The sequence below is a fragment of the Molossus molossus genome, unplaced genomic scaffold (genome assembly GCF_014108415.1).
Source record: "Molossus molossus isolate mMolMol1 unplaced genomic scaffold, mMolMol1.p scaffold_m16_p_2, whole genome shotgun sequence".
Taxonomy (NCBI): domain Eukaryota; kingdom Metazoa; phylum Chordata; class Mammalia; order Chiroptera; family Molossidae; genus Molossus; species Molossus molossus.
In genome coordinates, this window is record NW_023425355.1 from 69,874,446 (window position 1) to 69,946,534 (window position 72,089).

Consider the following 72,089-nt stretch of genomic DNA (forward strand, 5'->3'; position numbering starts at 1 on the left):
ATATCTGCTGAGTCTTCCTTGGGAGCAGGCAGCGGGGAGCAGCTAGGGCCCAGTGCCCCTTGGCCATGAGTGTGCCATGCATCATTGGACCAACAGCCTCCACTGTGCCACCCAGCCAGCGCACAGTAGCCATGCCACTAAAGCACCAGCACAAGTGTTTGTCAGTAGATGAGTGGATAAAAAAGCTGTGGTACATTTACACAATGGAATACTGTGCAGCTGTAAGAAAGAAAGACCTCTTGCCCTTTGAGATGACACGGAGGAACCTGCAGAGTGTTGTGCTAAGCAAAATAAGCCAATCGGAGAAAGACAAGTATCACATGATATCACTTATTTGTGGAATATAATGAACAAAATAAGCTGATGAACAAAATAGATCCAGAGATATGGAGGTAAGGAATGGACTGACAAACCTCAGAGGGAAGTGGGGTTGGGAGAAGGGAAGAGGTAAACCAAAGAACTTATATTTTCTATGATAGAACACATGTTAGGACACAAAACAAGGCTCAATAAATTTATGAAGATTGAAATAATATCAAGTGCCTTCTCTGACAATAATGTTATAAAAGTAGAAATGAATCACAAGAAAAAAATTGAAAAACATACAAAGACATAGTGACTAAACAATGAATGAGTTAACAATGAGATTGAGGAAAAATCAAAAGAAATAAATGAAAATGAGAAAACAACAACCCAAAATCTATGGGACACAGTGAAAGCAATCCTAATAATAAAATTCATAGCATTTCAAGCCTATCTCAAGAAACAATAAACTTTCAAATAAATAATCTAACTTTACACTAAACACAATAAGAAAAGGAACAACAAAGCCCAAATTGAGTAGAAGTAAGAAAATAATAAAGATCAGAACAGAAATAAACAGAGTCTTAAAAAAACAAAACAAAGGATCAATAAATCCCGAGCAGGTTCTTTGAAAAGATAAACAGAATTGACAAAGCTTTAACCAGACTCTTCAAGAGAAAAAGAGAGAGGACTCAAACAAATAAAATCTGAAATGAAAGTAAAGTATAAACTGACACCACAGAAATATAAAGGATTGTAAGAAAATATTACAAACAGCTATATGTCAACAAATTGGACAATCTGGAAGAAATGGATAAATTCCTAGGAAAATACAATCTTCCCAAACTGAACCAGGAAGAATAAGAGAATCTGAATAGACAACTAGTGACTTTGAAGCAGTAATAACAATAATAATAACAACAACAATAATAATAAAAAACTCCCAACAAACAAAAGTCCTGGACTAGATGGATTCACAGATGAATTTTACCAAACATTCAAAAAGGAACTAACATCTATCCTTCTCAAACTACTCCAAAAAATTTAAGAGGAGGAAAACCTTCTGAGTTCACTTTATGAAGCCAACATTATCTTAATTCTAAAACCAGATAAGAACACTAAAAAGGAAGAAAATTATAGGCCAATATCCTGATAAATGTAGATGCTAAACTCCTCAAGAAAATATGAGCAAACTGGATCCAGTAATATATTAAAATGGTCATACACCATGATCAAGTAAGGTTTATTCTGGGGATGCAATACTGGTGCAATATCAGCAAATCAATAAACATGCTACATTATATAAACAAAATAAAAGAATAAAAACACATGATCATATCAACAGGCACAGAAAAAGCATTTGATAAAATCCAGCACCCATTTATGATAAAAACTCTCAGCAAAGTGGGAATAGAGAGAACATGTCTCAATGTGAAAAAGGCCATTTATGACAAACACAGCCTACATCATAATAATGGGCAAAAACTAAAAGTATTTCCCCCAAGATCAGGAAAAAGACAAGGATATCCACTTTCACCACTCTTATTCAACATAATACTGAAAGTCCTAGTCACAGCAATCAGACCAAAAAAAAGAAAGAAAGAAAAGAAAAAGAAATAATAGGCATTCATATTGAAAAGGAAGAAGTAAAACTGGCATTATTTACAGATGACATGACACTGTATATAGAGAATCCTAAAGATTCCAGCAAAAAACTACTGAAACTGATAAATGAATTCAGTAAAGTAGCAGGATACAAAATATATATCCAGAAATCAGTTGCATTTTTATACATCAATAATGAAGTATCAGAAAAAGAACCTAGGAAAATCCCATTTACAGTTGCTTAAAAAAATAATAATAATACTTAGGAATAAATTTAACCAAGAAAGTGAAAGACCTGTACTCAGAAAATTATAAGATATCAATGAAGAAATTCAAGAAGATACAAATAAGTGGAAATATATACCATGGTCATGAATAGGAAAAATTAGCATCATTAAAATGTCCATACTACCCAAAGGGATCTATAGATTCAACGCAATTCCAATCCAGATATCAATGGTATAATTCACAGAACTAGAACAAATATTCCAGAAATTTATATGGAACTACAAAAGACTCCAAAGAACCACAGCAGTCTTGAGAAAGAACAAAGTTTGATATCATTCTACCTGATATCAAACTATACTACAAGTCCATAGTAATCAAAACAGCATGTTACTGGCATAAAAACAGACATATAGATCAATGGAACAGAATAGAGAGCCTAGAAAGAAACCCATGCCTTTATAGTCAATTAATATTTGAAAAGGAGATAAAAACATACAATAGCATAAATATAGTCAATTCAATAAATGGTGTTGAGAAAATTGGACAGATATATGCAAAAAAATGAAATTAGACCACCTTCTTACGCTTCACACAAGAATATACACAAAATGGATAAAAGACTTAAATGCAAAGCTTGACACCACAAAAATCCTAGAAGAAACTATAGGCATCAAAATCTCAGACAGTTCTCACAGCAATACTTTTTCTGATATATCACCTTGGGCAAAAAAAAAAAAAAAAAGGAAAAATAAACAAATGGGACTGCATAAAACTAAAAAGTGTACAACAAAGGAAACCATCAACAAAAGGAAAATACAATCCACAGAACTGGAGAACATATTTGCCAATAATACATCTGATAAGGGGTTAACGTCCAAAATTTATAAAAAGTGTATGAAACTGAACACCAAAAAAACAAACAAAAACAATCCAATTTAAAATGGGCAAAGGACCCAAATATACACTTCTCCAAAGGGGACATAATGATGGCAAATAGACATATGAAGAGATGAGATGCTCAATGTCACTAATCATCATAGAAATGAAAATTAAAACCATAATTAGATATCACTTCACACCTGTCAGAATAGCTATCATCAATAAATTGACAAACAAGTGTTGGTGAGGATATAAAGAAAAGGGAATCCTCTTGCATTGTTGGTAGGAATGCAGATTGGTGCGGCCAATGTGGAAAGCAGTATGGAGTTACTTCAAAAAATTAAAAATGGGCCTTGGCCAGTTTTGCTCAGCAGTTAGAGTGTCAGCTGTGAAACACTGAGTCTCGGATTCGATTCAGGTCAACGGCACGTACCTCAGTTGTGGTTTGTCCCCCAGCCCAGTCGGGTTGTGCGGGAGGCAACCAGTTGATGTGGCTCTATCACATCAATGTTTCTCTCTGTCTCTCTCTCTCTCCCTCCCTCCCACTCTATTTAATGATAAATAGAAAAATATCTTCGAGTGAGGAATAAAAAACAAACAAACAAACAAACAAAAAACAAAATTAAAAATGGAACTATCTTATGACCCAGTGATTTCACTTCTGGGCTTTTATCCAAAGAAACCTGAAACACGAATTCAAAAGAATATATGCATTCCTATGTTCATTGCCTTGATATTTACAATAGCCAAGATTTGAAAGGAACCCAAGTGTCCATCAGTAGACTCATGGATAAAAAGGCGTTGGCATACAGTGGAATTATACTAGACTGTAAAAAAGGAAGAAGTCTTACCCTTTGCAACAGCATGGATGGACCTGGAGAGCATCATGCTAAGTGAAATAAGTCAGTCATAGAAAGACAATTACCACATGATTTCACTCATATGTGGAATCTAATGAACAAACTGAAATAACATGCAAAATAGAGACAGACTCATAAAGAAGAGGCTGACAGCTGTTGGGGTGGATTTGGGGGCTGGGTGTTTGGAGGGATTGTGCAAACACACACACACACACACACACACACACACGCAAAAGAGAGAGAAAATCTCATGTACACAGATAGCAATGTGGTGACTGCTGGGGGAGGGTGGGATGAGAGGAAGTGGTAGAGGGTGTAGGGCGGATAAATGGTGATGGAAAGATACTTGATATGGATGGTGAATACACAATACAGTGGACAGATGATGAATTATAGAATTGTGCACCTGAAACCTATATAATTTTGTTCACTAGTGTCACCCTAATAAATTCAATTAAAAAAAACAACTGTGTGCGATGGTCTGTGTGAATGCTCTGTCTTTCCTCTTTTAGAGTGTAAGCTACAAGGACAGCAAGGGCTAGGCCCTCCTTTTCTCCTGTCACCTTTGAGCTGTTGTCATCTACATGTAGCTGTGAACGTAAAAAAGAAAAGTGAAGACAAATGAAATGGCACATGTTCCAAATTAGACCACTCTGAGATGGCCGAAACAGTGACTTCTTCAGCACAAATAAAGAACTTCTTTTGAGAAAGAAAAATATGAAGTTAGGAGGCAAACAGAAGAAAATTCCCACCTAGGAAATATGAAAAGTAAGGCAATGTTTGTGAGACCAGATAATAACTAACTGATTTGGAAGGAAGTCAAAACATCAGGTAATGTGAAATTCTGAGCCTTGACTGTAACATATATTGCAAGTTTTCTTTTTTCCTAATTCAGTGTTGTCTGTACGACATTCCAGCCAAATGTTCTTACTTAAAGCCCTTGAGGAAAGACTAAACATGAGACAATAGTTTATAATTCAATTTCATCAGCATTCACTGAATGCTTACTATGTGCTCAACATTGTTTTGTGCAGTGGGGAGTGTGCAGGAAGCAGCAAACAGCCCATGCCTGCAAGAAGTTTACCACTTTATTGGGGGAGAGAAGACTTCCAAACATAGAACAATTAAAACAATTAAATTAGATAATAAAGACATAGTAAAGAATCAAAAGAAACATGCCTTAGTGCAAAGATGTATGGTTCAGGCAGAAATGGGCAATTTGACACCACAAAAATGCTGAAGGTAGTAAGAAGGGGCCTACAGAATGCAAAAAAAGGCAGACTTTTGGGCTATAGAAACAAGACCAGCCAATGCCATGCTCTGGAACTGACATTAACAACTGATGTTAACAAGGAAAACTCTAACCATTTGTTCTATTAAGTTTAGGGTATTGCCTCAAAATCAACAGGAAATGGAGATGGCTTCTAAAATGTAAACCATATTGTGGTGATCACTTTGTAAGGTGTATAAATGTTGAATCACTATGTTGTACACCTGAAACTATTATAATATTGTATATCAACTATAATTAAAAATAAAATCTAAAAAATAAATTTAAAAAAATATAAATAAACATATAATAAAATCTTAATAAATAAAATAAATTTAAAAGGCTAACTGATACAAAATTAGTTATCTTGATGTTGTTGTGACAAAAGATTTTGGTAACAGAGTGTGAATACTGAAAAAGGACACCTGAACATAAGAAGTTGTTAGTAGGTGTGCCACACTGTTTATGGAAGTGGACCTAAGTTTTTTTGGGCCAACAGACAGGTATACTTTCAATCAGAATACAGAAGACAACCCAAGTATTCCCCTTATGCCCCTCCCTTGGTTTTAATGTCCTAAAAAATAGTGGTTCCTTTAGATTCAAACCAGGTTACCCCACCATGTATTACCTATTTAGCCTTGGGACTGACTTCACTTTCCCAAGTCTGAATTTCCTTAAATGATAATAACAACAACAACAACAACAACAATAATAATAATACTCACCCCCACTGATATGATAAGGATTCAATTAGGTGATAAATATGGAGTACTTAGAACAGGACCTACAGTACATCAGGAGCTCAGTAGATGTTTGCTATTGTTTTTGTTAATCATAATAACCTCTGATTGCCACTAAAGGCTAGATAAATTGGTGATTAAGGGTCTGGGCTTTAGACTTGGATAGATTAGAGTCTAAATCCTGTGCTCTGCTATTTACTAGTCACGTAACTTTGGGCAAATTAGGCTATTTGTTTTTATTATTATTTGGGGTTGTAACTATTATTACTACCAACTTGGTTTCTCAGATACCTTGATACTGGGAAAGGAAGGTAGAGGACACCAGTAATCCAGGCACTGGAAAGGCAAGGCATACCTTCCACTGTCAATGAATAAACTGGTCCCCTGAATTATAGTCTCCTCTGAGTCTAGTTAGTTCTATCAGTCACCCAGAGTCCTTACAGGATGATGGGAGTTTCTGTTTTAGTGACCACCCAGCCTCTCTTGTGACCATCCATCTCCCAAAATAGAAAAGTTTTTGGCTCACAAAACTAAGTTCAGAAGCAGGTGGCTTCAGAGCTGACATAATACTATAGCCTCCGCCCCTTTTCCCTGCTCTTTGTTCTGATATCTTCCATGAGTTGTCCTCATCCTCACACTTCAGTGAACTGTCTACAGCTGTTTCGGACCTTGTATCCATATATAACAACATATTAGAGGGAGAGAGACCTCTTTATTAACAATGAGAACACATTCTCAGAAGTCCACAGCAGACCTTACTTCATCTCTCATTAATGTGTACTGGTCACATGCCCATTTCCAAACTCATCTTTGTATCCAGGTATATCTGAAATATCTAGGGCATACCAAGACTGGATTAGACTAATTAGGCCCACCCACTGAAACTGGAAGCAATCCCCAAAACTACACTTGTGCTAAACAATGTGAGAGAGGCAGAATAGATGGTAGGATATCAATTCACATTGGCCACCACCTTAAGTGTTTGTGCTCCTTAATGCTGGAAATCATAAAAATAACCCTACCATGAATAATTGGCCACTCCCTAAAAGCAAATTGAAGTTAAGGTGTACTCCGGTTACCTCTTTGGAACTATAGTCATATCTGAAGTAACAAGGAATGCCACTGCTTGGAAAAACAGGGCCCTTTTCTAAAATGGGCTTTCCCTTCTGGCCAGACTCCTTGGTCCATAACTACAGTTGATAGGATCTTTGGGAGAGGTTTCCTTGGCCTTTTGTTTGAATGTCGTGCCTCCTTTATAATTCTATACATGAAGAGGAAACCAGCCCTTTCCAGCTATGTCAGGACCTTGATTAATACCTCAGTAGCAAGCATGACCAAAACCACAGTGAACCTAGTTCCTTCCTTTCCAAGAAGGAACTAACATGGCTCTCCCCTTTTTTTAAGGTGCTGAGTTAAAAAACATTAGCTGCAGTTTCAGAGGAAGGTAAGTAGGTCCTAAAATCCATTCCCTTCATCATCCCTCTACTGTTTGTGTTGAATGTAAAATGAATCAGTCTGAGAAACTGAGATTCATCCAAACCCAGGCTGAGACTGATACAGGAAAGGCTAGACTATTTGCAGAGCTCAGTGTGACACCCTGTCCTAGAAGGAGTACAACCACAGGCCTGTACCTCAGGGTTCAGTTCCCAACATTGGCTTCCTCCTTGATCTCTTTTTAATTTTTCAAAACTCCTACTCCTCTTGCAGATGGTTTCAGTTTCTTGCCTGATTTCTCCATGGTTTCCCTGGGCAGGTTTCCTTGTTCTTCCTTAGCTGGCGAGGTTGGCTGGCTGCCTAATTATCCCAAGAGGTAGGAATGCACCCTTTACATCTCTCTGGTTTAGGTCCATTTTTACTGCCTCTCTTGAGTTAATGTCAATGACTTTGAAAACATCTTGATAAATGCAGATGTAGAAGCTAGATAGGATTATGGTCACCTTGGCCCTCGTTTTTCTTCCTGCTCACAGAGTAGGGAAATTCAGTGCTGTTTTTGGACTTGACTCAATACCTTTTCTGTTCAGAAAGCCAATAACTCAAAAGTGACTTATATGGCTCTGTTGGCTATATCACATATCATATATTATAGGTGATATATCACAATCATTGGCAAAGCTTGACTAATGCCCAAACTCCACTCCTAGATCCCAGCACTGACTGCCAGAGGTAACTATACATTAACATTAGTAAGACACAGTGGGCTGTTAAACCAATCTGCATTACTGAAGTGAAAGGGTGGGAGCAGACTTCCAAGTTTCTTGGAGTAATATCAGGATAATTTCCCTTAGACTGTAAATAACTTTGAAAGATCATACAGGTATTTTCTATGTTATTTGTTTTTCAAATCAACTGAATTTTATATACAGAATATTATGTTCAATGTTCAAGGGACTACAAGGGTTTTAGTAAGGAATACATGCCATATGCTTTGAAAAAATTATAAACAATCCAAGGTAGTATATTCTAAGTCAAAAGAAATGGTGTAGAGCAGGCTATAAATACAACAGAAGCAAAGTTATCCTTAGTTGATGTATAACAACTTAAACTCATTTCTAAGCATTGCCCTTGGGCCTTTCATTAAGGTCAATAAGACACTCTGGGAGATGTGGAGTGGAACACCATTTACAGTTAAATGAAACCTCTCATTAACCTGCAGCAATAGCACCCCATTCAGTTGCTTGCTTCCTGTGGATAAAGTTGGCCTATCCAAATGGCCAAAAGAATGTATGTCCAGTGGTTTATATGGCAGCTTGCATTCTGATAGTGAAGGAAAATAAATGTGGACAGATCCACCCCCACCCCCAAAAAACACCCTGCTATATGGTAGGATGCCTGGTCAATACACTTAATGATTTTATTATTTTTTCAACATTTAAAATATTTTGGAGGGAAGAGAGAGAGGTGAACATCAACGTGAGAGCAACACATTGATCAGCTGTATTCTGCATGTCCCATACCAGGGATTGGGACCCCAATCCAGGCATGTGCCCTGACCAGGAATCGAAACAGCATCTTTTTGGTTCATGGGACAATGCCCAACAAGTGAGCCACACCAGCCAAGACTCTACTTAATAATTTTAAAAGACATTACTTTATTCAGTGGCCTGTAGTAAGTGAAGTTTACAATCTACCAGGGAAGAGGATTTAAAATGTCTGTGAGAGAGGAGAAATAGTAGGGACTTCCTTGGGAAATTCTCTGCTGATAACTAAGTTTATTAATTTTGTCTTAACTGGAGTTTTTTGTTTGTTTGTTTTAGAGGGAAAAAGAGAGAGAAAGAGGGAGAGAGAGAGAGAGAGAGAGAGAGAGAGAGAGAGAGAAACACACAGAGAGAAGAGCATTGATGTGAGAAACATCAGTCGGTTGCCTCCTGTATACGTCCCAACTGGGTATTGAACACACAACTTGGGTATATGCCCTGATTGAGAATCAAACCTGCCACCTTTGCTGTATTATGAGGTTAGGAAGAGAACCCTGGCCTGGAAATCAAAAAATGTGCTGTGGGGTGGGCTCATTAGCAGATATAGAGAGAGCATCAGCCACTGGGAATCCACAAAGAGCATTTATAATGATAATAATGACATAAATATTATATTTTCTACCTCTTTACACTTTTCAAAACATTTCACATTTAATACCACGAAATAATAGAATATTAAGAATGAGAAAAACTTTAGGAATTATCCAGCATAGCCTCCCACTTCAAGCAAGACTCTCCTCTGTTGAAGCCAGCTTAGCAGGTCACACCATCTCCATCTTACAGAAAAGCCAACTAAAGACTTAGATAGTTTCAGGTCAAGATGATGTAGTCAATTAGTGATAAAACTGGCCTTTTATCTAGTGTCGGATACTTTCCATGCTATTACGTGTCTCTTTTATCTTTAAAGGGATAGGTTCTAGTTACCCTTGTGATTCTTACTATGTAATTTAGCACCTAATTATTCTTTAAGTGCTTTAGAAGTTTAAGATCTGGTACCTCAACTAAAATACAAGAACTTTGAGGGCCAGATTTATATTTCATAGTGCATACTACCTTTGAATCTCTGTCTTCTCCCTAGCTCACCACCAGTATTAGGGGTTCTTGTAAAATATTGAATAAATGCCTTTATAAACAAATTGAAATTCAAAAATTTTTAAGTTACTGCTAATACTTTAGAGACACTCCAGATTCAACTTTCCCAGATTTTATTCTCATCTTTGGAAAATTCATTTGGTTGTAGCTAGTGGGTTGAAATACTTTGGTATCAGGGCTTAAATGGTGAGAATATCTTGATATCTTATAGCACATTGCCTTTCTTGATGGATAAAACAACTGGTAAGGCTATTACGTAGGTCTGATATTGGCAAGTTGAGGATCCAACATTTATTTTATTTTTCAGTAAAGCCCTGTCTGGAACTCTAGAATGAAGAAGTTGTGTTGCCCCTTGCTGGCCATTGGAACATATTAAATGAAATATATTGTCCTCATTTTATAACTTAATGTTCAAAGAAGAGTTTTAATCAGGGTTATTTGTCATGGGTTTTTGACATAAACTAACCTCTCCCAAGAGTATTAGGCTGCAATGAAAACAAGAATCAAAGACTTACATAGAATTACCCACAGAATTCACTGTTTAACCAAACTGTGCACTTTGAATTTTCTAAAGCTAAAATGTTGAATTTAGTGAGATATTTCTATTTTAAACATCAAGATTTTAAACTGCTGTCTATACCTGAACTTTAAAAGAATGATCGTTAGTTCATAACTCTTTTGGTTGACTTGTAGAAAAACCCTAGCACATCAGTTTTCATTCCTATCTGCTCATTCCCTTAATTTTTTTTTCTTTCCCACAAATAGGATCGATATTGCAATAACTGTCTACTGCAATGGCCCTCCAAAAAATTTTAGAAAAGTTGTTAGTTAAATAACACTGGGTTTGTAGAGTAGTATAATATTCTAAATTAATTTATTTCTTTTTGTTAAAGATGTTTCTCCTTTTTCCCCCACTTATGGCCCCTCCTCCACCCTCCCTACCCAGTCCCAAGATTTCTTGTCCATGTCCATTGTACATGCATAGATGCATATAAGTTCTGGGGTTTATCTCTCCCCCACCACCTCCTCTTCTGGGGATTGTCAGTCTGTACCCCACTTCCACGTCTCTGGGACTACCCCATTATTCAGACTGTTATGTTCATTATATTCCACAAATAAGTGACATCATATGATAAGTATTTCTCTGTTAGTCTTGTTTCACTTAAGATAATACCTTCTAGGTCCCTCCATGTTGTATCAAAGGATAAGAGATCTTTCTTTCTTACAGCTGCATAGCACTCCACTGCGCATATGTACCACAGTTTTTTTATCCATTTGTCTATTGATGGACATTTGGGATGTTTCCAGATCTTAGCTATTGTAAATAGTGCTGCTACAAACATGGGGGTATATGTATTCTTTCTGATTGGAGTTTCAGGCTTCTTAGGGTATATTCCTAGAAGTGGGATTACAGGGTCAAATGGAAGTTCAATTTTTAATTTTTTGAGGTAACACCATATTGTTTTCCATAGTGGCTGCACCAGTCTGCATTCCCACCAGCAGTGTACTAGAGTCTCCTTTTCTCCACGACCTCACCCACACTGGCTGCTTGATGATTTGTTGGTGGTGGCCATTCTGACAGGTGTGAGGTGATACCTCATTGTTGTTTTAATTTGCATCTCTCTGATGATTAGTGATGTTGAGCATTTCTTCATAAGTCTCTTAGCCATTTGTATGTCCTGTTTGGAGGGGTGTCTATTTAGTTCCTCTGGCTACTTTTTAATTCTGTTCTATGTCGTCCATTTGTTGAGTTGTATAAGCACTCTCTATATATTGGAAATTAACCGTTTATCTGATATATCATTGGCAATTATGCTCTCCCATACAGTGGGTTGCCTTTCCATTTTGATGATTGTATCTTTTGCTGTGCAAAAGCTTTTTTAGTTTGATGTAGTCCCATGTGTTTATTTCTCCATTGTTTCTGTTGCCTTAGGTGATGTATCAGTGAAAATTCTGCTGCATATAATGTCTCAAATTATGGTGCATATGTATTCTTCTAGGATTTGTATGGTTTCATGAGTCACATTTAAGTCTTTTATACTTGAGTTTATTCTTGTATATGGTGTAAGTTGATGGTGTAATTTCATTTTTTTGCATGTAGCTGTCCAAATTTCCCAACACCATTTATTAAAGAGGCTGTCTTCGCTCCACTGTATGCTCTTGCCACCTTTGTCAAATATTAATTGAGCATATTGCATTAGGTCCATTTCTAGGTTCTCTGTTCTGTTTCACTGAAATATCTGCTTGTTTTTTGCCAGTACAAGGCTATTTTGATTACAGTGGCTTTGTAGTATAACCTGAAATCTGGTGATGTGATCCCTTCTACTTTGTTCATTTTCAAGATTGCTGTGGCTATTCGGGGTCTTTTTGGTTCCATATAAACTTTTGAAGTATTTGTTATAGTTCAGTGAAGTATGTTATTGGTATTTGGAAGAGGATTGCATTAAATCTATAGATTGCTTTGCGTAGTGTGGACATTTTAATGATGTTAATTCTTCCAATCCATGAACATGGTATGTGCTTCCACTTTTTTATATCTTCCTCTATTTCTTTTTTCAATGACCTGTAGTTTTCTGCGAATAGGTCCTTTATTTCTTTGGCTAAGTTTATTCCTAGGTATCTTAATTTTTTTGCTGTGATTGTAAATGGGATTTTTTTTTTTTAGTTTCTCTTTGTGTGAGTTCATCATTGATATATATAAGAATACCGTCTATTTCTTGACGTTAATTTTGTATCCTGCTACTTTGCCAAATTTATTTATTAAGTCTAGTAAATTTTTCATGGAGTCTTTGGAGTTTTCTACATATAGTATCATGTGACCTGCGAATAATGATATTTTCACTTTTTACTTTCCCATTTGGATCTCTTTTAATTTTTTCCTCCTGTCTGATTGCTGTGGCTAAGACTTCCAGTTCTATGTTAAATAAGAGTGGTGAAAGTGGGCATCCCTGTCTTGTTCCTGTTCTTAAGGGAAATGCTTTTAGTTTTCACCCACTGAGTATAATGTTGGCTGTAGGTCTTTCATATACGGCCTTTTTTATATCAAGATATAATCCCTTTATTTTCAGATTGCTGAACATTATTATTAGAAATGGGTGCTGGATTTTGTTGAATGCTTTTTCAGTGTCTATTTATATTATCATATGATCTTTATCTTTCATTTTGTTTATGTGGTGTATCACATTTATTGATTTGTGAATATCGTACCAGCCTTTCATCACAGGGATAAATTCCACTTGATCATGGTGAATAATTTTTTGATGTATTGCTGGATTCGATTTGCTAGTATTTTGTTCAGGATGTTGGCATCTATGTTCATCAGGGATAATGGTCTGTAGTTTTCTTTCCTTGTAGTGTCTTTTTCTGGTTTTGGAATTAGAATTATGCTGGCCTCATAGAACGTGTTTGGAAGTCTTCCTTCTTCTTGAATTTTTTGAAATAGTTTGAGGAGAATGGGTATTAGTTCTTTGTTGAATATTCAGCAAAATTTCCCCATGAAGCTGTTTGGGCCTGGGCTTCTCTTTGCTTGGAGAGTCTTGATTACATTTTCAATTTCTTCTGTTGTTATTGGTGTGTTCAAGTTTCAATCTCTTCCCGGTTCAGTTTTGGGAGACTATGTGTTTCTAAATGTCTGTCCATTTCACATAGATTGTCAAATTTGTGACATATAATTGTTCATAATATTTGTTCACAATTCTTTGTATTCCTGTGGTGTCAGTTATTATTTCTCCTCTTTCATTTCTGATTTCTTGTATTTGGGTTTTCTCATTGTTTCTCAGAGAGTATAGCTAAGGGTCCATCAATCTTGTTTATCTTTTCAAAGAACCAGCTCTTTGTTTCATTGATCCTTTGAATTGTTTTTTTGGTCCCCATGTCATTTATTTCTGCTCTGATCTTTACTATTTCCTTCTTTGTACTTGCTCTGGGGTTTTCTATTTGTTTGCTTTCTAGTTATTTAACTTGTGGGGTTAGATAGTCAATTAGATATTTTTCTTGCTTCTTGAGGTAGGCCTGTAGTGCTATGAACTTCCGACTCAGAACTGCTTTCGATGCATCCCATAGATTTTGTGTTGTTGTATGTTCATTTTCATTGGTTTTCAGGGTGTTTTTAATTTCTTCCTGATCTCCATAGTAACCCATTCATTGTTCAATTACATGCTATTTAGCCTCTATGTTTTCAAATGTCTTTGCATGTTCTTGTTGCAATTGATTTGTAGTTTCATGCCATTGTGATATAAGAAGATGCTTGATATGATTTCAAACTTTGTAAACATGAAGAAGCTTAGTTTGTGCCCTAACATGTGGTCTATCTTTGAGAATGTCCCATGTGCACTTGAGAAGAATGTGAATTTTGCAGTTTTTGAGTGTAATTCTCTGTAGATATTTATGAAATCCATTTGATCTAGTGCTTCATTTAGTGTCTGTGTTTACTTGTCAATTTTTTGTCTAGAAGATCTATCCAGTGATGTCAGTGAGGTGTTGAAGTCACCTGCTATGATTGTATTGCTATTGATTTCTCCTTTGAAGTCCTTTAAAGATTTTTAGTAAATGTTGGTGCTCCTATATTGGGTGCATATATGTTTACCAAGGTTATCTTCCTGATGGATAGATCCTTTCAATATTATGTAGTGTCCTTCTTTGTCTCCAGTTATAGCTTTCATTTTGAAGTCTACTTTATCAGATATGTGTATTGCTACCCAAATGTTTTTTTTGTTTGTTTGTTTGCTTGAAAGATTTTTTTCCATCCCTTCATTTTCAACCTATGTGAGTCATTTTTTTGTGAGGTGGGTCTCTTGTAAACAGCATATATGTGAGTTATGCTTTCTTATAGAGTCATCTACTCTGTGTCTTTTAATCAGAACATTCAAACCATTCACATTTAAGGTGATAATTGATACGTACTTATTTATTGCCATTTTTCTTTAGTGTGGTACTATTTATCTTCCTATTTCTTCTACTAATTACAGCAGTCCTTTTAGCATATCTTACAGTGCTGGTTTGGTGTTAATATATTCCCTTAGCCTCTTTTTGTCTTGAAGCTCTTATTTGACCTACTTATTTGAATGATAATCTTGCTGAATAGAGCAGTCTTGGATTCAGATCTTTGTTTTTAATGACCTTGATTACTTCATGCCACTCCCTTCTGGCCTGTAGTGTTTCTGTTGAAAAGTCAGCTGAGAGCCTTATGGGGTTTCTTTTGTAGGTAACCTGTTGCTTAATTCTTGCTGCTTTTAGGATTCTCTCTTTGTCTTTAATTTTTGGCATTTTAACTACTATGTGTCTTGGTGTGGCCTGTTTATGTTCTTCTTACTTGGGCATCTCTGTGCTTCTTGAACTTAAACGTCTCTTTTTTTTCACCAAGTTAGGAAAGTTTTCTGTCACTGTTTCTTCAAATATATTCTCTAACACTTGCCCATTCTCTTCCTCTTCGGGGACTCCTATGATACGAATGTTAATTATGTTTCCAGTTGTCCCACAGTTCTCTTAAGCTGTCTTTCTGTTTTTTAATGTTTTTTTTTTCCTTTTAATATTCTGATTGGTTGTTTTTGTCTACCCCATCTTCTAATTCACTGATCTGGTTTTCAGCTTCCTCTACTCTGATGGTTAGTTCTTGCAATTTGTTCTTTATTTTTGTTATGTCATTCTTCATTTCCACTTGGTTGGTTTTCAATGTTTCTATATCTTTACTCATTGGGCTGATGTCCTTACTCATACTGTTGAGCTTCCTCAAAATCATTGCTCTGAACTCTACCTCTGATAATTTGCTTAGCTGCATTCCATTTATCTCATCTTCAATGGAGTTCTCTTTTTCTTTTAGTTGGGATTTGTTTCTTGGTTTCATCATTTTGTTTATCTCAGTGGGTTTTGGAGCCTGCCAAATTTTCTCTGTGGGTGTTGGTGTTCTCCTGTTTGTGGCTCCCTCTACTGATTTTGGATGAACCTACGTTAAACACCACGAGTCTTACTTTCCTGGATAGATTTGCAAGCCCAGGAAAGGTTCAGTTTTCCTCTAGTCGTTTCCTGGGGACTAGTAGTCTCAGTTATTCAGTGTCTTGAAATGTAGCCCTGGTGTTCTGAATAAAAGGATTTTCAGAGGGTGGAATAGATGCTGGTTTTGAATGGGCCTCAATTTTTATTTCTTTGCCTCACCTGGGAAAGGCTGAATCTCTGACGGGGAGGGGCCTGCCGCTTTTCCCCACAGCTCAGGGAAGGAGCACACTGGCCACCGTCCTTTGTGGTTGCAACTCAGCAAAAACTGTGAGTGCCCTGCAAATCCGGGTGACCCCACAGAGTTCCAGCCCAGTCTGCCCTCCCCCTGCCATAGCCCTCAAGTGTGTGGTTATGGCTATTTTAGTGCTCTGTCCTGGCTCTCGGTGATGTGGAGTGGGCTTGGTCTTTATTCCTCAAGGGCGCTGCTCACAGCTAAGACTGCTGCTGTCCATGGGCTTTCTGCCTGCCACCCTCTTGTGCCTCTGCAGATCCTACCAGTGTCCTTGGTTCTATGGTCCTTTCCTGCTGCTTTTCTGTTTACTTTTGAGGGTTTTTCTTTATTTTAGTTGTAGTTCTCTTTTGGTCCTGTGAGATTGTCTGCATAGGTTCTATTCACTCCACCTCCATTTTAACATCCTGTATGCCTATCTTGTGCACAGCTGGGTTGCACAGGCCATTCTGGTGCCCCTATATCCTGCAGGTGCTACGTGTAACTGGATAACACAGTCCCTTTGGAGACCCGGCTTTATACCTATGATATGGGCTGCTGGATCACAGTCTTCTCTGGTGCTTCAGGACCCCACAGGTCCCATAAGTAATTGGATGGCACAGTTCCTTCTGTGTCACACAGGCCTCCCTGATCTTTCAGCACACCACAGGTCCTGAAGGTAACTAGATGGCACAGTCTCTCCTGGGTCTCAAAGTCCTCTCTGGTGTTTTAGCACCCCACAGGTCCCATGGGTAACTGGATCACACAGTCTCTGCTAAGTCGCACAGGTCTCTCTGGTGCCACCACACCTTGTAGTTCCCGTGGGTGAGCAGCTGGATCACACCTGTCTTTCTCGGGCACTGACTTACTACTGCTCTTGTGGTCCACTGGACAGTGCAGGCCTCTGAGGAGCCCCCAGATCCTACCGCTGGCAGCTGGGAAGTGCTGCTGCCCTGTGGGGCTCAACTCCTGCTCAGCTTTGGATATAGTTTTTAGGGATGGGTCTCAGCTGATGGTCTGCGCTTCTATTGCCTGGGGATGAATGTCTGTTCCCCAGCCTCTGTTACTGGGGGTATATCTGGACTTTGATCGGGCTGCTACTATGGGAGATGGTGCTGGGCTCCTAGCTGTTCATAACTTCCATCACCAGCACCTTGGGAGCTCCTCTACTGTGCACCTGTTTGTGTTGACACAGATTGTCCACTCTTCTGATGGTGTCAGGTGTGCTTGTGGTCTCAGGTTGCTGGGCCCTAGCCGTTGCCACTGCCTCCTCCCAGAGAAGTCCTGGAATCTTCCAAAATGATGGGACCTCCCTATGATGCAGGGAGAAGCGCCCTGAAGGGCCGCTTACTACGGTAGCAGGCTGCTCCCATCCACAGCAAAGGAACCTTCTGCTTATGGATCTGCACTGCTTAGGTTTGGTCGTCCACCTTCACATCCACTCACACTCACACACTTGCTCACTCTCTCACACATTCACCTTTTCTCTGGTCCTGGCCACTGCCATCTTCCTGTTTCTGATGGCATTCTTACACACCAATGATGAACTCACACAAAGAGAAACTAAAAAGCAATTGCATTTACCATCACAGCAAAAAAAAAATTAAGATACCTAGGAATAAACTTAGCCTAAGTAATACAGGACCTATTTGCAGAAAACTACAGGACATTGAAATGAGAAATAGAGGAAAATATAAAAAAGTGGAAGCATATACATTTTTCATGGCTTGAAAGAATTTGCATCATTAAAATGTCCATAACACCCAAAGCAATCTATTGATTCCATGCAATTTCCATCAAAATACCAATGACATACTTCACAGAACTAGAACAAATACTTCAAAAGTTCATATGGAACCAAAAAGACCCTGGATAGCCACAGCAATCTTAAAAAAAGAACAAAGTTGAAGGGGTCACATTACCAGGTTTCAGCTCATACTACAAAACCACTGTAATCAAAACAGCCTGTTACTGGCACAAGAACAGGCATATAGACCAGTGGAACAAAACAGAGAACCTGGAAATGGACCCAATCCAATATTCTCAGTTAATAGTTGACAAAGGTGGCAAGAGCATACAGTGGAGTAAAGACAGCCTCTTTAATAAATGGTGTTGGGGAAATTGGACAGCTACATGCAAAAAAAAAAAAAAAAATGAAACTAGACCATCAACTTACACCATACACAAGACTAAATTCAAAATTGATAAAAGACTTAAATGTGACTCATGAATCCATAAAAATCTTAGAAAAAAATGTAGGCAACAAAATTTTGGACATAATACGCAGCAGAATTTTTACTGATACATCACATAAAGCAACAGGAACAAAGAAGAGAATGAACACATGAGACTACATCAAACTAAAGAGCTTCTGCACAGCAAAAGAAATAACCACCAAAATGGAAAGGCAACCCACTGTATGGGAGAACATCATTGCCAACAATACATCAGATAAGGGGTTAATTTTCAAAATATATAGTGTTCATACAACTCAACAAAACAAAGTCAAAGAACCCAATTAAAAAAATGGGCAGAGGAACTAAATAGACACCTCTCCAAACAGGACATACAAATGGCTAAGAGACATATGAAGAAATGCTCATCATCACTAATCATCAGAGAGATGCAAATTAAAACAACAATGAGGTATCACCTCACACCAGTCAGAATGGCCATCATCAACAAATCATCAAACAAGTGTTGGGGAGGGTGTGGAAAAAAAGGGTACTCCCGTACACTGCTGGTGGGAATGTAGACAGGTGCAGCCACTATGGAAAACAATATAGTGTTACCTCAAAAACTTAAAAATTGAACTTCCATTTGACCCAGTGATCCCACTTGTAGGAATTTACCCTAAGAAGCTTGAAACACCAATCACAAAGAATATATGCACTCCCTTATTTGTAGCAGCACTATTTACAATAGCTAAGATCTGGAAACAGCCCAAACGTCTATCAGTAGATGAATGGATAAAAAAGCTGTGGTACATATACACAATGGAGTACTATTCATCTGTAAGAAAGAAAGATCTCTTATCCTTTAAGGCAACATGGAGGGACCTAGAAAGTATTATCCTAAGTGAAACAAGCCAATCAGAGAAAGAGAAGTATCATATGATTTCACTCATTTGGGAATATAATGAACATAACAGTCTTTGGAATGGGGTCGTCCCAGAAACATGGAAGTGGGGTAAAGATAAACCACAGAACTTATATGCATGTATGCATGAACAATAGACATAGACAACAAAGCTGGGGACAGGGCAGGGAGGGAGTGGAGGGGCAAATCAGTGGGGGGAAAAGGACAAACATCTGTAACAAATATGAATTAATTAATTAATTAATTAAACAGGAATTCAATCAACACGCCCTCATAAACATGCAGTCCCCCAACATACAAGTGTGTTACGTTTAAAATATTTATTGATATATATAGATAGATATATATCTATCTATATATATCTATATAGATATATATAGTTGCCCAGAAATGCATTTTCCTGAAGAAAAAATAGGTTTCCGAGTTAATTCACAAAAGTAAAGGTAAAATCTAAAATACTGTATGTTTGCAACAAAAGTGTAGAATCAAGTTGTGGCAATAAAATCAAACAAATGTTGGAATGATTTTAACAAATTAGTTTTTAGTTTTTGTTCATGAGAAAATAGCTACAGAAATATAAGAAAGTGGGACATTCTCAAGCACTTTAGATAGTTGTAGCTAATTGCTCTTTAAATATTTCAGCTTTTCTCATTTTTGTTTTATGCTAATGGGTCATGTTTAAGGTTTTACTTTAGTTAATAAATGGACATGAGATGAAAACTAGGGGAAAAAATTAGAAGAAAAATTTTGGTATGGAAGTAGTTATTATTACTATGATTATTGGTATTTTACTATTTGAATAGTTCAGTAGTATAATACATATGTTTAAATTTCTAATAACAATGATATAAATGGTATACTATTATGAATATAAAAACAGTATTCTTACATATATCTAAGAAAGGATGTGAACTGAGGGGGTTTTAATAAATATAAAGAAAGCATTAAAAAATTTGCTATGGAAACTGGGTAAGAATTGAAGCAGAAGGGGAGAGGGAACTAAAGAAAACATGGATGTAAACTATACTTGTTTCTACTTCATTCATTCATTCAACTATTAAATGGCAGGCCCCACTTGAGTATAAGAACCCAGTAGTTCATTCATTTCATTCTTTCAACCATTTACCCTCCTCCCCAAATGATTCAAATAGTCAAGTTGATTGTATATTTTAAAAAAACTTATTCGCATCTCTCTTATTATGTGTGAAGTTCAGTAACTTTTCATACATTTAAGCCATTTCTATATTTTCTTCCGTGATCTGTATATTCATGGTTTTGCTAATTTTCCTCTTTGGATTTTTAGTCTTTTTTCTCCTCTGGAATTTAAGAGTTATTTATATATTGGGGATATGAAATCTTTTTGTAGGAGATATAAGTATTTTCTCCCAGATTTCCTTCTTTCTTTTGACTTTGTTTATGTGTTTTTGCCATGCAAAGTTTTTCGAGTTTTTTTTTATCCTTACACAAGGATATTTTTTTTTCATTGATTCTCCAGAAAGAAAGGGAGAGAGAAGAGAGAGAAAGAAACATTGATGTGAGAGAAAAACATTGATCGATTGCCTTACTGGTCACTGGGGATCAAACCCACAATTGGTTATGTGCCCTGGCAGGGAATCAACCCCCCTGAACTTTCTGTGCATGGGATAACACTCTAACCACTGAGTCACACCAACCAGGGCTGCCATGCAAAAGTTTTTACTTTCATTTTTATTATGCAATGTAACAGGTTATAATATTAAATAATAATTAAAAAGAAATTTGAAGTGATATACAAAAAGAAGGGGGAAAGCTTCCTTTACAGAGGAATGCTAGCTAGTAAATGTGGAAAGAATGACACAATTAGGAAAAATCATTTTGCAGCCACCATCTTAAAAACTGACTCAGATAGGTATCACTAATGAATGGTAAATGTTGTTGGGGAACAGAACATTTACAAGGTCACATTTACTTTGTAAATATTAATTTAAACTGGTCACCTTTACAGTGGAAAATCTGGAGAAACACTACCTTGATCAAGTGATCAAACTTGGCATCACCAATGGGACAACTGACATCATGTTTCTCCTGATGTGATGCAATATGAATTACCTATGTGGTATTCTTGCTAAAAATGTTTAACTAGTCTCTAATGTAGAACCAAATTTAATCCTGAGGGAAAAAATCTGACCAATACAATTGATAGGGCTTTATATAAGACAATTGACCCAGACTCTTCAAAAATGAATATTTCATGAGTGACTAAAAAACATGGAGAATTGTTCTGTATTAAAGAAAACCAAAGAGACATGAAATCTAAATTAATTTGCATGATCTCTAATCCTGAATTTTTAATCCTTGATGGGAAAAAAGTTCTAGAGGAGACTATTGAAACAATTTGGGAAATTTGAACACAGACGAATGAAATAATATTATTTTATCAATGTTAAATTTCTTGAGTTTGCTAACAAAATTGTGATTATGTAGGCAAACACACTTATTTTTAGGCAATACAGGCTGAAAAGGTGTTTGAAAAAGTGTCTTGATATCTGCAACTTTATTTCAAATGGTTCATAAGAATATGTGCATCTAAATATAAATATATATACACATGTAGAGAGAGGGCAGGGGATAGAGGAGAGATGAAGGGAGTGAGAGAGAGAACAAATGTGGCAAAATGTTAACTGCTTAATTTTGGTGAAGGGTATATGGGTGTTCTCAGAACTATTTTAATATTTTAAAATATTATTTTAAAAGTTTAAAATAATATTTAAAACTTTTATGGGTTTGAGATTTTTCTAAATAAAACATTAAAACATTTTATATTAAATTTGGAAATATCTATCAAAATCACAAATACACATACTTTTTGAACCAGTAGTTTCACTTTTAGGAACTTATCTTACATATGATCAATGTTATTCATTGCAGCATTATTAGATGATTGCAAAAGATTGGGAGCAAAAAAAAAATTCCTTCAACAGGGGACTAGCAAAATAAAATAGCTAATGAAATTATCTCCAAGATATAGTGTTAGGAGGAAAAAAGGTAAGGCATGGAAAAATTCCTATAGCACTGTGCTTCATGAAATAAATTACCCTACTTCTTCCCTTCCCTAATCCCACATTCCTTGCAATGTGACTTTGCAGCTACTCACATCCCTTGTATCTGGGTTAGCCTTGTGACTTATTTTGGTCAATAGAATATACAAAAGTCTTCTGTGCTTCTGTTCTTCTGAAATCCTGACAACACAATGAAAAAAAGCTGAAGGATGAAAGGCACTGTGGTATGGAGCCCAATAATCCCAGTTGAGGCCATTCTAGACCAACCAGCAGTGTACTAGAGTCCCCTTATCTCCACACCCTCTTGTTTTAATTTGAGTCTCTCTGATGATTAGTGATGTTGAGCATTTCTTCATATGCCTCTTAGCCATTTGTATGTCTTATTTGGAGAGGTGTCTATTTAGTTCCTCTGCCCATTTTTTACTTTATCTCATTTTTTATAATTAATTAATCAATTTTTGTTATAGATGTTTCTCTTTTCTCCCACTGATTGCCCCTTCCCCTTCTTCCCTGCCCTGTCCCCAGTTTTGTTGTCCATGTCCATTGTTTATGCATACATGCATATAAGTTCTGTGGTTTACCTCTCCCCCGCCACACCCTTTTCTGGAGATTGTCAGTCTCTATCACACTTCCACTTCTCTGGGACTACCCCGTTACTCAGACTGTTATGTTCATTATATTCTACAAATAAGTGAGAACATATGATATTTGTTTTTTCCTGCTTGGCTTTAATTTGTATATCCTATCTGGAGAGGATAATACTTTCCAAGTTCCTCTATGTCATCTCAAAGGATAGGAGATCTTCCTTTCTTATAGCTGCATAGTACTCCGTTGTGTATATGAACCACTGCTTTTTTATCCATTCGTCTACTGATAGACATTTGGGCTATTTCCAGATCTTAGCTATTGTAAATAGTGCTGCTACAAACATGGGGGTACATATATTGTTTTTGATTGGTGTTTCAGGCTTCTTAGGGTATATACCTAGAAGAGGGATCATGGGGTTAAATGGCAGTTTAATTTTCTGAGGTAACATCATATTGTTTTCCATAGTGGCTGCAGCAGTCTACATTCCCACCAGCAGTGTACTAGAGTCCCCTTATCTCCACACCCTCACCAACACTTGTTGTTTGATGATTTGTTGGTGGTGGCCATTCTGACAGGTGTGAGGTAATAACTCATTCTTGTTTTAATTTGAGTCTCTCTGATGATTAGTGATGTTGAGCATTTCTTCATATGTCTCTTAGCCATTTGTATATCCTATCTGGAGAGGTGTCTATTTAGTTCCTCTGCCCATTCTTTAATTGGGTTCTTTGTCTTCCTTTTGTGGAGTTGTATGAGCACTCTCTCTATATATATATATTGGACATTAACCCCTTATTTGATATATCATTGGCAATTATGCTCTCTCATACAGTGGGTTGCCTTTCTATTTTGATGATTGTATATTTTGCTGTGCAGAAGTTTTTGGGTTTGATGTAGTCTCATGTTTTCATTTTCTCCTTTGTTTCTGTTGTCTTAGGTGATGTACCAGTGAAAATTCTCCTGCATATAACATCTGAAATTTTGTTGCCTACAGTTTCTTCTAGGATTTTTATGGATTCATGAGTCACATTTAAGTCTTTTACCATTTTGAGTTTATTCTTGTGTATGGTGTAAGTTGATGGTTTAGTTTCATTTTTTTGCATGTAGCTGTCCAATTTTCCCAACAGCATTTACTAAAGAGGCTGTCTTTACTCCACTGTATGCTCTTGCCACCTTTGTCAAATATTAATTGCACATATTGTCTTGGGTCCATTTCTGGGTTCTCTATTCTTTTTCATTGATATCTGCCTGTTCTTGTGCCAGTACTAGGCTGTTTTGATTACAGTGTCTTTGTAATATAACCTGAAATGTGGGATGTGATTCTTCCAACTTTGTTCTTCTTTTACAAGATTCTGTGGCTACTCAGGGTCTTTTTTGATTCCATATGAACTTTTGAAGTATTTGTTCTAGTTCTGTGAAGTATGTTATTGGTATTTGGAAGGGGGTTGCATTGAATCTATAGAATGCTTTGGGTAGTATGGACATTTTAATGATGTTAATTCTTCCAATATATGAACAAGGTATGTTCTCTCAGTTTTTTATATCTTCCTTTATTTCTTTTTAGTTTGTTCAAGTTTTCTATCTCTTCCTGGTTCAGTTTTGGGAGACTATGTATTTCTAGAAATTTGTCTATTTCGCTTATATTGTTGAATTTGTTGCCATATACTTTTTTCATGATATTAGTTCACAATCCTTTGTATGTCTGTGGTGTCAGTTGTTACTTCTTCCCTTTCATTTCTGATTTTGTATATTTGGGTTCTCTCTCTTTGTTTCTTGGCTAGTCTAGCTAAGGGTCCATCAATCTTGTTTATCTTTTCAAAGAACCAGCTCTTTTTTTCATTGATCCTTTGAGTTGTTTTTGTTGTTGTTGTTTTGGCCCCCATGTAATTTATTTCTCCTCTAATCTTTACTATTTCCTACTTTCTACTTGCTCTGGGGTTTTCTATTTGTTTTCTTTATTTTGTGAGATTAGATAGTCAATTAAAATTTTTTCTTGTTTCTTGAGGTAGGCCTGTAGTGCTATGATCTTTCCTCTCAGAGCTGCTGTCACTGCATCTCATAGTTTTGTGTTGTTGTGTATTCACTTTTATTGGTTCCAGGGAGTTTTTAATTTCTTCCTTGATCTCCATGGTAACCCATTGGTTGTTCAATAACATGCTATTTACCCTCCATGATTTCAAATGTCTTATTTGACCTTTTTGTTGTTGTTGTTCTTGTTGTTGTTATATGCCCCTAGCGAGAACCAAACCCAGGACTCGCTGGTCCGCAGGCCTACCCTCCAACCTCTGATCCAAACCGGCCATGGCTGACCTTCTATTTTGAATGATAACCATGCTGGATAGAGTAGTCTTGGATTCAGATCCTTGTTTTTCATGACCTTGATTACTTAATGCCACTCCCTTCTGCCCTGTAGTGTTTCTGTTGAGAAGTCAGCTGAGAGCCTTATGGGGTTTCCTTTGTAGGTAATTTGTTGCTCATCTCATGCTGCCTTTAGGATTCTCCCTTTGTCTTTCATTTTTGGCATTTTAATTATTATGTGTCTTGGTGTGGGCCTGTTTGGGTTCTTCCCACTTGGGGCTCTCTGTGCTTTTTGAACTTGAATGCCTTCTTCCTTCAATAAGTTAGAAAAGTTTTCTGTCACTATTTTTTCAAATATATTCTCTAACCCCTGCCCAATTTCTTCCTCTTCAGGGACTCCTATGATGTGAATGTTATTACGTTGTCAGTTGTCCCACAATTCTCTTAAGCTATCTTCCTGTTTTTTAATTGTTTTTTTCTTTTTGATTTTCTGATTGGTTGATTTTTTTCTACCCTGTCTTCTAATTTAATGACCCGGTCCTCAGCTTTCTCTACTCTGCTGGTTAGTCCATCCAATGTGTTCTTTATTTCTGCTATGTCATTCTTTATTTCCACTTGGTTGATTTTCAATGTTTATATATCTTTACTCATGGTACTGATGTCCTTACACATGCTGTTGAGCTTCCTCAAGATCATGGCTCTGAAATCTACCTCTTATAATTTGCTTAGCTGAATTTCATTAATCTCATATTTGATGGAGATCTCTTGTTCTTTCATCTGGGATTTGTTTCTTTGTTTCACCATTTTGGCTATCTCATTGAGTTTTGGAGCCTGCCAAATTTTCCCTGTGGGTGTTGGTGTTCTGCTCTTTGTGGCTCCCTCTACTGGGTTTGGATCAGTCTGAGTGGGCCCACTATAAACACCACTGCCAAGTCTTACCTTCCTGGGTAGATTTGCAAGCCCAGGAAATGTTCAGTTATCCTCTAGGTTTTTCCTGGATTCTAGTAGTCTCAGTTTCTCAGTGTCTTGGAATGTAGCCCTGGTGTTCTGCATGAAAGGATATCCAGAGGGTGGAATAGATGCTGGTTGTTAATGAACCTCAATTTGCATTTCTTTGCCTCACCCGAGAAAGACTGAATCTCTGAGAGGAAGCTGCTGCTTTTCCCCACAACTCTGGGAAGGACCACTCTGGCCACCGCCCTTTGTGGCTGCAACTCAGCAAGAATTCTGAGTGCCCTCCCAATCCTTTTTGTCCCCACAGAGTTTCAGCCCAGTCTGCCCTTTCTCTGCCATAGTCCCCTGGTGAGTGGCTGTGGCTATTTTTTAGTGAGTTGTCCTGGCTCTCTGCACTATGGATCAGGCTTTGCCTTTATTCCGTAAGTGTTCTTCTCACAGCTAAGACTGCTGCTGTCCATAAGCTCCCAGCCTACTACTCTCACACCTCCACAGATCTTACCAGTGTCCCTGGTAATATGGTCCTGTTTTGCTGCTTTTCTGTTGCTTTTTTCTGAGGATTTGTCTTTTAGTTGTAATTTCTGTTTCATCCTGGGAGATCTTCTGTGTAGCTTCCATTCACTCTGCCTCGATTTTTATTTCCTCTAAGCCTATCTTGTGCGCAGGTGGGTCACACAGGCCTCTCTGGTGCCCTGGCACCCTGCAGGTCCCATGGATAACTGTGGATTGCACAGTCCCTTTGGGGCCCTGGGCTCTATGCCTATGTTATGGGCTGCTGGGTCACTCAAGCCTCTCTTGTGCTTCAGCACCCCCCTGGTCCCATGGGTGACTGGTTGGCACAGTCACTCCTGGGTCACACAAGCCTCTCTGGTGCCCCAAACCCACAGGTCCCATGTTGGGCAGGCAGCTGGATCGCACCAGTCTCTCTGGGGCTCCAGCTTCTCACTGGTCTTTTGAGCTGTTGGACAACACAGGCCTCCATGGAGCCCAGGTCCTGCAGCTGGTGGCTGGGGAGTGCTACTTCCCCATGGGGCTCAACTGCTGCTCAGCTTCTGCAGTTGCTGGTCTGTGCATCTGTTTCCTGGGGATAGATGTCTGCTTCCTAGTCTCTGTTGCTTTGCGTATATCTCGACTCTGATCGAGCTGCTACTATGGGGGATGGTGCTGGGCTCCTGGGTGTCCATGGCTTCCACAACTGGAACCTTGGGAGCTCCACTACTGTGCACTGGTTTGTGTTGACACAGAGTGTCCACTGGTCCGATGGAGACGCGTGCACTGGTGGGCTCAGGTTGCTGGGCCCTAGCTGCTCCCAATGTTTCTTCCCAGGGAAGATCAGGGGTCTTCTAAAATGGTGGGACCTCCCTGCAGCACAGGAATAAGCAGGCTGAAGAGCCGCTTACTGAGGTAGCCTGCTGCTCCTGTTACAGCAGAGGAACTTTCTGCTTCGTGGCTCTGGACTACTCAGATTTGGTCATCCACCTTCACATCCACTCACAGTCTCTCACACACTAGCTCACTCTCTCACACACACACCCTCCCTCCAGTCCTTGCCTCCGCCATCTTTTTTTTGTACCACAGCTTTTTAATCCATTCATGTACTGATGGAAACATGGGTTGTTTCCACAACTTAGCTATTGTAAATAGTGCTGCTATGAACATAGGGGGTTACTAATGAGATCAAGGAAAAAATGAAAAACTTTTTTTATATTTGAAGCCAATGAAAAGAAACACACAACAACACAAAATCTATGGAACACAGCAAAAGCAGTCCTGAGAGGGAAGTTCATAGCACTGCAGGCCTACTTCAAGAAACAAGAGCCCCCCCCCCCCCTTCTTCCCTCCAGGTTTTGAGAGAATACCTCAAGTTGGACTCAAAAGCAAGATTTACTACTAACTTCAAAGTGGAAAAGGGTACTTGTTTGGATTAGTTGCAACCTGACCTAAAAAATCAGTGTGGTGTTGGTTTACAAAGGGAGAAAAAATGGCGGCGGAGTGAATGGAGCTACACAGACCATCTCCCAATACCTAACTGGATGTACAACAAAAATAAAGACAAATCATCAGGAAGGGGCAACCAAAAGGCAGTCTGGAGGACCACATAACCAGGAACACTGACTCAATCCTGGTAGGCTTGCAAGGGCACGAGACGGGACCGGGAGACCACGGTCCGCAGTGGCCTGGGCTGGGACCAGCCGAATTGCATGGGACCAGGAGACTTGGCTGGAAGCTGCTGCTGCCTCAGCTGTGTGCCAATCCCTCAGCTGGTGCCGCAGACTCAGCCACCCTTAGCTGGGAGCAGCACCCTCAGGATAAAGTCCCTGGTAGCTCCAGGACACAGAGTCTGGACAGAGGCTAAATTGGCAGCAGGCACTCAACTTGGGCTCCGGCAGAGGGAAGGCAGATTGGACTGGGACTATATGGGATGCTCGGGATTTGGAGGGGGCTCGTAGCTTTTGCTGAGTGCAGTCACGCAGGACTGTGGTCATCTTACTCCTTCCCAGGGCTCTGGAGAGAGGCGGTGGCCCCTCCATCGAATATTCAACCCCACCTGGTGGCCATTGAAATGCTAATTGAGGCCCATTAACAACCAGCATCTGCCCCAAACTTGGGAAATCCTCTTAAACTAAGCACCAGAGGGAATTTTTCAGGCAACTCAGAAACCAATGTTCTTCGGGTGACCTCTACTAATAACCTCCAGACAAAAAGAAGCTAGAGGAAAGTTAAGACTTGACAGTGGTGGTTAAAGTGGATCCTCCCTGCCTCATCTAAACCCAGGAGAGGGAGCCAAAAACAGCAGAACACCAACACACAAAGGAAAAATTTGGTAGACTCCAAAGCCCACTGTGATAGCCAAAATGGTGAAAAACAGAAACAAAAGCCAAATGAAAGAATAAGAAACCTATACCGAAGATGAGATAAATGAGGTGCAGTTAAGCAAGTTAACAGAACTAGAATTCAGAGCCATGATCATGAGGAAGCTCAACAACATGTGTAAGGACATGAGCACCACGACTAAAGACATAGAAATGTTGAAAATCAACCAGTTGAAAATTAAAAATGACATATCAGAAATGAAAAACACATTGGAAGGTCTAAAAAGCAGAGTAGGGGAAGCTGAGGACCGGATCAGTAAATTAGAAGACAGGGTAGAAAAAAATCAACCAATCAGAAAACCAAAAGGAAAAAAACGATTAAAAAACAGGAAGACAGTTTAAGAGAACTGTAGAACAACTGGAAACGTAATAATATTCACATCATAGGAGTCCCCAAAAAAGAAGAAAATGAGCAAGGGTTAGAGAATATATTCAAAGAACTAGTGACAGAAAACTTTCCTAATTTAGTGAAAGAAGAAGGCATTCAAGTTCAAGAAGCACAGAGAGCCCCAAGTAAGAAGAATCCAAATAGACCCACACCAAGACACATAGTAATCAAACTGCCAAAAATTAAAGACAAAGAGAGAATCCTAAAACCAGCAAGAGATAAGCAACAGGTTACCTACAAAGGAAACCCCATGAGCCTCTCAACTGACTTCTCACAAGAAACACTACAAGCCAGAAAGGAATGGCATGAAATAATCAAGCTCATGAAAAACAAGAATCTGAATCCAAGACTGCTCTACCCGGCAAGGCTATCATTCAAAATGGAAGATCAAATAAAGAACTTCCTAGACACAAAAAAAGGCTAAGGGAATACATTAGCACCAAACAAGCACTGCAAGAAATTTTAAAAAGAATGCTGTAATTAGGAGGAGAAATGAGAAGAAAAATAGAACAACACTAAACAAAAATGGCAATAAATAAGTACCTACCAATAATCACCTTAAATGTAAATGGATATAATGCTCCCATAAAAAGACACAGAGTAGCTGACTGGATAAGGAAGCATGACTCATCTATATGTTGTTTACAAGAGACCCACCTCACAACAAAAGACTCATATAGATTGAAATTGAAGGGATGGAAAAAAATCTTCCAAGCAAACGGAAAGGAAAAAAAAAAAGCTGGGGTAGCAATACTCATATCTGACAAAATAGACTTCAAAATGAAGGCCATAACTAGAGACAAAGAAGGCCACTACATAATATTGAAAATATCTATCCAACAGGAAGATATAACCTTGATAAACATATATTCACCCAATATAGGAGCTTCAAAATACATTAAAAATCTTATGGAGGACTTCAAAGGAGAAATTGATAGCAATATAATCATAGGAGGGGACTTCAATATCCGGCAGACATCACTGGATAGATCCTCTAGACAAAAAATTAGCAAGGAAACACAGACTCTAAATGAAGCACTAGACCAAAAGTATTTAATATATATCTACAGAGAATTACACCCCAAAACTACAGAATTCACATTCTTCTCAAGTGCACATGGGACATTCTCAAAGATAGACCACGTTAGGGCACAAACTAAGTCTCTACAAGTTCAAGAAGACTGAAATCATATCAAGCATCTTCTCAGATCACAATGGCATGAAACTAGAAATCAATTGCAAGAAGAACATACAAAGACATTTGAACACATGTAAGCTAAATAGTATGTTATTAAACAAAGAATGGGTCACCGTGGATATCAAGGAAGAAATAAAAAACTTCATGGAAACCAATGAAAATGAAGACACAACAATACAAAAGCTATGGGATGCAGCGAAAGCAGTTCTGAGAGGGAAGTTCATAGCACTACAGACCTACCTCAAAAAACAAGAAAAATCTCTAATAGACAATCTAACCTCACAACTTAAAGAACTAGAGAGCAAACAAAAAGAAAACCCCAGAGCAAGTAGAAGGAAGGAAATAGTAAAGATCAGAGCAGAAATAAATGACATAGAGACCAAAAAAAAAAAAAAAAAAACATTTCAAAGGATTAATGAAACAACGAGCTGGTTTTTCAAAAAGATAAACAAGCCCTGGCCGGTTTGGCCTGCGGTCCTGAGAGACCCGGGTTCGGTTCCTGCTAAGGGCATGTACCTCGGTTGCAGTTTGTCCCCGGCCCTGGTCGGTTGTGCGGGTGGCAGCCACTCGATGTGTCCCTTTCACGTCGATGTTTCTCTCTCTCTCTCTGTTCCTCTCTCTCCCCCCCACTCTACCTGAACAAAAAATGGAAAAATGTCCTCGGGTGAGGATAAAAAAACAACAACAACAACAAAAAAAAGATAAACAAGAATCATGGACCCTTAGCTAGACTCACCAAAAAACAAAGAGAGAGAACCCACATACACAAAATTAGAAATAAAACTGGAGAAGTAACAACAGACACCACAGAAATACAAAATATCGTTAACAACTACTATGAACAACTATATGGCAACAAATTCGACAATCTAAACAAAATGGACAAGTTTCTAGAAACACATAGTCTCACAAAACTGTAACAGGGAGAGATAGAAAACTTCAACAGACCAATAACAACAAAGAAATTGTGAAGATATAATCAAGACTCTCCCAGCAAACAAAAGCCCAGGCCTGGATGGTTTCACGGGTGAGTTTTACAGAACATTCAAAGTAGAACTAACACCCATTCTCCTCAAACTATTTCAAAAAATTCAAGAAGAAGGAAGACTTCCAAACTCGATTTATGAAGCCAGCATAATTCTAATTCCAAAACCAGAAAAAGACACTACAAAGAAAGAAAACTCTAGGCCAATATTCTTGGTGAACATAGACGCCAAAATCCTGAACAAAATACTAGCAAATTGGGTCCAGCAATACAACAAGAAAAATATCTACCATGACCAAGTGGGATTCATCACAGGGATGCACAGCTGGTACAATATTCACAAATCAATAAACGTGATACACAACATAAATAAAATGAAGAATAAAAACCACATGGTCATATCAATAGATGACAAAAAAGCCTTTGACCAAATCTAGCATCCATTTCTGATAAAAACACTCAATAATGTGGGAATAGAGGGATCATACCTAGATATAATAAAGGCCATATATGAAAGACCTACAGCCAACATCATACTCAAAGGGCATTTCCCTTAAGAAATGGAACAAGACAGGGATGCCCACTTTTGCCACTCTTGTTAACATAGTAGTGGGAGTCTTAGCCACATCAATCAGACAGGAAGAAAAAATAAAAGGGATCCAAGTTGGAAAGGAGGAAGTGAAAGTGTCATTATTTGCAGATGACATGATACTATACGTAGAAAACCCCAAAGACCCCATCAAATATTTACTAGACTTAATAAATGAATTTGGCAAAGTAGCAGGATACAAAATTAATGTCAAGAAATCAATGGCATTCTTATACACAGAGGATGAACTCACAGAAAGAGAAACTAAGAAAACAATCCCATTTACCATTGTGGCAAAAAATTTAAGATACCTAGGAATAAACATAACCATAGAAGTAAAGGACCTATTCTCAGTAAACTACTGGTTATTGAAAAAAGAAATAGAGGAAGATATAAAAATGTGGAAGTACATACTCTGCCATGGATTGGGAGAATTAACATCATTAAAATGTCCATTTTACCCAAAGCAATCTATTGATTCAATGCAATCCCCATTAAAATACCAACGGCATACTTCACAGAATTAGAACAAGTACTTCAAAAGTTCATATGGAACCAAAAAAGGCCTCGAATAGCCACAGCAATCTTGAAAAGAGAAAACAAATTTGGAGGGATCCCAATACCAGATTTCAGGTTATACTACAAAGCCACTGTAATCAAAACAGCCTGGTACTGGCACAAGAACAGGCATATAGACCAGTGGAACAGAACAGAGATCCAATAAATGGACCCAAGGCAATATGCTCAATTAATATTTGACAAAGGTGGAAAGAGCATACAGTGGAGTAAGGACAGCCTCTTTAATAAATGGTGCTGGGAAAATTGGACAGCTACATGCAGAAAAATGAAACTAGACCATCAACTTTCACCCTACACAAGAATAAATTCAAAATGTATAAAAGACTTAAATGTGACTCATGAATCCTTAAAAATCCTAGAAGAAACTGTAGGCAACAAAATTTCAGACATCATATGCAGCAGAATTTTCTCTGATACATCACCTAAGGCAATAGAAACAAAGGAGAAAATAAACACATGGGACTACATCAAACTCAAAAGCTTCTGCACAGCGAAAGACACAATCATCAAAACGGAAAGACTATCCACTGTATTGGAGAGCATAATTGCCAATGGTATATCAGATAAGGGGTTAATTTCCACTATATATAGAGTGCTCATACAACTCCTCAAAAGGAAGACAAAGAACCCAATTCGAAAATGGGCAGAGGAACTAAATAGATACCTCTCCAAACAGGACATACAAATGGCTAAGAGACATATGAAGAGATGCTCATCATCACTAATCATCAGAGAGATGCAAATTAAAACAACAATGAGTTATCACACCTGTCAGAATGGCCGCCGTCAACAAATCATCAAACAACAAGTGTTGGCGTGGGTGTGGAGAAAAGGGGACTCTAGTACACTGCTGGTGGGAATTGCAGACTGGTGCAGCCACTATGGAAAACAATATGGTGTTACCTCAAAAAATAAAAAATTGAACTGTCATTTGACCCAGTGATCCCACTTCTAGGAATATACCCTAAGAAGCCTGAAACACCCATCATAAAGAATATATATACCCCCATGTTTGTAGCAGCACTATTTACAATACCTTAGATCTGGAAACAGCCCACGTGTCCATCAGTAGATGAATGAGTAAAAAATCAGTGGTACATATACACAATGGAGTACTACGCAGCTGTAAGAAAGAAAGATCTCTTATCCTTTGAGATGACATGGAGGGACCTGGAAAGTATCATCCTAAGTGAAACAAGCCAAGCAGAGAAAGACAGGTATCATATGATCTCACTTATTTGTGGAATATGATGAACATAACAGTCTGAGGAATGGGGTATTCCCAGAGACGTGGAAGTGGGGTACAGTCTGACAATCCCCAGAAGAGGGGGTGGTGGGGGAGAGATAAACCACAGAACTTATATGCATGTATGCATGAACAGTGGACATGGACAACAAACTGGGGATGGGGCAGGGAGTGAGGGGGAGGGGGGAATCAGTGAGGGGAAAAGGAGTATCATCTGTAATATAAATTAATTAATCAAAAATAAATAAATTTAAAAAAAAGAAAGAAACAAGAAAAATTCCTAATTGACTTTCTAACCCTACAACTTAAAAAACTATAAAGTAAACAAAATGAAAACCTAGAGCTAGTAAGAGAAAGAAAATAGTAAAGGTCAGAGTAGAAATAAATGACATAGAAACTGAAAAAGCAATTCCAAAGATCAATGAAACAAAAAGCTGGTTCTGTGAAAAGATAAACAAGATCGATGGACCTTTAGACAGACTCACCAAGAAACAAAAAGAGAGAAACCAAATAAACAAAATTAGAAATGAAAGAGAAGTAACAATGACACAACAGAAATACGAAGAATCATCAAAACATACTATGAACCATTATATGCCAACAAACTGGACAATCTAGGAGAAGTAAATGTATTTTCAACAAATGATTCAATGAATTGAATCTGTTTCTTTCACTCTACTTTTCCAGAAACCTGGAATCATCTCTAGTGAGTAATGGGAACACTCATACCTCATTGGTGAGTTTATAAATTGGTATAATTTTGGTGGGGCAGAGGTATGGATTTGAGCATTGTCTATAAAATATGTAAATTTATAGGCTATCTTTGGAAGAACCCACCTGAAACTGATAACCTTGGTTGCTTCTGAGGAAGAACCTTATAGAACTGGGGATCAACAGTTTAAGTAAGATTGACTTTTTCTTAGATGCCCTTTTTGCTGTTTGGATTTTTTACACAGAATTTGTATTAATTTTTTCTAACAGAATCTAATAAATAAAATGTACCTATTCTTTACACGGCAATTTATAACTTCTAGATGCTCTTCTGCAGAAATAGTTACAGAAGCAAAGATAAATGTTATTACTTACATAGAGTAATAAATTATAAACAACCTAAATTACCATCAAAGTTAAGGATTAGTAAAATAAATTAAGAAATATTCATGCTGGTTTGGCTTAGCAGTTAGAGTGTCAGCCCGCGGACCAAAGGATCTTGGGTTTGATTCCCAGTCAAGGGCACGTGCCTGGGTTGCAGGTTCAATTTCAAGCCCTGGTGGGCGTTGTGTGGGGGGAACCAATTGATATGAGACATTGACGTTTCTCTCTCTCTATCTCTCTCTCTCCCTCTCTCCCACTGTATTTAAAAATCAATAGAAAAATATCCTCTAGTGAGGATTAACAAAAACATTCAAATCATAAACCATCACCCAGGTCAATATAAAACATTTCAGAACTCCTGAAGCACTCCTTAGTGTCCATTTTGAGGCTTTTACCCTCTATGAATGATCACAAACAGAATAAACCCATATAACCATCACCCAGGTCACACGGAACATTCCAGAACTCCTGAAACATCCTCCTAATGCCCACTTCCAGCATTTTATCCCCTGTGAATGATCACAAACTGAATAAACCATGTAACCATCACCCAGGTCACATACAACATTCCAGAACCTTCCTAAAAAATTCAGTTTGTGATAATTCAGTAAGCTGTACACTTTTTTGTTTATATGTTACATTTCAATAAAAAGTTTTAAAATATGCATATATCTATTATAAATATGAAAGTTGTAGAGGGAGGACTATTTATTTTGCATACTTTTATAAGGTTTGAACTTTAATGATCTTTTTTCCTTCATAATTTATAATTATAAAATGAATAAAAATAATTAAGAAAAACAATAAGAGAAAATAATTTTGAACATGGGTATGATATGTTAGTTTTTTCTGAGGAGAAACTATACATGGTCAGGATTACAAATCCTAGAATTCTTGACCCACCACCTACAACAGCCACAGATCCCCTCTTCCCATGCCCACTCCATAGGTACTGGAGGGAGATAAATGCTTGAAGGGAAGATTCAGACAAAGAACTACTTTACTAGTTTGAGCTTTCACCTCAGACTTCTGCGCAGTTGGATGGGTTAGACTAAAAAATCCTTATGCACAAAGTAGACAGGCCTCAGTAGCTTCTTTCTTTGGGGGTTACATTCTGACCTTAGCTTTGGAGCTCTATCCACTCCTTTAGTCAGAAAAGATAGGTAATAAAACACACACTGAAAGAAAACCACACCTAAGGAGGCAAGAAACATTTTAGGGTGACTGATTGGTCCTAGTTTGCCTGGGACTTTCCTTGTTTTAGCACCAAAAGTCCCCAGGTAATCCTTCAGTTTCAAACCAACTAGCACCTCACAAACCAGAGCTCAAATGCTCTTTCAGACCCTTTTGCACTAGCCCCAGACGGGTTCTCCCCTTGACCCTCAAGGTGTAGTGGGTGTCTTCTCAGAAGCTAAATGAGAAGTACCAGACTTATCTTACCACATTTCACAAAAGAAATAAGAGATAATCTAATGATGCATCCAAAAAGAGCATTCCACAGAGATTCAACAGACAATTCCACACACCACTGTGACAATATTTTTCTGGATCTGAGTTGTGATTTATATCCTACTTTGAAGATTCTAGCCATATCTAAATATTTATCACTCATACTATTGTTTACTTAAGATGTTTTTTAAATTAACTCACTTTTCAAAGAAAAAAAAAAAAGAAAGACTCATGGACACAGACAACAGTATAGTGATTGCCAGAGGGAAGGGGAAAGTAGAAGAGGGTAAAGAGGGGCTAAATGGTGAAGGAAGGAAACATGACTTGGGGTCGTAAAAACACAATACAATGTACAGATGATGTATTAGAATTGTGTACCTGAAACGTATATAATTTTATTAACCATTGTCACCCCAATAAGTTCAATAAAAATACAATAAAATTTAATAAAAAAATAAACTCACTTTTTATGTTATACTTATTTTTTTAAATATATGTATTTAAAAGTATTATTTGCTAAATTTGTTTTAACAGAAACTTCATATCACTCTTGTAAATGAAAGATCAGTAACACATACCACAAACACAAGATACATGTTAGGTATATATAAAAATATTAGCAAGAAATGGAAAGACTCCTCATGCAAGTTTACCTCAGGAATGTGTGAAAGACAAGAAGCTAGATGCTCCTCCCAGAGAACAGAGTGTTCCTGGCTTTCTTCCAGCTCATTCCATAGGTTAACAATCCCTAGTGATATTACTTCAGCTCCCTCTATTGGTTAGAATGTGGAATTATTCAACAAAACTTTATTGAGCAGCTATTATATTTTGGACACAGTGCTAGCTGCTGAGGATACAGAGGAGAAAACAGGGACGATTTTTATGTAATGAACAAGGGTTGGAAAAGAAGGAAAGGAAGAAGATAGAAAATTTGGGCATAGATTCCTTTTGTCCCAAGTAGGCAGATCTCAGTGACCCAAACGAGAAGCTTGTCTATGACAGCTGCATTCTGACCTTAGCTTTGGAGCTCTAACCGCTCCTTTAGTCAGAAGAAATAGTAACACCTCATTTACTTAAACCTCTGCAATCTGACTTTTACCCCTTTCACTTCACCAAAAGTACACATATGAAAGACTCTATGGGACCTCCTAATTGTCAGATCCAATAGGAAGTATTCAGTCCTCATCTTAAATGATCTTGGAAATTACTCCCTCCTTAGCTTCGCTGATATAGATAGCTTCTTTCTCTGCTTTTCTCCTTTCTTGCCACCCCATCTCTCCTTCTAAATGTTAATGCTTGTCAAGATTTTGTTTTTAACTCACTCCTCCATACAATCTCCCTGCTTATGCCTATACACATAGGCATAAAAATTTCCACCCATATAAGTTAAAACTCTCAAATTCTAAAAGACCACATGCTGCCTGTTTCTCTCTCCAGTCTCGTTTTTTTAAAAAAATATTGAGGTAATATTTTTAATCCAACCTCACTTCTCATAACTGTCAAATTACTATATTTCTGTGATAGCTCCTTGCTCTCTTCTTCCCTGTATCTTATTTTCTTCTACTTGACTCCTGCCTCCATCCATGTTTGCTCTTCAATATCTAGTTTTAATACTACCTATTCTGGGAAGCATTCTAGAAACACAATACTGCTTATGTTGGGTGCTCTCACTTTGTGCTCACTTGGCACACTTGAATCAGTGTTTCTCATGGTTGGTGTACTTCTGTTTATTTCACTAGGTTGGTCTTTTTTTTTTCTTTTTAAAATGTAAGTTCATTTTTTTATTTATTTTTGTTACAGATGTTTCTACTTTTTTACACCATTGACACCCTCCTCTCCATGTGCCCCGCCCCATCCCCGGCATTGTTGTCCATATCCATTGGTTATACTTACACGCATATAAGTTCCGTGGTTTATCTCTTCCCTCCTCCCACCACCCCCTCTTCTAAGGGTTGTCAGTCTGTACCCTACTACCATGTTTCTGGGTCTACCCTATTCCTCAGACAGTTATGTTTATTATATTTCACAAATAAATGACATCATGTGTGATTTGTCTTTTTCTACTTGGCTTATTTCACTTAGGATAATACTTTCCAGGTCGCTCCATGTCATCCCAAAGGATAAGAGATCTTTTTTTCTTAGAGCTGCATAGTACTCCATTGTGTATATGTACCACAGCCCTTTAATCCATTCATCTACTGATGGACACATGCTGTTTCCAGATTTTAGCTATTGTAAATAGTGCTGCTATGAACATGAATAGTGCTTCTAGTACATATATTATTTCAGATTGGTGTTTCAGGCTTCTTAGGGTATATTCCTAGAAGTGGGGTCACTGGGTCAAATGGAAGTTCAATTTTTAATTTTTTGAGGTAATATAATATTGTTTTCCATAGAGGCAGCACCAGTCTGCATTCCCACCAGCAGTGTACTAGAGTGCCCTTTTCTCCACTCCCTCGCCAACACCTGTTATTTGATGATTTGTTGATGGTGGCCATTCTGACAGATGTGAGGTGATACCTCATAGTTGTTTTCATTTGCATTTCTCTGATGATTAGTGATGTTGAGAATTTCTTCATAAGTCTCTTGGCCTTTTGTATGTCCTGTTTGGAGAGGCCTTTTGTATGTCCTGTTTGGAGAGGTGTCAATTCAGCTCCTCTGCCCATTTTTTAATTGGGTTCTTTGTCTTCCCTTTGTTGAATTGTATGAGTACTCTATATATTTTGGAAATTAACCCTTATCTGATGTATTATTGGCAAAGATGTTCTCCCATACAGTGGGTTGCCTTTCCATTTTGATGGTTGTTTCTTTTGCTGAGCAGAAGCTTTTTAGTTTCATGTGTTCATATTTTCCTTTGTTTCTGTTGCCTTAGGTGATGTATCAGTGAAAATTCTGCTGCATATGATGTCCAAACTTTTGTTGCCTACATTTTCTTCTAGAACTTTTATGTATTCACAAGTAATATTTAAGTATTTTATCCATTTTGAATTTATTTTAATGTGTGGTGTGAGTTGATGGTTTTGTTTCAATTTTTTTTGCATGTAGCTGTCCAATTTTCCCAACACCATTTATTAAAGAGGCTGTTTTACTCCATTGTATGGTTTTGCCTCCTTTGTCAAATACTAATTGAGCATAGTGTCTTGGGTCCATTTCTGGGTTTTCAGTTCTGTTCCACTGGTCTATATGCCTGTTCTTGTGCGAGTACCAGGCTATTTTGATTACAGTGGCTTTGTAGTATAACCTGAAATCTGGTAACGTGATCCCTCCAACTTGGTTCTTCTTTTTCAAGATTGCTGTGGCTATTTGAGGTCTTTTTTTGTTCCATATGAACGTTTGAAGTATTTGTTCCAGTTCTGTGAAATATGTCTTTGGTATTTTGATGGGGATTGCATTGAATCTATAGATTGCTTTGGATCATATGGATATTTTAATGATGTTAATTCTTCCAATCCATGAACAAGGTATGTGCTTCCACCTTTTTATATCTTCCTCTATTTCTTTTTTCAATGTCCTGTAGTTTTCTGCAAATAAGTCCTTTACTTCTTTTGTTAAGTTTATTCTTAGGTATCTTAATTTTTTTGCTGCAATGGTAAATGGGTTTGTTTTTTCGTTTCTTTTTCTGTGACTTCATCATTGGTGTATAAGAATGCTGTCAATTTCTTGATGTTAGTTTTGTATCCTGCTACTTTGCCAAATTCATTTATTAAGTCTAGTAAATTCTTGATGGAGTATTTAAGGTTTTCTATGTATAGTATCATGTCATCTGCAAATAATGACAGTTTCACTACCTCCTTTCCAATTTGGTCCCTTTCATTTTTTTTCTTCCTGTCTTATTTGCTGTGGCTAAGACTTCCAATACTATGTTAAATAAGAGTGGTGAAATTGGGCATCCCTGTCTTGTTCCTATTCTTAAGGGAAATAATTTTAGTTTCTGCCCATTGAGTATGATCTTGGCTGTAGGTCTTTTATACATGGGCTTTATTATGTCGAGATATGATCTCTCTATTCCCACATTGCTGAAAGTTTTTATCAGAAATGGATGCTGGATTTTGTCAAATGCTTTTTCATCATCTATTCATATAATCATGTCGTTTTTATTCTTCACTTTGTTTATGTGGTGTATCACATTTATGGACTTGCAAGTATTGTGCCAGCCCTGCATCCCTGGGATGAATCCCACTTGGTCATGGTGAATAATTTTTTTTTGATGTATTGCTGGATCCAATTTGCTAGTATTTTCTCAGGATTTTGGCGTCTATGTTCATCAGAGATATTTGCCTGTAGTTTTCTCTCTTTGTAGTGTCATTCTCTGGTTTTGGAATTAAAATTATGCTAGCCCCATAAAATGAGTTTGGAAGTCTTTCTTCTTCTTGGATTTTTTGAAATAGATTGAGGAGAATGGGTATTAGTTCTTTGAATCTTTGTTAAAACTCCCACATGAAGCCATCTGGGCCTGAGCTTTTGTTTGCTCAGGGAGAGTCTTGATTACCTCTTCAATTTCCTCAGCTGTTATTGGTCTGTTCAAGTTTTCTATGTCTTCCCCGTCAAGTTTTGGGAGACTGTGTGTTTCTAGAAATGTATCCATTTCGCTTAGATTGTCGAAATTGTTGCCATATAAATGTTCATAGTAGTTGTTAATGATCTTTTGTATTTCTGTGGTGTCAGTTGTTAATTCTCCTCTTTCCTTTCTGATTTTGTGTATTTGGGTTCTCTCTCTGTTTCTTGGTGAGTCTAGCTAAGGGTCCATCAATCTTGTTTATCTTTTCAAAGAACCAGCTCTTTGTTTCATTTATCCTTTGAATTGTTTTTTGGTCTCTTTGTCATTTATTTCTGCTCTGATCTTTACTATTTTTTTCCTTCTACTTGCCCTGGGGTTTTATTTTTGTTTGTTTTCTAATTCTTTAGGTTGTAAAGTTAGATAGTCAATTAGAAATTTTTCTTATTTTTTGAAGTAGGCCTGTAGTGCTATGAACTTCCTTCTAAGAACTGCTTTTGCTGCATCCCATAGATCTTGTGTTGTTCTGTGTTTATTTTTACTGGTTTTCAGTAAGTTTTTAATTTCTTTCCTGATTTTCCCTGTAACGCATTCATTGTTCAATTACATTCTATTTAGCTTCCATGTGTTCAAATGTGTTTGCATGTTTCTGTTGCAATTGATTTGTAGTTTCATGATATTGTGATCTGAGAAGATGCTTGATAAGATTTCAATCTTCTTGAACTTGTAGAGATTTAGTTTGTGTCCTATCACGTGGTCTATATTTGAGAATGTCATATGTGTACATGAGAAGAATGTGAATTCTGTAGTTTTGGGTTGTAATTCTCTGTAGATATGTATTAAATCCATTTGGTCTAGTGCTGCATTTAGAGTCTCTGTTTCCTTGATATTTTTTTTTTGCGTGTGTGTAGAGGATATATCGAGTGCTGTCAGCCATGTGTTAAAACCCCTGCTATGATTGTATTTCTGTTGATTTCTCCTTGGAAGTCCTCCAGAAGATTTTTAATATATTTTGGTGCTCCTATATTGGGTGCATATATGTTTATCAAGGTTATATTTTCCTTTTGGATAGATCTTTTCAATATTATGTAGTGGCCTTCTTTGTCTCTGGTTATGACCTTCATTTTGAATTCCACTTCATTAGATATGAGTATTGCTACCCCAGCTTTTTGTTCTTTCCGTTTGCATGGAAGATTTTTTTCATCTTTTCACTTTCAACCTATGTGAGTCTTTTGTTGTGAGGTGGGTCTCTTGTAAACAACATATACATGAGTCATGCTTTCCTATCTAATTAGCTACTCTGTGTTTATTTATCAGCGCATTCAATCCATTTACATTTAAAGTGATTATTGATATGTACTTATTTATTTGCATTTTTGTTCAGTTTGGTTATATTTTTCTTCCTATTTGTTCTACTAATTACAGCAATCATTTTAACATTTCTTGCTGTGCTGGTGTTGTGCTAATGTATTCCCTTGGCTTTTTTTTTTTTTTTTTTATCTGAAAAGCTCTTTATTTGACCTTTTATTTTGAATGATAGCCTTGCTGGGTTGAGTAGTCTTGGATTCAGATCCTTGTTTTTTATGACATTGATTACTTCATGCCACTCCCTTTTGCCCTGTTGTGTTTCATTTCAGAAGTCATCTGATAGCCTAATTGGGGTTGCTTTGTAGGTAACCTGTTGCTTATCTCTTGCTGCTTTTAGGATTCTTTCTTTGTCTTTAATTTCCGGCATTTTCATTACTATGTGTCTTGGTGTGGGCCTGTTTGGGTTCTTTTTATTTGGGGCTCTCTGTGCTTCTTGAACTTGAATACCTTCTTCTTTCACCAAATTCAGAAAATTTTCTGTCACTATTTCCTCGAATACATTCTTTAACCCTTGCTTATTTTCTTCTTCTTCGGGGACTCCAATGATGTGAATATTATTACGTTTCTAGTTGTCCCACAGTTCTCTTAAACTGTCTTTCTGTTTTTTAGTTGGATTTTTTTTTTGGTTTTCTGATTGGTTAATTTTTTGTACCTTGTCTTTTAATTCACTGTTCTGGTCCTCAGCTTCCTCTACTCTGCTGTTTAAACCTTCCAATGTGTTCTTTATTTTTGATATGTCATTCTTGATTTTTTCTTGGTGGTTTTTAATTTCCAATTGGTTGATTTTCAACATCTCTATGTCTTTACTCATGCTATTGAGCTTCCTCAAGATCATATCTCTGAATTCTAGCTCTGTTAACTTGCTTAACTGCTCCACATTTATCTCCTCTTTGGTAGAGGTATCTTGTTCTTTTACTTGGTTTTTGTTTCTGTGTTTCACCATTGTAGCTCTCACATTCAACTTTGGAGCATGCCAAATTTTTACTGCAGATGTTGGTTTTCTGCTGTTTGTGGCTCCCTTTCCTGTGTTTGGTTAGGTAGGGAGGACCCATGTTAAACTTCACTGTCAAGTATTACTTTCCCGGTTAGAGTTGCTAGCCTTTGAATGGTTCAGTTGTCCTCTAGCTTTTGGCCTGGAGGCTATCAGTAGTGATTACTTGAAGAGCCTTGTGTTCTTATTTGAATAAAAACTCCCTCAGGTGCTCAGCGTAAATGAATTTCCCGAGTGTGGGGCAGATGCTGGTTGTTAGTGAGCCTCAATTTGCCTTTCAATCGCCCACCTTGGTGGGGTTGAATCTCCGAGGGAGGGGCTGCCACCTCTTTCTAGCCCTGGGAAGGAATAAGATGGCTACCATCCTGCGTGGCTGCAACTCAGCAAAAGCTCTGAGCCCCCTCCAAATCCTGAGTGTCCCCACACAGTTCCAGTCCAGTCTTCCATCCCTCTGTCAGGGCCCAAGGTGAGTAGCTGTGGCTCTTTTAGTGTCTCTCCTGGCCCTGCACTGTGGAGCCTCTTTGGAGTTTAACCCAAGGGTGCTGCTCACAACTAACGCCCTTGTTGACCATGGGCTTCCAGCCCACTTCTCGCACTTTTGCAATCCTACCAGGATAGATCAGTGTCCCCGGTTATATGATCCTCCCAAGCTGCTTCTCTGTTGCTTTTTCCCATTGATTTGTCTTTATTTTAGGTGTAGTTCCAGCTTGGTCCTAGGAGATGGTCTGCCTAGGATGGTCTTACTGAAGGCATGAACTTAATCTGCACTTATGGTTCCCAGCACAGGGCTCAATAATTATTTATTAAATTGATAAATAATATAAGAAATCCTTAGCAAAGTATAGCATAGGGAATATAGTGTATAATACTGTGATAATTATATATGGTTCCAGGTGGATATGAAAATATGGAGGGTTTTTTTTTTTTGTAAAGGTTACAATTGTCTAACCACTATGCAGTAAACCTAAAACTAATACAAAATAATATTGAATGTAAACTGTAATAAAAATATACCAAGCCCTGGTCAATGTGGATAAGTGGTTAGAGTGTTAGCCCATGGACCAAAGGGTCATGGATTTTATTCGAAATTAAGAATTACATATTTAATTTCCAGCCCTGGTTGGGGTCCACACAGGAGGCAACCAATTGATATGTCTTTCTCATTCTTCTCTCTCTCTCTTTCTCCCCCTTCCTCCTTCCTTTATTTCCACTCTCTCTAAAAATAGGTGGAAAAAATATCTTCCGGTGAGGACTAACAACAACACAAATATCTAAGAAAGAGAAAGAAATTCCTGAGCTTTGAGCAGTTGAACACAAAAGAAGAAAAGCTCAGGAGTGGTATAAGCCTGGGATATTTGAACCTTGAGTATTTATTTATTTATTTAAAATATATCCTTATTTTTAGGTTTTTAACATAATTTATTCATATATTTGTTTTTATTTACTTTTGTTACAGATGTATCTCCTTTTTCCCCCATTGACACCCTCCTCCACTTCCCTCCCCACTCTATTTCCAGCTTTTTTGTCCATGTTTATTGGTCATGGACACATGCATATAAGTTCTGTGGTTTATCTCTCCCCCACCACCAGCCTCTTCTGGAGATTGTCAGTCTGTACCCCACTACCACGTCTCTGGGACTACCCTGTTCTTCAAACCATAATGTTCATTATATTCAACAAATAAGTGAGATCATATGATACTTGTCTTTCTCTGTTTGGCTTGTTTTGCTTAGGATAATACTTTCCAGGTCCCTCAATGTTGTATCAAAGGATAAGAGCTCTGTCTTTTTTATAGTTTCATAGTACTTTATTGTGTATGTGTACCACAGCTTTTTTATCTATTCGTCTACTGATGGACATTTGCCCTGTTCCCAGATCTTAGCTATTGTAAATAGTGTTACTATGAACATGGGGGTACATATATTCTTGCTCATTGGTGTCCTAAGCTTTTTAGGGTATATTCCTAAAAGTGGGATCACTAGGTCAAATGGCAATTCAATTTTTAATTTTTGAGGTAACACCATATTGTTTTCCATAGTGGCTGCACCAGTCTGCATTCCCACCAGCAGTATACTAGAATCCCCTTTTCTTCACACCATCAACAACACTTGTTGTTTAATGACTTATTGATGGCGGCCATTCTGACAGGTGTGAGGTGATACCTTATTGTTGTTTTAATTTGCATCTCTCTGATGATTAGTTATGTTGAGCATTTCTTCATATGCCTCTTAGCTATTTGTATGTCCTGTTCGGAGGGGTGTCTATTTAGTGCCGCTGGTCATCTTTAATTTGGTTCTTTGTCTTTTATTTGTTGAGCTGCGTGAGCACTCTATACGTTTTGGAAATTAACCCCTTATCTGAGGTATCATTGGCAATTACATTCTCCCATGCAGTGGGTTGCCTTTCCATTTTGATGGTTGTTTCTTTTGCTGTGCTGAAGCTTTTGAGTTTGATGTAGTCCCATGTGTTCATTTTCTCTGTTTCTGTTGCCTTAGGTGATTTATGAGTAAAAATTCTGCTGCATTTCGTGTCTGAAATTTTGTTGCCTACATTTTCTTTTAGGATTATTGTGTGTTTATAAATTACATTTAAGTTTTTTATTTATTTTGAGTTTATTCTTGTGTATGGTGAAAGATCATGGTCTAGTTTTATTTTTTGCATGAAGCTAATTTTCCCAACATCGTTTATTAAAGCGGCTGTGTTTACTCCATTGTATGTGCTTGCCACCTTTGTCGAATATTAATTGAGCATAATATTTTGGGTTTATTTCTGGGTTCTCTGTTCTAGTCCATTGATTTATGTGCCTGTTCTTGTGCCAGTACCAGGCTATTTTGATTACAGTACCTTTGTAGTATAACCTGATATCCCGTGTTGTGGTCCGGCCTACTTTGTCCTTCTTTTTCAAGATTGCTGTTTCTATTGGGGTTCTTTTTTGGTTCCATATGAACTTTTGAAGTATTTTTTTTAGTTCTGTAAAGTATGTCGTTGATATTTTGATGGAAATTGCATTGAATTTGTAGATTGCTTTGGGTAGTATGGACATTTTAATGATGTTAATTTTTCCAATCCATGAACAAGGTAAGTGCTTCCACTTTATTACATCTTCCTCTTTTTCTTTTTCTAATGTCCTGTAGTTTTCTGTAAATAGGTCTCTTTATTCTTTGGTTAAGTTTATTCCTAGGTATCTTAATTTTTTTTTTTTTTTTTTTTTTGCTGTGATGGTAAATGGGATTAATTCGTTTCTCTTTCTGTGATTTCTTCATTGCTGTATAAGAATGATGTCTATTACTTGACATTAATTTTGTATCCTGCTAATATGCCAAATTCATTTATTTGGTCTAGTAGTTTTTTGATGGAGTCTTTGGGGTTTTATATGTAAAATATCATGTCGTCTGTGAATAGTGATAGTTTCACTTCCTCTTTTGCAATTTGGATCCCTTTTATTTTGTCTTCATGTCTCATTGCTGTGGCTAAGACTTTCAGTAAAATGTTAAATAAGAGTGTCAAACTTGAGAATCCTTGTGTTGTTACTGTTCATAAAGGGAAATTGTTTTAGTTTTCACCCACTGAGTATGATGTTGACTATAGGTCTTTCATATATGGCCTTTTATATATCGAGATATGATCCCTCTATTTCCAAATTGCTGAGTGTTTTTGTAAGAAATGGATGCTGGATTTTGTCAAATAGTTTTTTAGTGTCTTTTCACATTATCATATATTTTTTTTCTTTTTTGTTATTTATTTATTCATATTTTTCAATAAGACTTTACATTCAATATTACTTTATATTAGTCTCAGGTGTACAGCAAAGTGATTAGAAAAGCATATACTGTACAAAATGTTTTCTGCAATATTTTCAATACCGACCTGGCATCCTACACAATTATTACAATATTGTTGACTATACTTTCTATGGTTTACTTTGTATCCCCATGACTGTTTTCTTTTGTTTTGTTTTGTTTTTATTAACTAATTTTTGTAACAGATGTTTCTCTTTTTTCCCCCACTGATTGCCCCCTCTCCCTCCCTCCCTACCCTTTCCCCAATTTGTTGTCCATGTCCACTGTTCATGCATACATGCATATAACTTCTGTGGTGTATCTCTCCCCCACCACCCACCTCTTCTGGAGATTGTCAGTCTGTACCCCACTACCACGTCTCTGGGAATACCCCACTCCTCAGACTGTTATGTTGATTATATTCCACAAATAAGTGAGATTATATGAAACTTGTCTTCTTTGTTTGGCTTGTTTCACTTAGGATGATACTTTCCAGGACCTTCCATGTAGTTTCAAAGGACAAGAGATCTTTCTTTCTTACAGCTGCATATAGTCCATTGTGTATATGTACCACAGCTTTTTTTTCCATTCGTCTACTGATGGACACCTGAGCTGTTTCCAGGTCTTAGCTATTGTAAATAGTGCTGCTACAAACATGGGGGTACATATATTCTTTCTGATTGGTGTTTCAAGCTTCTTAGGGTATATTCCCAGAAGTGGGATCACTGGGTCAAATGGAAGTTCAATTTTTAATTTTTCTAGGTAACACCATATTGTTTTCCATAGTGGCTGCACCAATCTGCATTCCCACCAGCAATGCACTAGAGTCCCCTTTACTCCACACCCTCGCCAACACTTGTTCTTTGATGATTTGTTGATGGCAGCCATTCTGACAGGTGTGAGGTGATACCTCATTGTTGTTTTAATGTGCATCTCTCTGATGATTAGTGATGATGAGCATTTCTTCATATGTTTCTTAGATATTTGAATGTCCTGTTTAGAGAGGTGTCTATTTAGTTCCTCTGCCCATTTTTTAATTGGATTCTCTGTCTTCCTTTTGTGGAGTTGTATGAGCACTCTATATATATTGGAAATTAACCCTTTATCTGATATATCATTGGCAATTATGCTCTCCCATACTGTGGGTAGCCTTTTCGTTTTGATGATTGTATCTTTTGCTATGCAGAAACTTTTGAGTTTGATGTAATCCCATGTGTTCATTTTCTCCTTTGTTTCTATTGCCTTAGGTGATGTGTCAGTTAAAATTCTGTTGCATATGTCTGAAATTTTGTTGCCTACAGTCTCTTCTAGAATTTTTATGGTTTCATGAGTCACATTTAAGTATTTTATCCATTTTGAATTTATTCTCATGTAGGATGTAAGTTGATGGTCTAGTTTCATTTATCTGCAAGTAGCTGTCCAATTTTCCCAGCACCATTTATTAAAGAGGCTGTCCTTACTCCACTGTATGCTTTTGCCACCATTGTCAAATATTAATTGAACATATATCCTTGGGTCCATTTCTTGGATCTCTGTTCTGTTCCACTGGTCTATATGCCTGTTCTTGTACCAGTAACAGGCTGTTTTGATTACGGTGGCTTTGTAGTATAACCTGATATCTGGTATTGGGATAGCTCCAACTTTGTTCTCTCTTTTCAAGATTGCTGTGGCTATTCGAGGCCTTTTGTGGTTCCATATGAACTTTTGAAATAATTGTTCTAATTCTGTGAAGTATGCCGTTGGTATTTTGATGGGGATTGCATTGAATCTATAGATTGCTTTGGGTAATATGGACATTTTAATGATGTTAATTCTCCCAATCCATGAACAGGGTATGTGCTTCCACTTTTTTATATCTTCCTCTATTTCTTTTTTCAATGACCTGTAGTTTTCTGCGAATGGGTCTTTTATTTCTTTGGTTAAGTTTATTCCCAGGTATCTTAATTATTTTGCCTCAATGGTAAATGGGATTGTTTTCTTACTTTCTCTTTCAGTGAGGTCATCCTTGGTGTATAAGAATGCCATCGATTTCTTGACGTTAATTTTATATCCTGCTACTTTGCAAAATTCATTTATTAAGTTTAGTAAACTTTTAATGGAGTCTTTGGGGTTTTCTACGTATAGTATGATGTCATCTGCAATTAATCACACTTTCACTTCCTCCTTTCCAATTTGGACCCCTTTTATGTTTTATTCCTGTCTGATTACTGTGGCTAAGACTTCCAGTACTATGTTAAATAAGAGTGGGGAAATTGGGCATCCTTGCCTTGTTCCTGTTCTCTAAGGGAAATGCTTTTAGTTTTTGCCCATTGAGTATGATGTTGGCTGTAGGTCTTTCATATATGGCCTTTATTATGTCTAGATATGATCCATCTATTCCCGCATTGCTGAAAGTTTTTATCAGAAATGGATGTTGGATTTTGTTGAAGGCTTATTCTGAATCTATTGATATGATCATGTGGTTTTTATTCTTCATTTTATTTATGTGGTATATCACGTTTATTGATTTGCAAATATTGTAAGAACCTTGCATCCCTGGGATGAATTCCACTTAGACATAGTGGATAATTTTTTTGGTGTATTGCTGGATCTGATTTGCTAGTATTTTGTTCAGGATTTTGGCATCTATGTTCATCAGGGATAGTGGCCTGCAGTTTTCATTCTTTGTTGTGTCTTTTTCTGGTTTTGGAATTAGAATTATGCTGCCTTCATAAAACGAGTTTGGAAGTCTTCCTTCTTCTTGAATGTTTTGAAATAGTTTGAGGAGAATGGGTATTAGTTTTTCTTTGAATGTTCACTAAACTCCCCCATAAAGCCATCCGGGCCTGGGCATTTGTTTTCTGGGTGAGTCTTGATTATATCTTCAATTTCTTTCTTGATATTGGTCTGTTGAAGTTTTCTGTCTCTCCCTGGTCCAGTTTTGTGAGACTATGTGTTTCTAGAAACTTGTCCATTTTGCTTAGATTGTCTAATTTGTTGCCATATAATTGTTCATAGTAGTTGGTAACGATCTTTTGTATTTCTGTGGTGTCAGTTACCTCTCTTTCATTTGTGATTTTGTGTATTTGGGTTATCTCTCTTTGTTTCTTGGTGAGTCTAGCTAAGGATCCATCAATCTTGTTTATCTTTTCGAAAAACCAGCTCTTTGTTTCATTGATCCTTTGAATTGTTTTTTTGGTCTCAATGTCATTTATTTCTGCTCTGATCTTTACTATTTCCTTCCTTCTACTCGCTCTGGGGTTTTCTTTTTGTTTGATCTCTAGTTCTTTAAGTTGTGAGGTTTGATGGTCTATTAGAGATTTTTCTTCTTTTTTGAGGTAGGTCTGTAGTGCTATAAACTTCCCTCTCAGAACTGCTTTTGCTGCATCCCATAGATTTTGTGTTGTTGTGTCTTCATTTTCTTTGGTTTCCATAAAATTTTAGATTTCTTCCTTGATCTCCTTGGTCACCCATTTATTGTTTAATAGCATTCTATTTAGCTTCCATGTGTTCAAATGTCTTTGTATGTTCTTCTTGCAATTGATTTCTAGTTTCATACCATTGTGATCTGAGAAGATGCTTGATATGATTTCAGTCTTCTTGAACTTGTAGAGACTTAGTTTGTGCCCTAATGTGGTCTATCTTTGAAAATGTCTCATGTGCACTTGAGAAGAATGTGAATTCTGTAGTTTTGGGGTGTAATTCTCTATACATATCTATTAAATCCATTTGGTCTAGTGCTTCATTTAGAGTCTCTGTTTCCTTGCTAATTTTTTGTCTAGAGGATCTATCCAGTGATGACTGCGAGACTTCGAAGTCCCCTGCTATGATTGTATTGCTATCGATTTCTCCTTTGAAGTCCTCCAGAAGTTTTTTAATATATTATGCTGCTCCTGTGTTGGGTGCATATATGTTTATCAAGGTTCTAACTTCCTGTTGGATAGATCCTTTCAATGTTATGTAGTGGCCCTATTTGGCTCTAGTTATGGCCTTCATTCTAAAATCTATTTTATCAGATATGAGTATTGCTACCCCAGCTTTTTTTTCTTTTCCGTTTGCTTGGAAGACTTTTTTCCATTCTTTCATTTTCCATCTATGTGAGTCTTTTGTTGTGAGGTGGGTCTCTTGTAAACAACATATAGATGAGTCATGCTTCCTTATCCAATCAGCTACTCTGTGTCTTTTTATGAGAGCATTCCGTCCATTTACATTTAAGGTGATTATTGATATATATTTATTTATTGCCATTTTTGTTTAGTGTGGTTCTGTTTTTCTTCCCATTTCTCCTGGTAATTACAGCAGTCCTTTTAATATTTTTTGGAGTGCTGGTTTGGTGCTAATGTATTCTCTTAGCCTTTTTGTGTCTGGTACACTCTTTATTTGACCTTCTATTTTGAATGATACCATTGCTGGGTAGAGTAGTCTTGGATTCAGATCCTTGTTTTTCATGACCTTGATTACTTCATGCCATTCCCTTCTAGCCTGTCGTGTTTCTTGTGAGAAGTCAGCTGAGAGCCTTATGGGGTTTCCTTTGTAGGTAACCTGTTGCTTATCTCTTGCTGCTTTTAGGATTCTCTCTTTGTCTTTAATTTTGGCTGTTTGATTACTATGTGTCTTGGTGTGGGCGTATTTGGATTCTTCCTACTCGGGGCTCTCTGTGCCTCTTGAACTTGAATGCCTTCTTCCTTCACCAAATTAGGGAAGTTTTCTGTCACTATATTTTTGAATATATTCTTTAACCCTTGCTCTATTTCTTCTTTTTCGGGGACTCCTATGATGCAAATATTATTCCGTTTCTAGTTGTCCCACAGTTGTCTTAACCTGTCTTCTTGTTTTTTAATCGTTTTTTCCTATTGTTTTTCTGATTGGTTGATTTCTTCTAGCCTGTCTTCTAATTCACTGATCCGGTCCTCAGCTTCCCCTACTCTGCTTTTTAGACCTTCCAATGTGTTTTTCATTTCTGGTATGTCATTCTTCATTTTTTCCAGTTGGTTTTTAATTTCCAACTGGTTGATTTTCAGCATTTCTATGTCTTTACTCATGGTGCTCATATCCTTACACATGCTGTTGAGCTTCCTCAACATCATGGTTCTAAATTCTAGTTCTGTTAACTTGCTTAACTGCACCTCATTTATCTCATCTTCTGTAGAGGTCTCTTGTTCTTTCATTGGGCTTTTGTTTCTGTTTTTCACCATTTTGGCTATCACAGTGGGCTTTGGAGTCTGCCAAATTTTCCCTGTGCGTGTTGGTGTTCTGCTGTTTGTGGCTCCCTCTCCTGGATTTGAATGATCCAGGGAGGACCCACTTTAAACACCACCGTCAAATCTTAGGTTTTCTGGTTAACATTGATAGCCCAGGGAATGTTAGTTATCCTCTAGCTTTTTTTTGCCTGGAGGCTATTAGTAGAGGTCACCTGCAGACCCTTGGTTTCTGAGTTGCTGAAACACTCCCTCAGGTGCTCAGTGTAAGAGGATTTCCCTAGGGTGGGGCAGCTGCTGGTTGTTAATGGGCCTCAATTAGCATTTCAATGGTCACCAGGTGGGGTCGAATCTCTGAGGGAGGGGCCGCTGCCTCTCCCCACGGCACAGGGAAGGAGTAAAATGGCCACAGTCCTGTGTGGCTGTACTCAGCGAAAGCTCTTAGCACCCTCCAAACCCGAGTGTCCCCACACAGTTCCAGTCCAGTCTGCCTTCCCTCTGCCGGAGCCCAAGGTGAGTGGCCGCTGCCAATTTAGCCTCTGTCTGGACTCTGCGTCTTGGAGCCGCCTGGGACTTTTAACCTGAGGGTGCTGCTTCCAGCCAAGGGCGGCCCTGGCTGTGGCTCCAGCCATGGGTGTTGCACTCAGCAGAAACCCCAGGACTGAGCGGCAGTAGCCTGACACTGCCGAGGTGGCAGCAGCTTCCAGCAGAGTCCCCTGGTCCCAGCGAGGCCTTGCGGCACCAGCCGAGTGCTTAGCAGGCAGAGTTCGCAAGACTGAGCCTGGGTCCCAGCCGAGGCGGTAGCAGCCTCCGGCCGAATCCCCTGTTACCCTCCCAGGCCGCTGGAGACCATGGGCTCCCAGCCCTCTCTCGCATCCCCGCAAGCCTACCAGGATTGAGTCGGTGTCCCTGGTTATGTGGTCCTCCAAGGTGTGTTTCTGTTGCCCCTTCCTGACGATTTGCCTTTATTTCATTGTAAATCTAGTTTGGTCCTGGGAGATGGTCTGTGTAGCTCCATTCACTCCACCACCATTTTTTCTCCCTATCATATAATTTTTATCTTTCATTTTGTTTATGTGGTGTATCACATTTATTGATTTGTGAATATTGTACCAGGATTGCATTATTGGGATGAATCCTACTTGGTCACGGTGAATTATTTTTTTGATGTATTGCTGCATTCAATTTGCTATTGTTTTGTTCAGGATTTTGGCATCTATGTTCATTCAGAAATATTGGCCTGTATTTTTCTTTCTTTGTAGAGTCTTTTTTCGGGTTTTGGAATTAGAATTATGCTGGCCTCATAAAACAAGTGTAGAAGTCTTTTCTTTTTCTTTCTTTCTTTCTTTTTTTTTTGAAATAGTTTGAGGAGAATGGGTATTAGTTCTTTGAATGTTTGGTAAATGTCTTCCTTAAAGCTCTCCAGGCCTGGGCTTCTGTTGGCTGGGAGAGTCTTGATTACATCTTCAATTTCCTTTGTTGTTTTTAGTCTGTTCAAGTTTTCTATCTCTTCGCAGTTCAGCTTTGGGTGACTATGTGTTGCTAGAAATTTTTCCATTTTGCTTACATTGTTAAATTTTTTGCCATATGGTTGTTCACAATATTTGTTAACAATCCTTTGTATTTCTGTGGTGTCAGTTATTATTTCTTTTTTTTTTTTTCATTTCTAATTTTGTGTACTTGGGGTTTCTCTCATTGTTTCTTTGGAAGTTTATCTAAAGGTCTGTCAATCTTGCTTCTCTTTTCAAAGAACCAGCTCTTTGTTTCATGATCCTTTGAATTGTTTTTGGTCTCCAAGTCATTTATTTTTGTTCTGATCTTTACTATTTCCTTCCTTCTACTTGCTTTTGTTATATATATATATATATATATATATATATATATATATATACACACACACACACACACACATATATGTTTGCTTTCTAGTTTTTTAAGTTGTGAGGTTAGATAGTTTATTAGAAATATTTTTTTTTGTTTTATGAGGTAGGCCTCTAATGCTATGAACTTCCGACTCAGAACTGCTTCCGCTGTATCGAATAGATTTTGTGTTGTTGTTATAAAGGACAAACACATGACCTTGCCCCCTGGATTTTAAGGGAATGGCAAGAACTATCTGCTAATGGATAACTGCTGCATTGTATAGATAACCATTGCTTTGTGTACACAGAAACTGATTGTTCCCTCAGGCATAACAGCTAACTACAAATATCTGCTTCTGTACATGCTTGCTTGCTCGCATACCCTTAATCCAAATTCCTTAACAGGGGCTAAGACAACTATATAAGCAACCCACCCCTTGAACTCGGGACTGCTCTCTCCTCTGTGTAGGATGGGACAGTTGCCGCGTGGCTAATAAAGCTCTCTTAATTTGAACCCAGTTCAGAGTTGGAGTCTGGTCTGTCTCGTTGGTCTACAACATTGTTTGTTCATTTTCATTTGTTTCCCAAAAGTTTTTAATTTCTTCCTAGATCTCCATGGTAATCCATTCACTGTTCAGTAACATGCTATTTATTCTTCATGTTTTCAAATGTTATTGCATGTTCTTGTTGCAATTGATTTCTAGTTTCATGCCACTGTGATCTGAGTAGATACTTGATATGATTTTAATCTTCTTGAACTTGTAGAGAATTAGTTTGTGTCCTAACATGCGGTCTATCTTTGAGAATGTTTCATGTGCACTTGAGAAGAACATGAATTCTGCAGTTTTGGGGTGTAATTCCCTGTAGATGTCTATTAAGTCCATTTGATTTAATGCTTCATTTAGAGTTTGTGTTTCCATGTTAAATTTTTTCTAGATGATCTATCCAGTGATGTCAGCAGGTTGTTGAAGTCCCCTGCTATGATCACATTGCTGTTGATTTCTTTTTTGAAGTCCTCCAGAAGATATTTAATATCTTTTGGTCCTCCTGTATTGGGTGCATATATGTTTACCACGGTTATGTCTTCCTTTAGGATAGATCCTTTCAATATTATGTAATGGTTTGTTTTTCTCTAGTTCTAACTTTCATTTTGAAATCTAATTTATCAAATATGAGTTTTGCTATCCCAGTATTTTTTTCCTTTTTGTTTGCTTGAAAAATTTTTTTCCATTCCTTCACTTTCAACCAATGTGAGTCTTTTGTTGTAAGGTGGTCTCTTGTAAACAACGTATATGTGAGTCATGCTTTCTTATCCTGTCAGCTACTCTGTGTCTTTTTATCAGAGCATTCAAACCATTTACATTTAAGGTGATTATTGATATGTACTTATTTATTGCCATTTTTGTTTAGTGTTGTTATATTTTTCTTCCTATTTCTTGTACTAATTACAGCAGTCCTTATAGGATAGCTTGCAGTTCTGGTTTAGTGGTAATATATTCCCTTACCCTTCTTTTGTCTGATGAGCTCTTTATTTGACCTACTATTTTGAATGATAGCCTTGCTCTATAGAGTAGTCTTGGATTTAGATCCTTGTTATTGATGACCTTGATAACTTCATGCCATTCTCTTCTGACCTGTAATGTTTCTGTTGAGAAGTCAGTTATCTGACAGTGTTATGGGGTTTTCTTTGTAGGTAACTTGTTGCTTACCTCTTTCTGCCTTTAGGATTCTCTCTTCATCTTTAACTTTTGGCATTTTAATTATTATGTGTCTTGGTGTGGGCCTGTTTGTGTTCTTCTTACTTGGGGCTCTCTGTGCTTCTTGAACTTGAATGCCTTCTTCCTTCATCCAGTTAGGAAAGCTTTCTTTCACTGTTTTTTAAAATATATTCTCTAACCCTTGCCCATTTTGTTCCTCTTATGGAACTCCTATAATGCGAATGTCATTACGTTTCCAGTTGTCCCACTGTTCTCTTAATCTCTCTTCCCCTTTTTTAATTGTTTTTTCTTGTTTTGTTTTTCTCATTAGTTTATTTTATCTAATTCACTGATCCTCAGCTTCATCTACCCTGCGTTTAGTCCTTCTAATGAGTTCTTAATTTCTGCTATATCATTCTTCATTTTCATTAGGTTGTTTTTCATTATTTCTATATCTTTACTTATGGTGCTGAAGTCCTTACTCATGCTGTTCAGCTTCCTCAAGATCATGGCTCTGAACTCTACCTCTGATAATTTCCTTAACTGCATTTCATTTATCTCATTTTTTATAGAGTTCTCTTTTTCATTCATTTGGGATTTGTTTCTTTGTTTCACCATTTTGGCTATCTCAGTGGGTTTTGGAGCCTGCCAAATTATCCCTGTGGGTGTTGGTGTTCTGCTGTTTGTGGCTCTCTCTGCTGGGTTTGGATGAGCCTGGGTGGGCCCATTTTAGACACCACTGTCAAGTCTTCCTTTTCTGGGTAGATTTCCAAGTCCAGGAAATGTTCAGTTATTTTCTAGGTTTTTCCTGGAATCTAGTAGTCTCAGTTACTCAGTGCCTTGGAATGTAGCCCTGGTGTTCGGCCTAAGAAAATTTCCAGAGGGTGGGATAGATTCTGGTTGTTAATGAGCCTCAATTTGCATTTCTTTGCCTCACCTCACAAAGGCTAATTCTGAAGGAGGGGCAGCTGTTATTCCCCACAGCTCTGGGTAGGAGCAAACTGGACACAGTCCTTTGTGGCTGTGACTGAGCAAAATCTCTGTGTGCTCCCTTATTCCTGGGTGTTCACACAGAGTTCCAGTCCAGTCTGCCTTTCTTCTGCCAGAGCCCCAGGTGAGTGGCTGAAGCCAAACCAGTGCCCTGTTCCAGCCCTCTATGCTGTGCAGCAGGCTCAGTCTTTTATCCCCAAGGGCACTGCTCACAACTAAGACTGCTTCTTATTGTGGGCTCCCAATGCTCCACTTTCTCAGGGCTCCACAAATATTACCTGTATCCCTGGTTATATGGTTTTGTCCCGCTGCTTTTCTCTTGTTTATTTTCAAAGGTTTGTTTTTATTTTAGTTGTAATTGATGTTAGATCCTTGGGGATTATCTGTTTAGCTTCCATTCACTCCACTGCCATTTTTACCTCTGGAATATATCTGCAATTTTGAAATTATTGCAGATTTTTATTTCTTTTTCCCTATTCACCCCTCCTCCCCATCTCACCTTCCTTCTGCCTTACTCACACTATTGTCTGTGTACATTGGTTATCCAAATATGCATATAAGTTTTTTTGTTTATTTATTTATCTTTTATTTAATTTTAGTTGCAGATGTTTCTTCTTTTCCCAACTGATTCCCCCCTACTCGTCCCTCCCTACCCTGTCCCCAGTTTGTTGTCCATGTCCACTGTTCATGCATACATGCATATAAGTTCTGTGGTTTATCTCTCCCCCACCACACCCTCTTCTGGGGATTGTCAATCTGTACCCCACTTCCAAATCTCTGGGAGTACCCCATTCCTCAGATTGTTATGTTCATTATATTGCACAAATAAGTGAGATCATATGATACTTGTCTTTCTCTGGCTTCTTTCACTTAGGATGATAATTTCCAAGACACTTTGTAGTCTCAAAAGATAAGAGATCTTTCTTTCTTACAGTTGCGTTATACTTCATTGTGTATATGTACCACAGATTTTTTTATCCATTCGTCTACTGATGGACACTTGGGCTGTTTCCAGATCTTAGCTATTGCACATAGTGCTGCTACAAACATGGGGGTACATATATTCTTTCTGATTGGTGTTTTAGGCTTCTTAGGGTATATTCCTAGAAGTGGGATCACTGGTTCAAATGGAAGTTCAATTTTAATTTTTGAGGTACCACCATATTGTTTTCCACAGTGGGACACCAGCAGTGCACTAAAGTGCCCTTTTCTCCACACCCTCGCCAACACTTGTTGTTTGATGATTTGTTGATGGCGGCCATTCTGACAGGTGTGAGGTGATACCGCATTGTTGTTTTAATTTGCATCTCTCTCTTGATTAGTGATGTTGAGCATTTCTTCATATGTCTCTTAGCCATTTGTATGTACTGTTTGGAGAGGTGTCTATTTAGTTCCTCTGCCCATTTTGTAATTGGGTTGTTTGTCTTCCTTTTGTGGAGTTGTATGAGCACTCTCTATATATAGGAAATTAACCCCTTATCTGATATATCATTGGCGAATATGCTCATAGAGTGGGTAGCCTTTCTGTTCTGATGACTGTATCTTTTGCTGTGCAGAAAATTTTGAGTTTGATGTAGTCCCATGTGTTCATTTTCTCCTTTGTTTCTATAGCCTCAGGTGAAGTATCAGTGAAAATTCTGCTACGTATGATGTCTGAAATTATGTGGCCTACATTTTCTTCTAGGAGTTGTATGGATTAATGAGTCACATTCATGTCTTTTAACCATTTTGAGTTCATTCTTGGGTAGGCTGTAAGTTGATGGTGTAATTTTATTTTTCTTCATATAGCTGTCCAATTTTCCCAGAACTATTTATTAAAGAGACTGTCCTTACTCCACTGTATGCTCTTGCCACCTTTGTCAAATATTAATTGAGCATATTGCTTTGGGTCCATTTCTGTGTTCTCTGTTCTGTTCCACTGGTCTATATGCCTGTTCTTGTGCCAGTACCAGGCTATTTTGATTACAGTGACTTTGTAGTATAACCAGAAATCTGGTAATGTGATCCCTCCAACTTTGTTCTTCCTTTTCAAGATTGCTGTGTCTCTTCGAGGTCTTTTTTGGTTCCATATGAACTTTTGAAGTACTTGTTCAAATTCTGTGAAGTATGCCGTTGGTATTTTGATGTGGATTGTGTTGAATCTACAGATTGCTTTGGGTAATATGGACATTTTAATGATGTTAATTCTCCCAATAAATGAACAGGGTATGTGCTTCCACTTTTTTATATCTTTCTTTCTTTTTTCAATGACCGGTAGTTTTCTGCCAATAGGTTCTTTATTTCTTTCATTAAGATTATTCTTACGTATCTATTTTTTTTGCCGCAATGGTAAATGGGATTGTTTTCTTAGTTTCCATTTCTGAGAGTTCATCATAGGTGTGTAGGAATGTCATCGATTTCTTGAAGTTAATTTTGTATTCTGTTACTTTGCCAAATTCATTTATTAAGTGTAGTAAACTTTTTTTTTTTTTATTAATTTTCTTTTTTTTTTTTTTTTTTTTCACATCTTTATTGTTGGATGTAAAATGCATTACAGATGTTCCACATTTTTCCCCCATTGACCCCCTCCTCCCCACTCCCGCCCCCCTCCCACCTTTTCCCAAACTATTGTCCGTGTCCATTGGTTATGCATATAAGTTCTTTGGTTTATTTCTTCCCACCCCCCCAACCCCTTTCCCTTTGAGGTTTGTCAGTCTAGGAATGAATTTGTGCTTCTTACTCCCTTCACCTTTTTCATCCATTCCCCCAACCCCTTTCCCAACTGGCAACCAACAAAATGTTCTCTGTATCTATGAGAATGTTCCTGTTCTTCCTGTTCATTTTGTTTGTAGATTCCATTGTTGATAGATATGTATTCATTGCCATTTTGTTTGTTCATACATTTTATCTTTTTCTTTAAAAAGACCCTTCATCATTTCATATAATAACGGTTTGGTAGTGATGAACTCCTTTAACTTTTTCTTGTCTGGGAAAGTTTTTATATGTCCATCGATTCTAAATGACAGCTTTGCAGGATAGAGTAATTTTGGTTGTAGGTTCTTGCTTTTCATCACTCTGAATATTTCTTGCCACTCCCTTCTGGCCTGCAAAGTTTCTTTTGAGAAATCAGCTGACAGCCTAATGGGAACTCCCTTGTAGGTAACTAGCTGCCTTTCTCTTGCTGCTTTTAGGATTCTCTCTTTGTCTTGAACCTTTTGCATTTTGATGATGATGTGTCTTGGTGTAGGCCTCTTGGGGTTCATCTTGTTTGGGACTCTCTGTGCTTCCTGGACTTGTATGTCTGTTTCCTTCACCAAGTTAGGAAAGTTTTCTGCCATTATTGTTTCAAACAGGTTTTCGATTTCTTGTTCTCTCTCTTCTCCTTCCGGCACCCCCAAGATGCGAATGTTGGCACGCTTGAAGTTGTCCCAGAGGCTCCTTACACTATCCTCATTTTTTTGGATTCTTTTTTCTTTTTGCTGTTCTGGTTGGGCGTTTTTTGCTTCCTTATATTCCAAATCGATGGTTTGCTCCTTGGATTTACGTACTCTATTATTGAAGCTATGTAAATTATTCTTTATTTCAGTTAAAGCCTCCTTCGTTTCTAACTGTGCAGCGATCGTTTCTGACTGGTACTTTTTTATGCTCTTGAGGCCCTCACTGAGTTCATTGAGCATCCTTATAAGCAGTATTTTGAACTCAGCATCTGTTAGGGTGCTTATCTCCATTTCACTTAGTTCTTTTCTTGGGGTTTTGTTCTGTTCTTTCATTTGGGACCTGTTTCTTTGTATCCTCATTTTGGCTGCCTCTCTGTGTTTGTTTCTGTGTATTACTTAATGAGAGGTATGGGGCTCGCTGAGACCCGATGCTGCTTGTTTGAAAGAATTTAGGAAAAACCTGAAGCGGGATCCAAGACAGGCCAATCCTATGGTTAAGCAAGTAGCAACAGCTTAGGTGGGCTTGAAAGTTGTGTGGGGCGGGGCGGGGCGGGGTGGGGCGGGGCCTCAGGGAGTCAGCAGGGTGGGGCTACCAGTGTGAGCCAGGTTGCTGGAGTCTTCTGTCTGCTGCTCCAGGGAAGGGCTCACCAGAGGAACAAAGGCCTCTTACAGCACGTTTGTCCCTGAGAAAGCTCCCTCTCCAGCCCTCGCTCCAGTGCCAAACAGCTCAGTTCTTTTCTGTATGTCTCTGGTGCCCCTCGAGCTGCCTCCCCTCCGAGCTTAGAGGGAGAGAGTCCGATAAGTCCGTGCGTGGGCCCTTTAGGGAGCTGCCTGTGGCTCCAGCCAGGTCAGCTTCCCTGAGCCTCAGTTTCTGCTGGTTTTTCCAGCCAGAAGTTATGGGGATTCTCTTCCTGGCACTGGAAACCTGAGCGGGGCACCTGGTGTGGGATGGGGACCCCTCAGTCCTCAGGAAGGACCTTCCCAGCCACGGGAGCCTCCTGATTTTTATCCGCCACACTTGGGTGTGGGACCAGCCCGTCCGCCGCCGCTGCCGCCACCCCTCGCGCCGCCGCCCCTCCTACCGGTCTGGATGTAGCTGCTTTTTTTTTTTTTTAATTACGTAGTTGTAGGACTTTCATTCAGCTTGATTTCAGGCGATTTTGGATGATGGTTGTTCTGTAGTTTTGTTGTAACTTGGATGTGGTTGTGGCAGAACGCGATACTGCGTTTCCCTACGCCGCCATCTTGACCGGAAGTCAAGTGTAGTAAACTTTTGATGGAGTCTTTGGGGTTCTATGTATAGTATCATGTCATCTGCAAATAATGACACTTTCACTTCCTCCTTTCCAATTTGGATTCCTTCTATTTTTTCTTCCTGTCTCATTGCTGTGGGTAAGACTTCCAGTACTATGTTAAATAAGAGTGGTGAAAGTGGGCATTCTTGCCTTGTTAGTGTTCTTAAGGGAAATGGTTTTAGTTTTTGCCCATCGAGTATGATGTTGGCTGTAGGTCTTTCATATATGACCTTTATTATGTCTAGATATGATCCCTCTATTTCCACATTACTGAGAGTTTTTATCAAAAATGGATGCTAGATTTTGTCGAAGGCTTTTCAGCATCTATTGATATGATCATGTGGTTTTTAGTCTTCATTTCATTTATGTGGTGTATCACGTTTATTGATTTGCGAATATTGTACCAGCCATGCATCCCTGGGATGAATCCCTGGGATGAATCCCACTGGGTCATGGTGGATAATTTTTTTGGTGTATTGCTGGATCCAATTTGCTAGTATTTTGTTCAGGATTTTGGCATCTATGTTCATCAGGGATATTGGCCTGTAGTTTTCTTTCTTTGTAGTGTCTTTTTCTGGATTTAGAATTAAAATTATGCTGGCTTCATAAAACGAGTTTGGAAGTCTTTTTCCTTCTTGAATTTTTTGAAATAGTTTGAGGAGAACGGGTGTTAGTTCTTCTTTGAATGTTCGCTAAAACTCCCCCGTGAAGGAATCTGGGCCTGGGCTTTTGTTTGCTGGGAGAGTCTTGATTACATCTTCTATTTTTTCTGTTGTTATTGGTCTGTTCAAGTTTTCTATCTCTCCCTGGTCCAGTTTTGGGAGACTATGTGTTTCTAGAAATTTGTCTATTTCGCTTAGATTGTCAAATTTGTTGCCATATAATTGTTCATAGTAGTTGTTAATGATGTTTTGCTTTTCTGTGGTGTCAGTTGTTACCTCTCCTCTTTTATTTCTGATTTTGTGTATTTGGATTCTTTCTCTTTGTTTCTTGGTAGGTGTAGCTAAAAGTCCATGAATCTTGTTTATCTTTTCAAAAAACCAGCTCTTTGTTTCATTAATCCTTTGAATTGTTTTTTTTTTTGGATTCTATGCCATTTGTTTCTGATCTGATCTTTACTATTTCCTTTCTTCTACTTGCTCTGGGGTTTTCTTTTTGTTTGTTCTCTAGTTCTTTAACTTGTAAGGTTAAATAGTCTATTAGAGATTTTTCTTGTTTTTTGAGGTAGGCCTGTAGTGCTATAAACTTCCCTCTCAGAACTGCTTTTGCTGCTTCCTATAGATTTTGTGTTGTTGTGTCTCCATTTGTCTTGGTTTCCGTCTAGTTTTTGATTTCCTACTTGAAATCCTTGGTTACCCATTCATTGTTTAATAACATGGTATTTAGCTTCCATGTGTTCAAATGTCTTTGGGTGTGCTTGTTGCAATTGATTTCAACTTTTATGCCATTGTGATCTGAGAAGATACTTGATATGATTTCAGTCTTCTTGAACTTGTAGACTTAGTTTGTGCCCTAACATGTGGTCTATCTTTGACAATGTCCCATGTGCACTTGAGAAAAATGTGAATTCTGTAGTTTTGGTTTGTAATTCTCTGTAGATATCTATTTAACCTTTTTGGTGTAGTGCTTCATTTAGAGTCTCTGTTTTCTTGCTAATTTTTTGTCTAGAGGATCTATCCAGTGATGTCAGTGGGGTGTTGAAGTCCCCTACTATGATTGTATTGCTATCGATTTCTTCTTTGAAGTCCTCCAGAAGATTTTTAATATATTTTGTTGCTCCTATATTGGGTGCATATATGTCTTACAAGGTTTTATCTTTCTGTTGGATAGATCCTTTCAATATTGTGTAATGGCCTTCTTTGTCTCTAATTATGGCCTTCATTTTGAAATCCATTTTATCAGATATGAGTTTTGCTACCCCAGCTTTTTTTTCCTTTCCGTTTTCTTGGAAGATTTTTTCCTCCCTTCACTTTCAGTCTACGTGAGTCTTTTGTTGTGAGGTGGGTCTCTTGTAAACAACATATAGATGAGTCATAGTTTCTTAGCCAATCAGCTACTCTGTGTCTTTTTATGGGGGCATTCAATCCATGTACATTTAAGGTGATTATTGATATGAACTTATTTATTGCCATTTTTGTTTAGTGTGGTTCTATTCTTCTTCCTATTTCTCCTACTAATTTCAGCACCCCTTTTAACATTTCCTGCAATGCTGGTTTGGTGCTAATGTATTCCCTTAGCCTTTTTTTTTTGTCTGGGAAGCTCTTTATTTGACCTTCGATTTTGAATGACAGCCTTACTGGGTAGCGTAGTCTTGGATTCAGATCCTTGTTTTTCATGACCTTGATTACTTCATGCCATTCCCTTCTGGCCTGTAGTGTTTCTAGTGAGAAGTAAGCTGAGAGCCTTATGGGATTTCTTTTGTAAGTAACCTGTTGCATATTTCTTGCTGCTTTTAGGATTCTCTCTTTGTCTTTAATTTTAGCAGTTTGATTACTGTGTGTCTTGGTGTGGGCCTGTTTGGGTTCTTCCTACTCGGGGCTCTCTGTGCTTCTTGAACTTGAATGCCTTCTTCCTTCACCAAATTAGGGAAGTTTTCTCTCACTATTTTTTTGAATATATTCTTTAACCCTTGCTCTATTTCTTCTTTTTCGGGGACTCCTATGATGCAAATATTATTCTGTTTCCAGTTGTCCCACAGTTCTCTTAAGCTGTCTTCCTGTTTTTTCATCGTTTTTTCCTGTTTTTTTTTTTTTTTTCTGTTTGGGTGATTTTTTTCTACCCTGTCTTCTAATTTACTGATCCAGTCCACAGCTTCCTCTAGTCTGCTTTTTAGAGTTCCCAATGTGTTTTTTATTTCTGATATGTCATTCTTCATTTCTTCTTGTTGGTTTTTAATTTCCAACTGGTTGATTTTCAACATTTTCATGCCTTTACTCATGGTGCTCATGTCCTTACACATGCTATTGAGCTTCCTCAAGATCATGGCTCTGAATTCTAGTTCTGTTAACTTGCTTAAGTGCACCTAATTTATCTCAACTTTGGTAGAGGTCTCTTGTTTTTTCATTTGGCTTTTGTTTCTGTTTTTCACCATTTTAGCTATCACAGTGGGCTTTGGAGTCTGCGAAATTTTCCCTGTGCGTGTTGGTGTTCTTTTGTTTGTGGCTCCCTCTTCTTGGTTGGGATGAGGCAGGGAGTAACCGCTTTAAACACCACTGTCAAGTCTTAGCTTTCCTGGTTAGTGTTGCTAGCCCAGGGAATAGTAGTTATCCTCTAGCTTTTTTGCTTGGAGTCTATTAGTAGAGGTCACCTGAAGAACCTTGGTTTCTGAGTTGCCTGAAACATTCCCTCAGGTGCTCAGTGTAAGAGGATTTCTTGAGGGTGGAGCAGATACTGGTTGTTAATGGGCCTCAATTAGCATTTCAATGGCCACCAGATGGGGTTAAATCTCTGAGGGGAGGCCCCCGCCTCTTTTCAGGGCCCTGGGAAAGATTATAATGACCACAGTTCTGCGTGGCTGCACTCAGCAAAATTTCTGAGCACCCTCCAAAACCCAATTTTCCCCACACATTTCCAGTCCAGTCTGCATTCCCTCTGCCGGAGCCCAAGGTGAGTGGCTGTTGCCAATTTAGCCTCTGTCCAGACTCTGTGTCGTTGAGCCGCCTGGGACTTTTAACCCGAGAGTGCTGCTTCCAGCCAAGTCCGGCAGAAGCTGTGGCACCAGCCAAGGACATAGCACCCAGCTGAGTTTTCACGACTCAGACGAGGGTGTAGCACTCAGCCGAAGCCATAGGACCCAGCCACGGTCACCCGATGCAGCCAATTCAGCAGCAGCTTCCAGCCAATTCCCCTGGTCCCAGCTGAGTACGTGCGGCACCAGCCGAGGGTGTAGCACCCAGCCAAGTTTTCAGGACTCAGCCATTGTAGCGGGATGCAGCTGAGATGGCAGCAGCTTCCAGCCAAGTCCCCTGGTCCCAGCCCAGGCCGCTGTGGACCGTGGGCTCCCGGCCCCCTCTCACGTCCTAGCAAGCCTACCCGGATTGAGCCAGTGGCCCTGGTTATGTGGTCCTCCAAGGTGTCTTTCGGTTTCCCCTTCCTGACAATTTGTCTTTATTTTTGTTGTAAGTCCAGTTTGGTCCTGGGAGATGGTCTGTGTAGCTTCCATTCACTCTGCCGCCATTTTTTCATCTCTCTTTTTGTTTATTTCTTTCTGCAAACCCCTCTTTCCTCTGAGCTTCATCAGTGTAACAACAAATTTGTACTTTATCCTTTTACTTTTTTTGCCCATCCCCTAACCCACTTCTCATTTGGCAAAGATAAAAAAGTTCTCTGTATCTGGAAGAACTGAATCTTTGTCTGGTCTGTGACTCTACAAGAAAAGTAAAACTAGACATTGGCATTCAATGTGGTCCCTTCCATCCAATCCAAGAAGATGGAGCCATAATTTGTGAAACATCTATCCTCGCAGGAATACTTTAGCAGGCTCCAAACCCTGATGAGACAGCCAAAATGATGAAACAAAAAAATAAATCCCAAATGAAATAACAAGATAATTCTACAGAGGAAGGGATAAATGAAATGGACAGAATCATGTTATCAGATGAATAGTTCAGAGAAATGATTATGAGCTCAACCTCATGAGTAAAGATATAGAAACAATGAAAATAAACCAACTTGAAATGAAAACACCAAGCAGAAATGAAGAATGGCATAGCAGAAATAAAGAACACATTAGAAGGAATAACTGGCTGAATATAGAAAGTTGAGGATCAGATGAGAAAATTAGAAGGCAGGGTAGAAAAAATCACTAAGAGAACCATAAAGAAAAACAAATTAAAAACAGGAGGACAATTTAAGAGAGTTGTGGGACAAAATAAAACACAACAACATTCATATCATAGAAGTACAAGAAGAAGAAGAGAGTGAGCAAGGGTTGATTGTATTTGAAGAAATAGAGGCAGGAAACTTTCCTAACTTGATGAAGAAAAAATGCATACAAGTCCAGGAAGTACAGAGAGTCGCAAGCATGAAGAACCTAAAGAGGCTCATGCACAGCACATCAAAATTAAAATGTCAAAAACTGAAGACAAAGAGAAAATTTTAAAGGCAGCAAAAGAAAAGCAACAGGTTACCTACAAAGGAGCCCCAATAAGGCTATCAGCTGATTTCTAACAAAAACACCACAGGCCAGAAGGGAATGGCATGCAGCATTCAAGGTAATGAAAAACAAGGAGCTGAATCCAAGATAACTCTATCCAGCAAGATTATCATTCAAAATAGAAGGCAAAATAAAGAGCTTCCCAGATTAAAAAAAAAAAAAAAGTCTAAGGGAATATAGTAACACCAAACTAGCATTGCAAGAAATGTTAAAAGGACTGCTTTAATGAGAGAGAGAGAGAGAGAGACAGAGAGAGAGAGAGAGAGAGAGAGAGAGAAGCATAACAAATAAAATGTCTATAAATAAGTATATATCAATAATAACCTTAAATATAAATGAATTAAATGTTCCAATTGAAAGACATAGAGTAGCTGAATGGATAAGAAATGGATGGATATATGTTGTCTAAAAGGGACCCACCTCATAACAAAATATTCACAGAGGTTGAAAGTGCAGGGATCGAAAATGTTTTTCAAGCAAAGGGAAATGAAAAAAAGCTAGAGTAGCAATACTCATATATCATAAAATAGACTTCAAAATGTAGGCTGTAACAAGTCACAAAAAAGGCTGCTACAAATATTATAAGGTTTTATTCAATAGGAGAATATAGCCTCAGTAAACATATAAGTACCTAATAAAAGAGCACCAAAATATATTTTAGAACTTTCATAGGACTTCAAATGAGAATCAAGAGCAACACAGTCAAGCAGGGGACTTCAACAACCCACTGACATTGCTAGATAGATCCTCTAGACAAAAAAATTAACAAGGAGCCTGGCCAGTGTGGCTCACGACATTGAGCTTTGCCCCATGCACTAAGAGGTCCTGGTTCAATTTTCAGTAAGGGCAAATGCCTGGGTTGCAGGCTTGATTCCCATAAGGGGTGTGGAGGAGGCAGCCCATTGATATTTCTCTCTCACAATAATGTTTCTATCTCTCTCTCCCTTACTTTCCCTTTAAAAGTCAATAAAAGCATATTAAAAATTAACGAGAAAACAGAAACCCTAAAAAATGCAATACATCATATGGATTTAATACGTATTTACAGAGAAAGAAAAAAATGGTGATGGAGTGAATGGAAGCTACACAGACCACCTCCCAGGACCAAACTGCAATTACAACTGAAATAAAAATAATCATCAGGGGAAAAGAAAAAAAAAACAAAAACTGAAAAGCAGCTGGAGAAAACCTGTATAACCAGGGATAAGAAAAAAAAAGGACAACAAATTGAGCCTGGTAAGAACTGCAGAGCCATGAGAGGGCAATCTGGGAGTTCACAGACAGAAGCTGAGGGCTGTTTTAATTGTGAGAAGTTTCCTCTGAGAACTCAGGGTTAAAATGCAAAGCTGGCCCTGGCTGGTTTGGCTCAGCGGTTAGAGCATCGGCCTGCGGTCCTGATAGACCCGGGTTCGGTTCCCACTAAGGGCATGTACCTCGGTTGCAGTTTGTCCCCGGCCCTGGTCAGTTGTGTGGGTGGCAGCCACTCGATGTGTTCCTTTCACATCGATGTTTCTCTCTCTCTCTCTCTGTTCCTCTCTCTCCCTCCCACTCTACCTGAACAAAAAAATGGAAAAATGTCCTCGGGTGAGGATAAAAAATAAATAAATAAATAAAAATAAATAAAATGCAAAGCTGGCTCTGCAAAACAGAGTGGCAGCTCCCAAACACAAAGTGGCTACTCCCCAGCACAGAGTGGTGGCTCCCCACCACAAAGGGGTGGAGTCCCAGCACAGAGTGGCAGGAGAGGAAAAGGTGCGCACATAACATCTGGATGAGCTCACCAGAGCTGACGTTTTGTCCAACAAGGAGAGGTGCAGGATAAAATGGCACTGCCTTGAAAGGCCAAAGCACTAAACAGCTACAGCCACTCAACTTGGGCTCCAGCAGAAGGACAGCAGACTGGACTGGAGCTATGTAAACAAAGTTGGTGGTTTGTGGCAGAGGAAAGGGAGCTGGGAAGGAGGAAACCAAGTGTTTTATGCTGAATCCCTTCTTACTAAGACAGTAGCCATATTATTCAAATAACCCTTTCCCAGAGCCCCACCGATAAGCAACAGCCCCTCCCTCAGGAATTTAACACCACCAGGTCAGGACTGAGAAATGTAAATTGAGGCTTATTACCAGCCAAAGACAATCAATAAGAATGGAGAGGGAAAAAAAGCCATTGCCCCACCCACTGGGAACCATCTTACCCTGTACAGCTGAGGGATTTTTTATTCAACTGAGGGATACAAACCAAGGATCATCAAGTAACAAAACAATAACCTGCAGGCAAAATCTAGAGCATAATTGAAACTCTCTAGCCTGCAAATCTACTCAGAAAGTAAGACTTAACAATGGAGTTTAACCTGGATCCTCTTAAACTCATCCAAACACAGTAGAGGAAGGAATAATCATCAGAAACCCACATCCACAGGGAAAATTTGGCAGTTTCCAAAACCCACTGAGATAGCCAAAATGGTGAAAAAAATAAACAAATTCCACATAAAAGAACAAGAGAATTCTACAGAAGAATAGATAAGTGAAACAGAATTAAGCAAGTTGTCAGAGGTAGAGTACAGAGTAATAATTATGAGGAAGCCCAAAGCATGACTAAATAGCTCAATGGCATAAGTAAAAATATAGAAACATTGAAAATCAACCAAATGGAAATTAAAAAATACCAAGCAGAAATGAAGAATGACATAGCAGAAATAAAGAAAACATTGGAAGGAATAACTAGCAAAGTAGTAAAAGCCAAAGATTGGATCATTGAATTAGAAGACATGGTAGGAAAAAGTCACCCAATCAGAGAACCATAAAGATAAAGCAATTTTTAAAAATACAAAGACAGGGTGTTTGCAGGGGAAAAAGGGAAAAAAAATCTGTAATAAAAATACATACATACATACATACATAAAAGTAAATAAAAAGTTTTTGCCCATTAAGTATGATGTTGGCCATAGGTTTTTCATGTATGGCCTTTATTAGGTTGAGATATGATTCCTCTATTCTCACCTTGCTGAGTGTTTTTACCAGAAATGGATGCTGCATTTTGTCAAATGCTTTTTCATAATCTATTGATATGATCGTATGGTTTTTATCTTTCATTCTGTTTATGTGATGTATCACATTTATTGGTTTGTAAACATTGTACCATCCTTGCATCCCTGAGATGAATCTCACTTGGTCATGATGAATAATTTTTTTTTATGTATTTCTGATAATATTGTGTTAAGGATTTTGCCATCTATGTTAATCTGAGATATTGGCCTGTAGTTTTCTTTCTTTGTAGTGTCTGTATCTGGTTTTAAAATTAAGATTATGCTGGCCTCATAAAAAAAATTTGGAAGTCCCTCATATTCTTGGATTTTTTGGAATAGTTTGAGGATAATGAATATTAGATCTTCTTTGAATGTTTAGTAAAACTCCTGTGAAGCTGTCTGGGCCTGGGCTTTTGTTTGCAGGGAGTTTCTTAATTACATCTTCAAGTTCCTTAGCTGTTATTGTTCAAAACATTTCCCTTAAGAACGGAAACAAGACAAGAATGCCCACTTTTGCTACTCTTATTTAACATAGTACTGGAAGTCTTAGCCAAAGCAATTAGACATAAAAATTAAAATGAGGTCCAAATTGGAAAGGAGAAAGTGAAACTGTCATTATTTGCAGATGACATAATATTGTACATAAAAAAAAACTAAAGATTTCATAAAAAATCTACTAGATTTAATAAACAAATTTGGCAAAGTTGCAGGATACAAAATTAATGGCACGAAGTCAACAGCACCCTCTTATACCAATTATGAACTCACAGAAAGAGAAACTAAAAAAAAAACAATCCCATTTATTATTGCAACAAAAAAAAATTAAGATGCTGAGGAATAAATGTAACCAAAGAAGTAAAAAACATCTTCACAGAAAACTACAAATTATCAAAAAAATAAATGGAGAAAGATATAAAAGAGTGGAATTATGGGAGGAAGATGGCGGTGGGCAGGACCAGAGGAAGGGTGAGTTTGTGAGTGACCTAGTGTGTGACAGAGTGTGAGTGGATGTGAAGGTGGACGACCAAACTTCTGCAGTGCGGAGATGTGGAGCAGAAGTTTTCTCTGCTGTGGACAGGAGCAGCAGGCTACCATGGTAAGCAGCTCTTCAGGATGTTTCTCCCTGTGCCACAGGGAGGTCCCAAATTTTTGGAAGACCCCAGGTACTCCCTGGCAGAAGGCAGTGGGAGTGGCTAGGGCCCAGCAACATGAGCCACCAGTGCACCTGGTACCATCTTACCAGTGCACAGTAGTGGAGCTCCCAAGATGCCAGTTGTGAAAGCTGCAAACAGCCTGGAGCCCAGCACCATCCCCCAGAGTAGCAGCCCAATCAGAGTCAAAATATAACACCTGGCTACAGAGGCTGGGAAAGGACATCCATCCCCAGGAAACAGAAACACAGACCAGCAGCTGAGACCCATCCCCAAAAACTACAGCAAAACCTGAGCAGGAGTTGAGCCGCATGGGAAAGCAGCACTCCTCAGCCACCAGAAGCATGACCTGGGGCTCCTTTGCCTTACCTGGAAAAGGTTGAATCTCTGAGCTGGGGGAGCTGCTGCTTTCCCCCTAGCTCAGGGAAGAAGCCCACTGGCCACCGTCCTTTGTGGCCAGAACTCAGCAAAAACTCTGAGTGCCCTCCAAATTTCGGGTGTCCCCAAAGAGTTTCAGCTCAGTCTGAACACCCTCTGCCATAACCGCCAGGTGAGTGGCTGTGGCTATTTTAGAGCTCTGTCCCAGCTCTCTGTGCTGTGGAGCAGGCTTGGTCTTTATTCCCCAAGGGCACTTCTCACAGCTAAGACTGCTGCTTTCCTTGGGCTCCCAGCCAGCCACCCTCTCATACCTCCACATATCCTACCAGTGTCCCTGGTTATATGGTCTTGCCTGCTGCTTTTCTGTTTTTTTGTTTTGTTTTGTTTTGTTTTGTTTTCCTGAGGATTTGTCTTTATTTTAGTTGTAATTCCCGTTTTGTCCTGAGAGATCATCTGCATGGCTTCTATTCACTCTGTCTCTTTTTTTTTTAACATCCTCTAAGCCTATATTGTGTGCAGCTGGGTCACACAGGCCTTTCTGGTGCCCCCAAACCCTGCAGGTCTTGTGGATCGCACAGCTGGATCGCACAGTCCCTCTGGGGACTTGGCTCTATGCCTATATTATGGGTTGCTGGGTTGCACAGGTCTCTCTGGTGCTTCAGCACCTCACAGGCCCCATCACCACTCTTATTTAACATAGTATTGCAAATGTTAGCCACAGCAATTAGACACGAAGAAAAAGTATGAGGGATCCAAATTGGAAAAAAAAAAAAAAAAAAAAGGTG